The sequence below is a fragment of the Piliocolobus tephrosceles genome, chromosome 2 (assembly GCF_002776525.5).
Source record: "Piliocolobus tephrosceles isolate RC106 chromosome 2, ASM277652v3, whole genome shotgun sequence".
Lineage (NCBI taxonomy): Eukaryota > Metazoa > Chordata > Mammalia > Primates > Cercopithecidae > Piliocolobus > Piliocolobus tephrosceles.
The window spans coordinates 2,622,862-2,688,824 of record NC_045435.1 but is presented as its reverse complement, the minus strand read 5'-3'; the positions used below and the strand labels follow the sequence as shown (position 1 = coordinate 2,688,824).

At 35.0% G+C, this 65,963-nt stretch overlaps 1 long non-coding RNA gene across 1 annotated transcript; it reads right to left on the bottom strand.

Annotated features, from left to right (window-relative positions):
- Window positions 1-6,328: 6,328 nt before the first annotated feature.
- LOC111541795 lies at window positions 6,329-60,237 on the bottom strand. The gene is made up of 3 exons (XR_002731367.1): window positions 60,109-60,237; window positions 22,813-22,899; window positions 6,329-6,422 (listed from the first exon to the last, which is right to left on the bottom strand). It is a non-coding gene; the product is annotated as an uncharacterized LOC111541795 (long non-coding RNA).
- Between the last annotated feature and the right edge of the window lie 5,726 nt (window positions 60,238-65,963).

The following is a 65,963-nucleotide window of genomic DNA, read 5'->3' as shown; positions in this document are numbered from 1 at the left end:
CCTAGGACTTAGTCTCTGGAAAGTTTGAACAATAGAGGAACTCATCTAAAACTATAAGGCACAGAGGAGAGAAGAGGTAAGTAAGGTACTAAAAATGGAGTTTAAATAAGAGCATTCACTGAACACTGAGCCCACTGGCATTCCCATCTTGGTGCTTAGACTACTAGCATCCGGGTCTATATTGCCCAGGCAAAGATATAATGAAAAATCAGATTTTAAAAAATCCTGGTCAGGCGTGGCGGTTCACACCTGTAATACAAGCACTTTGGGAGGCTGAGGCGGGTAGATGGCTTGAATCCAGGAGTTCTACACCAGCCTGGGCAACATAGTGAAACCCTATCTCTACTCAAAATACAATAAATTAGCAGAGTGTGGAGGTGCACGCCTGTGGCCCCAGCTACTGGATATGCCGAGGTTGGAGGTCGACTTGAGCCTGGGAAGCCGAGGCTGCAGTGAGCCCTGATTGTGTCACAGTACTCCAGCCTAAGTGACAGTGACCCTGACTCAAAAATCAGAAACAAACAACAAACAAAAATCCTACTGACACTGACAATAGGAGATCCTCTCAAATGCAACAAAAAACTGGAGTTCTCGCATGGGTAAAACTCGGCAGGAGACCCGCCCCACTCCCAGAAATAACAGCTTCAGTAAGCTCTCTCAGTGCCTCTCTCTTAATAGAAATGGAGGCCAATAATCACCAGAACGTTGGGGAAAAGCTCTAATATAAAACGTGGAAATGAAAACAGAAAAAAAAACTAAGACAATTTAAAGAGCAAAAAATGTTTTAAAAATATTTTGTTGTCTTAAAGAAATGAGAGAAACATTGTAACTGAGGTTTCAAATCCAATGCTATTTATTTATTTATTTTATTTTATTTTATTTTATTTTATTTTATTTTTTGAGACGGAGTCTCGCTCTGTCACCCAGGCTGGAGTGCAGTGGTGCGATCTCAGCTCACTGCAAGTTCCGCCTCCCGGGTTCACGCCTCCCGAGTAGTTGGGACTACAGGCGCCCGCGACCACGCCCAGCTAATTTTTTTTTTTTTTTTTTTTGTATTTTTAGCAGAGACGGGGTTTCACCGTGTTAGCCAGGATGGTCTCCATCTCCTGACCTTGTCATCCACCTGCCTCGGCCTCCCAAAGTACTGGGATTTCAGGCGTGAGCCACCGCGCCTGGCCCGGAATACTATTTTTTTATAAACGTATTATTCCAAATAACAACAACAAGAGCAAACACACACAATCTTAGAAAATTAAAATATAATAGCAAACACTAAAGATAATAGAGGCATTGAAAAATAAAATTCTGGGGTATCTTTCAGAAAATGAAAATAAAACAAAACAAAGAAAAATAGGACAGAAAATATATGAAAGAAAAAAATATTGATTCAGGGAGTTCAACATTTACATAATATCAGCTCCAGATATAAAGAAGGCAGAGAAAATGGGAAGGGAAACATTATTATAATATAAGAAAAATTCCCCAGATTTAACTGAAGGACATGAATTTCCACATTGAAAAGAGTGTAAGTCATCCAAAAGAAGCAAGTGGAGAAACAAAATAAAACAAAACAAAAACTCAGACCAAAGTCCATCACCGCAAAATTTTATCAACTGAACGATAAAAAATGACCCTTAACATTTTCAGATGAAGAGAGAAAAAAAATACAAAGGACTTAAGTAACACTGGCCTTTGCAACAGCAATACAGAATGCAATGAAACAAGTGTAAAAATGTTTTGAGATTCTGAGCCATGATTTGTTAGCAACTTTATGTCTGAACTAATTACCAACATTGAGGGAAGAAATAAAAATTTCTGACATTCATGCTGTCAAATTTTCTCTCTCCATTACTTATAAAAAACTGCTAGAGGATGTTCTCCAGAAAATCAATGGAGTAAATAAGTAAAGAAGGTGAAATATTATCTTCTAGCTCTATATCAATCAGTTCCTAGTTTCGAGCAGCAAAAGATAACTCATATTAATAATATGATTATCTAAATGGAGTTGATCTGGAAGATAATTTATAGCATAGTTGGAAGGGTCAGAAAAGCCACACCATAGCGCTGTCACCAAAGAGATGTGATATTTTACACCCCAGCTGTTTCTATACCAGGAACCACACGTTACAAATACCGCTATTTCTGCTACTACCAATGACCATTCCCCATCTCTTCCTTAGAGCATCTTAAACTGAGTCAGAGTCCACTATGACTGAACCATACTGGCTGACACATTTGTATCTTGGATAAAAAGGAGTCTGGGAAAATGAACTGTACTATGACATTCTTTACCTTCCTGAAGAATCCTTAAGCGTAGAGATTTCCCTAACTATAAAAAAGGCTTCAGATGTCGGGCATACAAAACAAATAACAAATGACAAACGTCCTTTTAAAAATGATATCCAGCCTGGGAGACAGATGAAGGAAAAGTCCTGGAGAACAGCAAGAGAAATGTGAAAATGATGGATGTTCAACAAGCTTGGAGAACAACTGGGCAAGACTGAAGCAGGAGATTTAAAAATTAAATTTCTGGGAAGAATTTTCTAAGAATAAAATAGAACCCATAGATTCTTTGGCAACTCTGATTTAGTGGAAAATAGGACTGAGAAGTCTTAGAAAGTGTGGGAATATTGAGCCACAACTTATAAGAAACAACAGCAGAAACAACAATGCTAATGGGCATATACCTCCACAAAATATACACAAGAAAGGAAATTTAATTATAGTGCTCAACTTGGTTCTGAATTAAACAACATATACACTGCCACAATAATTTAAAACTCTGAATAATGACTCAAGTAAAATGTTAATAAATGAGGGTGATTTGATGGGAAGAGGAGAAATATATATCTGTGAGGAGGACATGAAAGTGTAATGGAGATTAAGAGAGCTAAATCCTCAGTTTTTATAGTAGGAAGTTAATATATAGTATATAAAAGTTATGAAGATATTAAGAATAAGTTAGTTTGGAACTTAGGCCTAAATACTAGAGATGATTGCTAAAAGATTTGAAAGTGGATCCATTAGGGGAGTAGGGAACTATTGTAAAGGCAATGGACACAAGATTGTAGTTTTATACCTTATATTGTTAACTTTTAGTTTTTAAACCATTTTCAAAATTGCTTTAAAAAGTGACACACCTCAATCTATACAAAATAAAAATCTGTAACTAGGAAGAGCACAGTACTTACTGCTGGTAGAATTACAAATTATGTTACTTGTAAAAGCCATAGTCAAAATATAGCAAGAACGGTAAAGATTTTTACATGTTTAGACTCAGTGATTCCATTGATGACAAATTATCATAAGTAAACAATTCAATAAAGCAAATGCTATTCATTATAAAATTATCTATAGTAGCAAAAAAACACAAAACAAGGAAAGGAAAGATTAATAAATTATGGTAAACAAGGATATAATAAAATTTGCAATTAATATTTGTAATTATAGGTATAATATAGAAATATAGGAAAATATTTATGATCTATAGTTAAATTTAAAAGGAAGAATATAAAGATTATGGGTTTAGCTTATATGCTGTTGGTGGGGATGTACACCACTAGATCAACCACTGTGGAAAGTAGTTTGGCGAGCTCTCAAAGAACTAGAAATAGGACGATTATTTGACCTAGCAACCCCATTACTGGGTATATATTGCAAGGGAGAATAAATTATTCTACCAAAAAGACATATGCATAGATATGTTCATTGAAGCACTATTCACAATAGCAAAAACTTGGAATCAACCCAGGTTGGTGCCATTCAGTGGCAAATTGGATTTTAAAAATGTGGTGTATATACACCATTATACGTATAATGGAGGCCATTATACAAAGTGAATTAATGCAGAAACAGAAAACCAATTATCACATGTTCTCATTTTTTTTTTTTTTTTTTTTTTAGACGGAGTCTCTCTCTGTTGCCCAGGCTGGAGTGCAGTGGTGCGATCTCGGCTCACTGCAACCTCTGCCTCCCGGGTTCATGCCATTCTCCTGCCTCAGCCTCCCAAGTAGCTGGGACTACAGGCACTCACCACCACGCCCAGCTGATTTTTTGTATTTTTTAGTAAAGACGGGGTTTCACCGTATTAGCCAGGATGGTCTCGATCTCCTGACCTAGTGATCCAACTGCCTCGGCCTCCCAAAGTGCTGGGATTACAGGTGTGAGCCACCACACCCAGCCCCACATGTTCTCATTTCTTTTTTTCTTTCTTTTTAGACGGAGTCTTACTCAGTCACCCAGGCTGGAGTGCAGTGGCGCCATCTCGGCTCACTGCAAGCTCCGCCTCCCGGGTTCCAGCCATTCTCCTGCCTCAGCCTCCCGAGTAGCTGGGACTACAGGCACCCGCCACCACGCCCGGCTAATTTTTTGCATTTTTAGTAGAGATGGGGTTTCACTGTGTTAGCCAGGATGGTCTCAATCTCCTGACCTCATGACCCACCCGCCTCGGCCTCCCAAAGTGCTGGGATTACAGGCGTGAGCCACCACGCCCGGCCATGTTCTCATTTCTAAGTAGGAGCAAAATCTTGGGTATACTTAGACATAAAGATGGGAACAATAAACACCAGGACTCCAAAAGGTGGGAGAGTAGGAGAAGGGAAAGGGCTGAAAAACTTCCTGTTGGGTACTATGTTCACCATCTGGGTGATGGAATAAATAGAAGCCCAAACCTCAGCACCCCACAATATACCTTTGTAGCAATCCTGCACACCTATCCCTGAATCTTAAATAAAAATTGAAATTAAATAAATACATAATTAATTGCTACCATTTAAATCATGTTTGCATATGGAAGAAAAAACAGCAAGAGGAAGTAAAAGTAAAAATAAAAAGCAATTTAAAATGAAAACAGGTACACAAAGGAAAAAAGAAAATCAGCCCCTATAGCCATTAAATAAAGACAATGTACAAACTGAAGAAAATGATTGCAACCATTAATAGCAAAAGAACTGATATTGTGTTAACTTTTGCTGTACAACAAAGCACCCTAAAATTTAAAGGTTTAAAACAAAAATAATGTATTTAACTTAGAGTTCTGAGGTTAGAATTTTGGATTGGATATGTAGTTCTTCTGGTTTCTGCCAGGCTCACTCATGTTGCCAGGTCTAGACTGACCTTAGTAATGATGGCTCTTCTCTGCTACATGTAAAATCTCATCCTCTTACAGGCTAGTCAGGTCTAGCTCACAAGGCAGCTAGGCAGGGCTCCAAGAAACTGAGAGAAGCATGCAAGTTCTCCAGAGATGTAAGCAGGAAACTGGAACAAGGTCACCTCTGCTATATTCTATTGGCCAAAATAAATCCAAAGTTGAACCCTGGTCCAAACTGAGGGAAAATTGAATGCCAACTTTTCATAGGAAGAGCTGCACATTAACATTGTAAAGGGAATGAGTACAGGAAGGAACAAAGGAGCATGGTCATTTTTGGAACCTGCCATAAGTTCTAACACATAAAAATTTATTTTATGAGAAAAACTAAAATGCCAACAATCATATACAAAACAGTCTAAAGATGTGATCTTATACCTTACCAAGAACAAACACAAAAACTTATTAAACATGTTTTTAAATCACCTCTTAATAAGATAAATGGAAATTCAACTATACAGGGTTACCGTATTTTACTTATCAATATAGTACAAATACAAAAGATGGATAATACACTCTGTTGAGAGAAGCTGTGGGAAAACAAGTCTTTTCATACATTGAAGTGAGAATGCAAAATGGTGGCAAAAAGTTTGACGGTATATAGCAAAGTTATGTATACATTTATTCTTTGATCCAGAAATTTCACTTCTAAGAATCTGTTCTACAAAGTACTGTGGCAAAAAAATGGTAAAATTATGCAAAATAATTTATTATGTGTAATGTTCATTAAAGTTATAAATTGCACAACTATTATAATTCTAAGGAAACCCATGGTCATCAATAGAAAACTAGCTGAATAAACTCTAGTAAACTCAAATAAGGGAATATATGCAACCATTAAAAGGAAGAAGAGATAGCTTCAGAAACAGCTGTAATCTTCAAAATTTAATGTTAAGTGAATAAAGAAAGCCATGCTACCATTTATCTAACAAGTCCTATGACTACATATGTATTTTTTTAGTCTCAAATGAGAATGAGAGATTAAACCATAATATTAGCAAAATACTTGTTTATGATAATGAGAGGAATAGGATTGAGGGACCAATGACAGAGGTTAGGCTTCTCTGAATACTTACTTTATAGAAATGTTTTCAACCGTGTAAATATTTTATAATGATAAGATAAAATTATATCAAAATAAAAAACAGCAAATCTCCAAATTCAGAAACAAAATCACACTTACCATATACTTAGTTACAACTCAACCAACAAAGAAAAATAATTTCAAGTGACTGGAAATAGTGATTTTTACTTCTCTATCCTGCATGGCATTTACCTTAAAGACAGAAAGAGATAAAGAAAAAAAAAAGATATATAATTGGTTAAAACAACATTATAAAGTATTAAATATACAAAAGAGCAATTAATTAAATATGAAATTATGGAGTTAATTAAAACCCAAAATAATAAATTAGAATTAGAAATGTTATTATCAACTTGTGGCTTATTTTATATTAAAAATGATACCGATAAACCTGTCCAAGATAAAATGGCCTCGAAACAATAAGGAAGTGTTGCTTAAAGCCAAGCAGAGAAGAAGCCCTAGCTTTCACGTTTAATCTCAAAATACCATTTCTCACAAAAAGGAACCAGAAATCATTGAGGCAATGGCTAATGCCAGATTTGGAAAAAGAAATGTTGAAGATGAGCCTGATAGCAAAGAGTCCATCAAAAACCACTGTGGTCGCATCTAGAGGATGAAAAAGACAACTTGAAAAGTCTCTTCATGCTGAAGATGGACTAAATGACTATGAATAAAAACAAAAACTACAATAAATTGATGGCAATCAAATATGCTAAAATCCATACGTGCAAAAATGAGATTTAGAAAATTTATTAATCACTTTGGATGATGGTAGAAAACAAATTCATTACTTAGGGTAAATAGAAAGAAATAAGTAAGCATTTAATATGTTTTTCCCACATTAAAAGAAAAAAAAAATAAAACCTTAAGGTAAGAAAATACTTGACTGTATTTTCAAGAGAGACAGAACCTGATACTATGTTTCTCTTTACAGAAAATACAGCACTACATATAAAGTGTTTTTGCCAAAGGTAGTGAGCCTGAATCGGATCAAAACACACAAATAATCTGGTTTTCAACAAATAAATCACAAAAAAAGTAATAGGAGGGATAACTTAAATATCTTAAAATATGCAAAAATAAATATGTGGTTTTAACTTGATACATTTTAAAATATGCAAAAATAAATACGTGGTTTTAACTTTATTTGGAAACTGCTTCAAACAAACCAACTGTAAATAAACAGTGTGACTATGGATTTGATATTTTACAAAAATAATAAATAATTTCTAATGGTTTTTTTAAGAAATTATAATAAAAATAATCCTATTCTGAGTTGACAGAGTAGGAGGAAATAGAGATATGAAGCAAGATCACAATCAAGATGAGTATCAAGTGACCATACTGTCTTTAACATATGTGGTTACTTTCCCATTCTCAAAAGGGATAAATACTAGTAATATTTTGCACATTTTCTTCTTGAAATATTTTCTATGTTAAAATGACTGAAATAAAATGTAAAACTTGCCTGCTCTTTTTTTCCCTTTTTCAACTTTTATTTTAGAATCAGGGGGTATATGTGCAGGATTTCTACAGAGTATATTGTGTGATGCTGAGGTTTCGGGTATAACTGAAACTTGTCACTCTGGTATTGAGCAAAATAACCAATAGTTAGTTTTTCTGCCCTGCCCCCCTCCCTCTTTCCCACCTCTAGTATCCCCAGCATTTATTGTTCCCGTCTTTATATTTAAGTGTACCTAATATATAACTTCCACATAAATGAGAACATGTGGTATTTGTTTTTCTATTTTTGCATTAGTTCACTCAGCATAATGGCCTCCTGCTGCATCCATGTTGCTGTAAAGCACATTATTTTGTTCTTTACTATGGCTGTGTAGTATTCCGTGGTGTATATGTACCATATTTTCTTTATTCAATTAACCATAGATAGGCACCTGGGTTGATTCCATATCTTTGCTATTGTAAATAGCACTTTGATGAACTTATGAGTGCATGTGTCCTTTTCGTAGAATGATAATTTATTTAGAGAACATACTCAGTAATGAGCTTGCTGGGTCAAACGGTAGTTCAACATTCAGTTCTTTGAGAAATCTCCAAACTGCTTTCCCAAGAGGCTGAACTAATTTATATTCCCACCAAACATGTATAAGTGTCCTTTTTCTCTGCAGCTTCACCAGAATCTGTTATTTTCTGACTTTTTAAGAAAGCCATTCTGTCTGATTTTTATACACCATTCCATCTGTGAGATGGTATTTCATTGTGGTTTTGATTTGCATTCCTCTGTGATTAGTGATGATGAGCATTATTTTATGTTTGTTGGTCATGTGTAAATCTTCTTTTGAGAAGTTCCTGTTCATGTCCTTTGCCCAATTTTTAATGGAGCCATTTGTTTTTTGTTGTTGATTTGTTTAACTTCCTTATAGATTCTGGATATTAGACCTTTTTTAGATGAATAGTTTGCAAATGTTTTCTCCTATTCTGTAGGTTGTCTGTATACTTCCTTGATAGTTTCTCTTGCTAAGCAGAAGCTTTTTAGTTTAATTAGGTCCCACTTTTCAATTTTTGTTTTTATTGCAATTGCTTTTGGGGACTCAGCCATAAATTCTTTGCCATAAAGGCTGATATTGAAAAGGGTATTACCTAGGTTTTCTATGACTATTACAGATTGAGATCTTACATCTAAGCCTTTAGGCCATCTTGAGTGTATTTTTGTATGTGGTGATAAGTAGGAGCCTAGTTTCATTCTTCCGCATAAGGAGAGCCAATTATCCTAGCAACATTTATTGAATAAAGAGTCTTTTCTCCCCATTGCTTATCTTTGTCAAGTTTTTCAAAGATCAGGTGGTTTAAATGTGGGCTTTATTTGTGGCTTCTCTATTCTGTTTCATTGGTCTATTTGTCTGTTTTTGTACCAGTACCATGCTGTTATGGTTACTTTAGCCTTGTAGTATACTCTGAAATCAGATAACGTGATGCCTTCTGCTTTGTTCTTTTTGCTTAAGATTGTTTTGTCTGCCATTTCTAACATTAAAAGTCAGTTGTGTAAACCAAAGAGAATTTCAGATATTTTATCAAATATCATAAAGTTAACAATTCAAACTAAGTGAAATTATATCTATCTCATTCCTCCTTCTTCTTTTCTTCTCATTCTTGTTTGTTTTTCACTTATTCCCTATTGATTAAATTTTACCTTCTTTTTCATATTATTTACTTATTCCCCCCCATTTTTTTAAATCAAATAAATTCATCTTTAAGGGAATTTTATTTGGAAGTGCATTCTGAATATCCACAGTGAGTATCCAATTTCAGAAAGTGGGATCTGTTAATACCAAATTTATCTGCAATGGTTACTCCTCAGTATAGTTTTGTAATAGTTATCTACTGGTATACGTATAAAGATTTAATCACAACAGTAACACTAGAGTTCTCACATGGCCCAACTGTTAAATAACTCAGCATCATAAATTTAGCTGTTTACACATGAACCACTGATACGCAAAAATAATTTCCTGCTAATCAGTAATAATGACTATATACTCAGTGAGTCACCGTTACACTTTAAGAAGAAGATTGTGCTAATGCTTGAATAATTATTGACCCGATTAAGTGTCCAATCTTGCTCTTGGGAAAAAAAAATGCACATGATTTAACAATTTAGCTGTGAATTGTCTGTGTGTTAAAAGAAAGAGGTAATTTGGATAACTAATGCAGCAGCTAAATTCTGTTAGGCAGTTCCCAAAAGTAGATGATTTCCATCTCCCTTAAACATTTCAGGAACCTACATTTTTCTCTGCCTTGTGTCCTTAATGTGATGCCAACTATTTTCACTTCTTTTTTTTTCCAGAGGCAAAGGGGAAGAAAAGAATTAGAGAAAATGAAGTAGATGATATGGTTTTATCTGTCTCTCATTTAAGACGGCTTGCGGTTCAGAGAAAAGCTATCACAAGTTAACACCACAGAACATTCCTCTACAAGGCCATGTTTCAATGCTATTAGAAAGGTAAGCCTTTTTGGGAAACAAAAAATTCATGGAATTCTATTCCAGATATTTAACAAAGAGCAAGTTGGAGTGTGATGAAAAGCAAGGAGCTATTGTCAGGTTACAGTTCTCTCCGATCAAATTGTTACTTCTCTTTATTTCCCTGAAATTCTCTCCCATTAAGTACCAAGAGAGCAGTTTTCCTCTCAAGAAATGTCATGACATTGTAAATCAGATCAGATATATGAAAAAGTCTGCAATCTGGAAAGGATAGCAATATTCCATTTATGAATGAGTGTGGTGAGATTATGGATGCTATGTTGATAGCTGGATAAATACACTCTGTCTCAAAAATTTTCTTAAATTTAGAATGCACCCTGAAAAAATAATTTAAAGGCTGCAGCAAGTCAGTTGGGATAGCATCATAACAAGTCTCACTGAATACTACTATTCAAAATGTTCAGTTCTATCGGGAGAAGGATAATGAACCCACAATCCGCCAAGGGACGTGAGAGCAAAGCAAAGTTTTTCTCCTTTCAAAGGGAGTGTTTGTTACCCACTATGATACTATGTGTTCATCAATTAAACTATACCAGAGCTAAATCACAATAGAAAGTGTCCCTGTAACAGACATTTCATCCAAACAACTTTAATGACTCTGATGGGTGATGTAAAGGGCTTCCACAATAACTGAAAACCTTTACTGCAACTCTGGAAAGGACATAACATTTTCACTTAATGTTGCATTTGGACATAGTCAAAAATGGAAAGCAGTGGACCAGCTACAGCCATCTTCCTTTTGGGCATGTTGTTCTTATATCTGTTCTGCCCGTTTCAACTATTTGCTTTAATTTTAAGGAGAAATGGGAAGCGAGCTAAGAGGCATTTTGAAACAGAGCAATATTGAATTTGAGTCTCATGAGACAAATATATCTATAAGTTGTTTGCACCTCAATATTAACGCTAGGCTGTAAACACTTAACCTTTCAACTTCTCACTTATTGAATGGCATTCTCTCACATCATGCCATAAGAACACTGAGTTCCCCAATGTATCGCACTAGTGATTCACTAAGAATGTTCTGCTCACTTCAGACTGTTGACAATATTTCTGTATCATAGCACCAAATAATAGTTGTTATTCATTTTGGTGACTCTTGGTTATTAATAAAATGAGTATATAATGATCATTATGCTCTGTTGAGAAAGGTAAATCAGTATATAATACCTTTTAGATGACTTCCATCTCAAGTGATCAAAATTTAAAGCTATGATGAATAAAGGACAATTTGGTTTATCAAGAAAACTTACTAGCTTGAAACCATTTATTCTCAACTATGTTGTATGAATTAGGCACTATATCAGCATAATAATGCTTATCAAAATGTTTATTCCAATTTAGATTTTTCTCACCCTAAAGAGACTGAATATGGCATTTCTTCCCCTGGAATATGCTCCTGACTAGATTTAGATCAAGCAGAATGGATCCTGAATGGTGCAAACAAAATATTAGATGAAGATGCCCTAATGTTTCTGCACACAGAAACGAAGTTTATGTTTTTCTTGGACTGATTCGGTATAGTAGGATTTGTATTGCTCATGGTTGTGAGGATTCCATTAGTCTGCCCCATCTTAATTCTGAACATCTGTCTTCGGGGCTTGCTTATCAGGAGAAGTGAAGTAAATATTCCACCCAACTGCCCAGTTAAGCTTCTGAACTCAGGTAGTTCACATAAATGCACATTCTTTATCTTATTGCTGAAATAAAAGTATCTCTTCCTTACTGCTGAAATAAAAATATCTCCCTTACTGGCATTACACAAACATTCTCAATTCTCCCTTTTAGTTGAAATTACTGACTTGGTGAGTATTGCCTTTATGGTGCTTCAAGGAAATTTGAGGTCACTTCTGGCTTCAGCCCCGTTTCCAGGGGAGTGAACGGTTCTGTATCACTGGGGTTCCAGGTGTCATTGGGGTAAAAAAAAAAAAAAAGAAAGAAAGAAAAAAGAAAAAGAAAAAGAAAAAACCTTCTGGTATATGGGTTGCAAAAATCATGGGGAAAGTGTAGTATCTGGGCCAGATAGCAGAGTTCCTCACTGCACAGTCCCTCATGGCTTCCCTTGGCTATGGGAGGGAGCTCCCCAACCCATTGGGCTTTCCGGATGAGGTGAAGCCCCACCCTGCTTCTGCTCACCCGATGCCCCTCCCTGCTTCTGCTTGCCCTCTGTGGGCTGCACCCACTGTCTAAACAGTCCTAATGAGATGAACCACACACCTCAGTTGGAAATGCAGAAATCACCTGCCTTCTGTGTTGGTCTTGCTGGCAGCTGCAAACTGGAGCTGTTCCTGTTCAGTTTGTTTGGCCATCTTGCCAGACACCCATCAGGCTACCACTGACTTTCTTCACAGAACTAGAAAAAACTGCTTTAAATTTCATATGGAACCAAAAAAGAGCCTGTATAGCCAAGACAATTCTAAGCAACAAGAACAAAGCTGGAGGGATCATGCTACCTGACTTCAAACTATACTACAGGGCTACAGTAACCAAAACAGCATGGTATGGGTACCAAAACAAATATATAGATCAATGGAACAGAACAGAGGTCTCAGAAATAACACCACACATTTACAACCATCTAACCTTTGACAAACCTGACAAAAACAAGCAATGGAGAAAGGATTCCCTATTTAATAAATGGTTCTGGGAATATACAGAAAACTCTATAGCCACATATAGAAAACTGAAACTGGACCCCTTCCTTACACCTTATATAAAAATTAACTCAAGATTAAATGTAAAACCTAAAACCATAAAAACCCTAGAAGAAAACCTAGGCGATACCATTCAGGATATAGGCATGGGTAAAGACTTCATGACTAAAACACCAAAAGCAATGGCAACAAAAGCCAAAATTGAAAAACAGGATCTATTTAAACTAACGAACTTCTGCACAGCAAAAGAAACTATCATCAAAGTGAACAGGCAACCTACAGAATGGCAGAAAATTTTTCCAACCTATCCATCTGACAAAGGTCTAATATCCAGAATCTACAAGGAACTTAAACAAATTCACAAGAGAGAAACAACCCCATCAAAAAGTGGGTGAAGGATATGAACAGGCACTTGTCAAAAGAAGACATTTATGTGGCCAACAAACATATGAAAAAAAGCTCATCATCACTGGTCATTAAAGAAATGCAAATCAAAACCACAGTGAGATACCATCTCACACCAGTTAGAATGGCAATCATTAGAAAGTCAAGAAACAACAAATGCTAGAGAAGATGTGAAGAAATAGGAACCCTTTTACACTGTTGGTGGGAGTGCCAATTAGTTCAACCATTGTGGAAGACAGTGTGACAATTCCTCAAGGATCTGGAACCAGAAATACCATTTGACCTAGTAATCCCATTACTGCATATATACCCAAAGGATTATAAATCATTCCACTATAAAGACACATGTGCACATATGTTTGTTGCAGCACTATTCACAATGGCAAAGACTTGGAATCAACCCAAATGACCATCAATGATAGACTAGATAAAGAAAATGTGGCACATATACACCATGGAATGCTATGCAGCCATAAAAAAGAATGAATTCATGTCCTTTGCAGGGACATGGATGAAACTGGCAACCATCGTTCTCAGCAAACATAGGAACAGAAAACCAGACACTGCATGTTTTCACTCATTAGGGGGAGTTGAACAATGAGAACACATGGACACAGGGAGGGGAACATCACACACTGGGGCCTGGGGTGGGGCAAGGGGAGGGATAACATTAGGAGAAATACCTAATGCATGTGGGGCTTAAAATCTAGATGACAGGTTGATGGATGTAGCAAACCACCATAGCACATGTATACCTATGTAACAAACTTGTACATTCTGCACATGTATTCCAGAACTTAAAGTATAATAAAAAATTTTTATATAATATATGATGTCACATCTTCTCAAGGCCAGAGTAATCAAGAGACTCCCCCGCCCCTGCAAATACACATTCTCAAAGTATAGCAACATTTTGTGCATGGTCTAGAGCAGAGAAGGAGGGAAAGCATGTTGATGTAATAAATTATTTTATTTTGAATATCAAGTGGAATATTTGCTTGTGATCACAGGCCAAATTTTTTAAAAATAATATTCTTTGCCCAATTTTCTTCTAAAAAGCTTTTTGAAGGTAAAATTTAGAGAAATAGTGAATTCAACAATATGCTTTTTATAAATAACTCACCAGAAAAATTGGGTAAAGGAGAAGTAGAGAAATAAAAATATTATGGCAAAACATCTCAACTCAGAAAAAGTCCTATAGTATTATGAAAACTTTCTGCCTACCAAGAGAAAGAAAGAAAAAACCAGTATTTCCATTGTTCTCATTATCAACATATAGAAAAATGATTGTTATGAGAGACAAAGTTTTCTTACACACAAGATCTAAAAGGAACCAATAGTGGACAAATTCAATCTCGAAATCAACACATGTTTGTTTGAGAGCCCAGGGCAGTGACAGAGGCTAAGACAAATGGGCAGATTTCTCAAATATGCACTACAGACTGGGACCGAGAGATCTTTATGTCTTTCTTATCCCTTTGACCATATTTCTGTAACTGAGATATCGCCAAATATCTCTTTAGCTTCTGCTGTGTTTTGTGGATGATGTGCTAATTTCTCCAAGAAGAGCAGAATTAGCACAATTAGAGATTTGTCATGGTTAATTTTATCTGTCAACTTCAATGGGCCATAGAGTGCCCAGAGAAAACAATATTTCTGGGTGTGTCTGTAAGGGTGTGTTCTAATGCGATTAGCATTTGAATAGGTGGTTTTAGTAAAGTAGATTGCCGCCCCCCCTCCACTGTGGGTGGGCATCATCTAATCTGTTGAGGGCCCCAGGAAAACCAAAGGCAAAGAAGAGAGGAATTCTTCCATTTTCCTTTCCCATTGTATGAGTTGGGATATCTCACCTCATCGTCTTCAGCCCTCAAACTGGGATGTACTTCACTGGTTTCCCTGGTTCTCAGTCTTTCAGAATCAAAATGAATAATTATGCCCCCCACCGGCTTTCTTGGTGAAAAGCTGGGAATACAGCTTGCAGATAGCAGATCATGACTTCTCAGCCTCCATAACTGAGGGAGCCAATTCCTCATAACAAATCTCATATATTTATCTATTATATCTATCTATTGATCATTTGATCTAACTCCTATTGGCTTTATTTCTTTGCAGAACCCTAACCCAAGATTCAGACTAATAGGAATAATTTCAATTAGCTAATATCTGAAATTTCACTCTCTTCCCATCTTAGGCTGTTGCCCTATAGTCATTCTTATTGACATCTCCAGTTCTACAAGAAGAGAAAAAGGAAACAAAAGGTTAGTTTTATAACTTCTTTGAAGCTCTCTTCAAAGATTTGGTGAGCAAAAAAAGTAGAAGCACAGACCCAATGTAGCTTTAGTAGACACTGTAGATTTCTACCTTCCAGTCTCTCCATGCCGTCTTATAATTCACTTTAATTTAGTAAAGATTTGTTGAGCACCCACACGTGAAAGTGCTAGGACCATGTTCAGGCAGGGTTCAGATGGTGCTAGGAGCTATAATGATTAAAAAAGAAATATATGGAGTGATTTATTTCCTAGAGAACCTTTAATCTTATTAGAGAGAAAATACACACAGATTTTGAAAAAGTAGAAAACTCTAATACAGCAAATGATTAAGGACACAAGTGAAAAATATAACAAAATAATATTAGAAAAGGACAACTCACAGAAGATATGGGACTGGGACCAAACCTCGAAATAAAATTGATAATCTGGCCTGGGAACATAGCATCAATCAACACATGGAGAAAAGGATAAGTATTAGACTACTGGAGATCAAGAACTGTACACTGAGAGGACTGAAGAGTTGACAGCAGGAGATAAACGTGGATAGTAATAATTAATGGTAAATAAAAAAAATGATGTACAGTGGTCAGAGAAGAAAGTATAGAGGTTGCCCTAATCAATGTATGTAATTTATATATTAAATGTCATCACATAAGTTCTTATACCATAAACTAAGACATTGTTTTGTTTCTACATCAACATGAGTCTATAGGAATTGCAGAGTTAAATTTTATTTCCTTTCTGTACTGACTGGCAGAGTGAGTCAGAAATTCTGGCAAGCTCTGAGGGCAAGACATGCTTTACTTTTGCTTAAAAACATTAGCAGCTATTAAAATAATTCTCTTCATTTCATCTGTTATACAATAGGGAGGAAACACATGGAAAAAAACACATATACCTAGGATCCATTAGTCCTTTCGCAGCTGGGTAGAAATGAAACCCTGCTTTATCAAAGTAATTGGGTTATTATATGAGACCAACTTCATTCTAGACTCCTTTTCTCTCTGTGGAGAATTCATAAGTGACCAGCTTTTCATATTCTCACCTCACTACACCCCCTTTTGATAATGTTTACTTTATACTTGAATAGGTAATGCATATACTTTGTTGCTTAAACTATAGCTTATTATGCATTCAATAATTATGTGAGTGCCCACTCTATGTCAGTTACTCTTATAAGTACTAGAAATAGAGTGATAAACACAGAGACTCAAGCCCCAGTCATTGTGGAATTACACACCAGTGAAGAAAAACAGCAACAAACAAGGAAGCCGAAGGTAGATATAATTATTTCAGCCTGTGTTTGCTGCTATAAAGGAAATAAGCAGGATGATATGACAGAAAGTAATGGAAAGCGGTCAAGATCCTCCTTTGAACAGAGTGGTGAGGGAAGTGATCCCTGAGGATATACCCTAAAGTTCAGCCCAAACCAGGTAAAGAAGCAGTAGATACAGCTGGAATCAGAGGAAGAACATTCCAGGCAAACAGAATAGCAAATGCAGTAGTCTTGAAGTAGCTGCAAAGATGTTCAAGGAAAAGAAAAGGGGTCAGTGTAGCTTGGCTACAGGAGTTAAGAGGGAGAGTGAATCACATGAACTCAAAAGTTGGAAATGGACTTCATTACGGAGAATTCTGCAGGATTTGCTTAGAGGAGAGAATTGGGGAGAAAAGAGTAGATTAGGCAAGAAGTTGAGAACTATAGGAGAAAAAAGAAAAATAATCTTCATATAATGTTAAAAGAAATCTTCTAAAACCTCTCTACCTTGACAAAATTGTACTCTTCAGTTTGCCAGTTTCTTAAGCAGGGAATTTTATTTTTAATTAGCTGTTTTAACCTGTGAAAGGCTATAAGACAAAATGAATTGAAATTTCATTTTCTTTTTGTACTGGACTGTTTCCAAGAATGTATATACAAAGGAATCTAGATGGAAAACTTTCAAACCATTACTTATCTAAATTATACAAATCTTTATTAATTACTTACTGCATACTTCACTATTACAGGCACTAAACATTTGCAAAAGAAGACAGAGGCATTATTCCTACCCTCACAGAACTTATAATCCATTTGAGAAAACCTCTATAAATGCAAAAATCAGAGAGCAATGCTGTGACAAACATCGAAATCAGAAGAAGGGATCAGCACAAATCTTATACTTAATTTTTTTTTAAAGATTGTGGAATGATATAAAAATTACTGTGGGGTGAACTTATCTGAAAATATTGTGTGGAATAGTAGAGGCAAGGCCAAGTTGTAAAAAACAAAAAACAAACAAACAAACAAACAAAAAAGTGTAAGGGGGATTGAATTTTAAATGGGATAACATTCACAAAGTTGGAATTTGGTATTCAGTTTCTAGAGAAGGATAGGGACTATGACTGAAGATTTACCCTAAAGAATGAAAAGCATTGAAAATAATTAATCAAAGAAAGATGAATTAACTTAATAGAAAACCTGTACAACTAGACTAAGGAATTTGTATCCAGAAATTGAAACAAAGCTACTAGACTTTTAAACAGTAAACATAAAAGTGGATTTTATTTTCTGATAACAGATTTAAAAAATAGCAAACACATGTACTGCTCCCCATATGATAGATACTTTAAATAGTGTCCTTGAAATCCTTATAGTAACTCTCTGAGGTAGACCATTAACCTAGGTAATAGTAAACGACAAAAAGGGCACCAAAGTTTATCTAACTTGCTCAGTGTCACCATATAATCTTTTCTAAAACCAGACCAAGAAACCCACAGAGTATCTCTTGCTGATCAGGATTTTGACTTTATCAAATAATAAGCATTGCATCTATTTTATAAGCAAATATGGTAAGTAAAAGGAGACCAGAGACAAAGACCAGGTTGAAGGGTATGGTACCTGTGAGTTGGGGGTCTACACTTCAATGCTAGTTCCCAAGAGTTTAAGAAAATATAAGAATTTCCCTAGGAAGCTGTCCATAGCTATCCACAAAGCAGGTAAAGAACCAATTTAGAGCTTCGTATCAAGTAGACTTTAAGTCAAAGTAACTTTTCTATCTTTTTTTAGCTTTAAATCTGCAAAGATTAAGATCAAGAACTGATCTTGATTTAACTTCAGATAAACTAGAGGAACCATGTCTAAGACTAGTCATTCTGGCAGGTGAAGGGGTCAAGCTCCATAGCAAATGTGACATTTTGTTCAAACTGAGCAGCCCATCTGCTCTCCTAGGCTAATAGTGCTGCAGTTCACAAAAAGAGCATAGCTTGCTCACCTATGACTAAATTTGGGAAGCAGACAAAAAATGATGGATAGTTTTACCTCTGCAGAATGCAGAGTAGAAATAGGGGAGGACAAAAATGAGTGAGCAAGTTTACAAAAGATTGAGAAAAAGGTCAGCTTTCCATTACTAAACACTTTGGTTCTTTACTCTTTCATCCCTCTTATCTTGGGGTTTAAGGAGGTTCATCTCTCTTATCCTGAAACCTCCCTTTCACTTTGATTTTAATGCTATTACACCATAGTAATGATGCATAAGGTAACTGCATGCAAAAATCTCCTCTTCTTCTATCTCAGAAGACCCATAATAATAGATGCTAACTGATTCTGAGACAGCCTCCCTAAAATCAACGAGATGGTCATTTATTTTTCAAAATCATTCGCCTATGATCCTCTTCTTACCATATGTCCTTTCCTTTTCATAGGAAAACAAACAGCAAAAGTAGGTTATTACAAAGACTTCATTTAACACTTGTCTTGAAGAAAAATCAGTTTAAACTTCTTTGACCCTGCAAAGATCCCAAAGAAAAGATACTATAGCAGGGAGTGAGAGAAAAGGATCCTTCCCACTCAAGTCACAGCAATGCCATATGTTCCATAGTTCATGAAGAAAACTCAGTAGATAAATCTTGACCAGCCATCCTAGTTTCATTTCAGCGAGTCATCAATCTACAAATAATAATCTGAATAAAGATTCATGGCACAAACCTAAGATTTCATTTTATTGATATAGGCTGTGGTAATGCAGATACTTTGGGGCCAACATTTAATGTCTTACCAGATTTTGTTCAAGATGTATATTTATGTAATAGAAAAAGAAGAATTTTGCCCCATATGTGATATATGTGGCAATTTACTTGCTTGCCTAATAATACTATATCACTTTTGTATATTGCAAATGAAAGCTATAAAGATATGGATTCACAGGTTGTCTTTTAAACCCTTTAGCCTGAAGGAAAATAGCTAACTTCTATCTGCAATTCTTACATCACCTCTATGTTTCCTTCTTTTTTTTTTTTTTTTTGGTCTCTCTCTTTTATCTTTTTTCTCTTTTTTATACAGTAGGAGAATGCTGGAAACCTTTGATTTCTCAAAACTTTATTTGATTTTCTATTAGCTCCATAGATAGCCAGTATCAAAATAAAATTGTACAAAAATATCAGGCTATTATTTTAAACCTGAAGAGCCTACTAACTATATAGCTTTGTGAAAGATATTCAAAAGACAAGTGTTTCTTTTGTACTGACTTGCTATAAATTTGCCATTTCCTTTATGAAACAGCTTTCAGGTTTTTCAAAATGGTTGCAATTTGAAGTCACAAATGGCTTATTTATGTCTTTATAAAATGTTTACCAAGACCCAGTCATCAAACTCTGTGCTATTCACAAAGGCAGAACACATTATTTCTAAAATATAATATTCTTTAATCTCTCGTGTCAGCAGTCATTTGTCTGACAAATTCATGCACTTAGTACCTGGCTTAAACAAAATAATACTATAACACCACCACCAGAATCCTTTCCACCTTAAGGACACTGAAGGCAACTTGGTTTTCAGGATGCCTGGCAGTTTCCAGCCATGCATGCAGCATTTGGGATACAGAGCCATTTTATTATTTGGTCCTGTTGTCTTACCTTCAAAGTCCATGTAAAAGTAACTCATATTCAGGTTATTCAAGTCTTCTTACAACGAAAAATTACTTTTCTACAATAGAGTATGTGGATGTGGAAGAGGTGCTAATGATGGAATCTGTTGCATAATTTACAACCACTTGTTGTTGTTTTTGCTGTCAAATGATGCCAACAGACTCCCTCAAATACATTCACTTTCCTAACTGGATTGCCACACTTGGTGGGAACAATATTAGAAAAGCTTATTGTCATGAGCTTTCCATCAGAAGGTTAGCATTTTGTTTACATGTTAATAAACTTGAAAAGTGGTCGAGATTTATTTATTCCTTTAAAGGAAATAGCCATTGTCTTGCATTGTAGCATACACCAAGTACATAAGAAGATAGAAAGTCATGTGGTTCTATCCCAGGTCATATATTAAGGTAAATGCCTGCTGGTGATGTGTAGTGGTGTTTTAAATATAATATTTAAGAAGATTTAAATAAATTTAGAAGAGTTGATGAAATGCTTTGTTTCTTTTTTGCTCTTTTCTTCAAATTTTAAACTCAGGGGAAAGTGGCTTGTCTCCAACTCCAGGGTTAAATCTTAATTGGACTAAGCCAATTATAAAACCCCCAAGTCACGTTTCAAATGACTGGCTTAAATAAGGGTATTTGACACAATTTTGGCCAATAAAACCTGGGAGGGGTTCTACTAGGAACTTCTGAGGGAAGTTCCTTACTGATATAAAGGCAGATGTACATGCTGACATTGGCATATCTGCATCTAAGGCCTGGAACCACACCTATATTGTGATCACAAAGGGGACCAGGTGAGGAAAAACCCAATACACTGAGGAAATAGAAGATAAGGATGGAAGGTCTCTTTGCCTTGATGACATTTTTAATTAACTAGCTCTGGGGCTCCTCACGTTACAACATTTCATTATGTAAGCCTGTAAATATTAATTACTGTTTAGGCTATTCGAGTTGGACTTTTTTTTCATATTTAGGTGAAAAACCACAACCACCTAACTGGAAAGAAAACAAAAAAAATCATAAATTTGATCTTCAATAGGAGAAACAGAATCATAAATTCAGAAGGGATTGAAAAGATTTTTAAAACTATCAAAATCTGTTTAGTAGCACTTTACTTTTGTCATAAGAGCACCGAATATGTTTTAAAAATATTTTACACTGAAATTTCTCATACTCAGAAGCCATCAATGTAAAAAGAGGCTGGATCCCTTTTGTATTAGTCCATTCTCACATTGCTATAAAGAAATACCTGAGACTGGGTAATTGATAAAGAAATGAAGTTTAGTTGGCTCACAGCTCAGCAGGCTGTAAAGGAGGCATAATGCTGTCATCTGCTTGGCTTCTGGGGAGGCGTCGGGAAACTTACAATTAGGCGGAATTGGGAACTAGCACTACACATATCTAGAGCAGTAGAAAGAGAGTGGCAGGGTGGGGAAGGTGTCACACACTTTTAAACAACAACCAGATCTCAGGATAACTCATCATCACAATGACAGCATCGAGGCAGGGTTGGTGTTCAACCATGAGAAACCACCCTCATGATCCAATCACCTCCCAACAGGCCCCACCTCCAGCACTGGGGATTGCAATTCAACATGAGATTTGGGCAAGGACAGAGATCTAAATCATGGCACATTTGATGATATAAAAAAGCAAGTATATAGAGTAAAGATTTCCCCAGTCTTCAAAAAGAGGCCTTTTATCTTCTAATAAGTAAACATAAACTGTATAAAGAGCAATTTATTTGAAAGGATGTTAGATACTCAAAGATCCAAAGCTCTATTATGATCTACCCATTAGTGTTAAGTGTTACAGGGTTATATAATAATGGGAGATCTGATCCATTCTGTTTTATATAGAGTGATTTGTAATTGCCTTTCAGTTTCTGAATGTGAAATCAGAATGGGCATGCTTTATAGTTGGTGATATTCTCACATTAATGTCCGTGATAAACTCAGTGCTCCCAATTGCACAGTCACAAATTGGGAAAATCCCAATAGAAATCTAGCCTAAGACAGAAGTAATACTATCTTCAAACAGAATTACTATATTTGGGATTGAATTTGAGCAGATTCAGACTGTACAAATTAGCTACACAAATAAGTGGTTCAGACTCCTATGTCATCTATTTCTTTTGTATCTATTTCTCTCCCTTAGCTCATACCTCTGGCCTTGTATACGGTGCTGTATGATCACCTATCAAAGAAAGAATAATGGCCAAGTGCAGTGGCCCATGCCTATAACCTAGCACTTTGAGAGGCCAAGACAGGCCAAGACAGGAGTTCAAGACCAGCCTGGGCAACATGGCAAAACCCTGTCTCTACAAAAAAAAAAAAAAAAAAAGAATAAACTTACGCTTGATTCATAGAATTGGTCTGCTGGATATGTCAGTCTCAGTTGCAAACTGATGCTATTGTACTGTAACTGGAATGAAGAGTAACCCTGAAAAACAGATTGATTTCAATTTGCATAATATTCCAAAATTTCTTCTGACGTATACTACAATATAAATAACTTTTAAAGCTCATCAATAATCTATTGTATTTATATGACTTTGCTTATCCATTCATCTTTCAGTGGCTTTATAAAACAAGTTACTGTCGGCCAGGCGTGGTGGCTCATGCCTGTAATCCCAGCACTTTGGGAGGCTGAAGTGGGCAGATCACAAGGTCAGGAGATCAAGACCATCCTGGCCAACACGGTGAAACCCCATCTCTACTAAAAAGACAAAAAAATTAGCCGGGTGTGATGGCAGGCGCCTGTAGTACCAGCTACTCGGGAGGCTGAGGCAGGAGAATAGCGTGAACCCGGGAGGCAGAGCTTGCAGCTTGCAGTGAGCCGAGATCGTGCCACTGCACTCCAGCCTGGGGGACAGAGCAAGACTCCGTCTCAAAAAGAAAAAAAACAAAAAACAAAAAAACACAATAAGTTACTGTCTAGTATCCTTTAATTTCAACCTGCAGGACACCTTTGAGCATTTTGTATAGCACAGGTATAGAGGTAACAAATTCTCTCAGCTTTTGTTTATCTGGGAATGCCATAATTTCCCCCTCACTTTTGAAGGATAGTTTTGCTAAATATAGGATTCTTGGTTGGCTGTTTTTTGTTTGTTTTTCTGTTCTAGCACTTTGAATATTCTAGACCATTTCCTTCTGACCTCCAAAGTGTCCAATGAGAAATATCTGATAATTCTACTGAGGATCACTTAAATGTGAGTCATTGAATCTTTCTTGCTGCTTTCAAGAAGGTTTTATTATAATGTGTTTCAATGTGGGTCCCTTTAAGTTCACCTTATTCAGAGTTTGTCACGATTCTTGGATGTATATATTCATGTATTTCTTCAGATTTGGAAAGTTTTAGCCATTGAGTCTTCAAATATTCTCTCCTTCTCTTCTCTTTCGAGAACTGCCACAATGCATATATTTGTCCACTTGAGTGTCCCAAAGATTCTTTATGCTCTGTTCACCTTTCTTCAATTATTTTTCTTTCTGTTTCTCAGATTCTATTATTTATATTGTTCTAGCTTCAAACTCAGTGGTTCTCTCTTCTGCCTACTTAAATATGCCTTGGAATATCTGTAGTGAATTTGTCGTTTCAGTTATTACACTTTTCAATTCCAGTATTTTTCTTGTTGTTTCTTTTTAGATTTCCTATCTCCTTATTGATATTTTCTTTGGGCTCATCCATCTTTTTATTAATATTCTCTACATCTTCTTTTACTTCTTTGAATATCTTTAAGACAGTTGTGTTAATGTCTTTGTGCAGTAGATCTGCCATAGATCTTTATCAAGGTCAGTATCTGTTGATTTATTTGTTTTTCTTTCTTTGAATACACTATATACTTCCCTGGTATTTTTTTTTCCCGCTGCCTTATTATTTTTTGTTGAAAACTGAACATTTGAAAAAAATAATAATTATGTATTAGTATATTATATAATATTATTTCATAATCTGGAAATCAGGTTCTTCCCTTCCCCAGGGTTTGTTGGGTTTTGTTAATATTTGTGTTTTTTTTTTACTATTTTTATTTATTTATTTATTTATTTATTTAGAGACGGAGTCTCGCTCTGTCGCCCAGGCCGTAGTGCAGTGGCCGGATCTCGGCTCACTGCAAGTTACGCCTCCCGGGTGCATGCCATTCTCCTGCCTCAGCCTCCCAAATAGCTGGGACTACAGGCACCCGCCACCACACCAGGCTAATTTTTTTGTATTTTTTTAGTAGAGACGGGGTTTCACCGTGCTAGCCAGGATAATCTCGATCTCCTGACCTCGTGATTCGCCCGTCTCGGCCTCCCAAAGTGCTGGGATTACAGTCTTGAGTCACCGTGCCCGGCCGTGTTTATTATTTTTAAATTGTTGTAGGCTGTATTTGAGTCAACAATCAGTCTGCAGTATAAACTTAAGGTCTTCTTCTGTACTTTTTGAGCCTGTCACTTTTGCTGGGTATGTGCAGCCACTTTCTAATTTTCCCCCATGTGCAGTGGCTTCTGAATCCTATTCTTTAATGTCTGGCTCCCAAAAAGTTAAAAAGATAAAAATGAAAGTAGGTAGGACACTAGACCTTTAAGTCCTCTGAAAATCACTTAAGATAAAGCATGAGTGGCATGCACAATGGGGGGTGTGCAAAAACAATGTCCCCTTGCTTTTTTGTCTGCACTTTTGTGATTAAAAGCATCAGCTAGTGATCAGTGCAGATCTCCAGTATTTGGAGGACAGCGTCCTTTTTGTACCCAATGGATCCTTCCAGCAGTGTGCAAGCTGCCCCAGAAATGTGCACAGCTGCCTGATATGGAGTTTGGGGTGGAGGATGGGTAGCTGCTACTGTGCCAAGAGCTGAAATTAACTTCAATTTACTGTCCAAGGTTTCCCCTAAAAATTGCAAGCCTTCCATAGACTCCCGAGTTCTAAAACAATTACATTAGACAGATTCTGCCTATGCAATTGTTATCTAATTGGGGAACTAGATTCCTAGTGCTATCTACTCCAACACTTTCTCAGAATCCTCTCAATTACATTTTGTGAAGAGAAAATTGATCCATGATAAGAACTCATATGGATTTATGGGCGGTGTCTCATTACTTGACTGGTTGGCCAGTAACCTGAAGAAGAAAGATTGGAGAATTGGAAATAAGTAGGTGGGGGAAAACAGCATTTGGAGGGGCTGCATACAAAATATCACACAGTTCATTCGTGGTTGACCAGAAAGAGTGATGAAATGAACTCAGAGTTGTGAGATATCAGCTTGGAATTACAACCTGCAATGATAGAGCAGTATCTTTCAGGATGCATAATCCAGTGGCTACTGTATGGTACTGTATCCCCATTAGACAAAATGCATGGGTCCACGAACCAAGACAAGTGTCTTATCTGCCTCCTCTTCAATTCCAACAACTCACTAGGAATTTCTGCTTTCTTTCCTGTCTCATCTGGATTCTTTAAAGCTGGAAGTCTTCAATCAGAGAGGAACGATACTTCCACCAGAGGACACAACAGAGGCAGCCATGACTACTATCAGATTGTCTCTTATTCCAGTACATCAGCAGTCAAAGAAAGGAATTATCATACTAGCAGGAGCATTTGACCCTTGCCATAATTAAGAGGTAGGGTTGCTGCTACCTAGTGTGGGCTAGAAGGAATGTTTGACATCCAGGTCATACACTGAGGTAGTTATCTACACTAAGTAGAACAGCTTTGTGAATTGAGAATGGAAAATAACTGTGTCTAAGATTGGTCCAGTGAGAGCAGAGCTTCTTCCTTAGAATGTACCACACTGGTATGTGCAGTGAAAATCACAGTGACAGTTAAGATGTATAGAAAATTAGAAGTATTTTCCAATTTCTTTTTTCTGGACATGGTAAATCTCCCAGAACTCTTGAATGATTCTGGAAAAGAAGCAGTAACTACCAATAAGCATGACTGATATTCTGTTTCCTAGATACTGCTGAAAACATAGGGGTTCAAGCCAGATTATTTAAATTTAGGAAAGAGCAAGATATAAGTTATTTTTATTCATTCTATATATTGTCATTTTATGGAATAAGTTCCTATTCAGTATCTGTCCAAATACTATGTTTAGTTTTATTTCATCTGGTAATAATGACACTAGACCACGAGATCTGCTAGACAAGGATCTGCCTCTAAATTACTAAAATACATGTAAAATACTAAAATTATTTTTGGAAATTTCTTTAAGTATGTAATGCATTTACAGAAGAGGTCGTCAAAAAGTTCATTAAAATGCACATTAGGAAAAAACTACATGTGGATTTCAAAACATTTTTTTTCACCACTATAAATGTATACTAACTTGTTACAACACATCTGAATAGGATCTAATTTGAAGCACAGAGAAAGATCAGTTTGTAAAGAACCCCTATCAAAGCAACAGGAATTCTGCTAAAATTGAAGCGAGAACAAATATAAAATTTACAGTGAATGTTGTATAGAAGAATGGTGAAATTATTATTGCTTTACAAAAGTATATGAAGACAATGCTTCCAAGAAATAACCAGTTTACAAATGGATAACTCATTTTAGAAGGAATTAGATGATGTTGAAGATGAAGCTGACTGTGGCAAAGCATCCATATCAATTTGCAAGAAAAAAAATCATCTTGTTCATGCTTACTTGAAGAGGATCAACAATTAACAGGGAAACGATAGCCAACACCACAGTCATCTCAAGGGGTTTAGCTTACACAGTTCTGACTAAATAATTAAAGTTGAGTAAATGTTTCACTTGATGGGTGCCAAAACCATTGCACCCAGATCAACTGTAGACAAAAGTAGAGCTTTCAATGGAAATTTTAAACAAGCAATGTCAAGATCCTGAAGGAGTTCTTTGAAAAACAGTAATAAGAGATGAACTACGGCTTCACCAGTATGATCCTCAAGATAAAGCACAATTATAGCAATGGCTATCAAGAGGTGAAAGTGGTCCAGGCAAAGCAAAAGAGAACAAGTCAAGATCAGAGATCATGGCAATAGGTTTTTGGGATGCTCAAGGCATTTTGCTTGCTGGAGGGTCATTTTGGGATGCTCAAGGCGTTTTGCTTGCTGGAGGGTCATAAAAAAATAACATCTGCTTATTAAGAGAGTGTTTTGAGGAAGTCAGTAATAACTTTAGCAGAAAAATGCTTAGAAAAGTTTCACCAGAGAGTCGTCTTCCATCATGACAATGTTCCTGCTTACTCCTTTCTTCACACAAGAGCAATTTGATGAGAGTTTCAATGGAAAATAAATAGGCATCTGCCTTACAGTTCTGATTTGTCTCCTTCTGACTTATTTTTGTTTCCTAATCTAAAAAATCTTTAAGGGGCACCTATTATTCTTCAGTTAATAATGTAAAAAGATTGCATTGGCATGGTTAAATTCCCAGAAACCTCAGTGATTTAGGGATGGACTAAATGGCTAATGCTATCACTTACCAAAGTGTCTTGAACTTGATGGAGCTTATGTTGAGAAATTAAGTTTATATTTTTTATTTTTATATGTTAATTCCTTTTCTCCATGAAGTGCTTGAAGTGCCATTGTGTGTGTATATGAGATATATATGTATGTATATGAATAAATAAAACATATGTTTATATGTTTATATTTACATACAATATCTTTATTACCAGATACTGAAGATCTAATTATTTGGAATTTGTTAGTATGTTTTTAAAATATTTTCTAAATTGTTTAAAGTTATTTTTCCTTTTTAGTGATGTTTTTATATTTTTTCAATTATAGAAGATGCTTAGAAAGAGATGGCCTTGTGTTTAAAGGCCAGCTTAGCAGTGATTTTTCTAGCTATGTAAACTTGAACAAGTTAAATTCTTTAGTACTTAGTTTCTTTACAGTATTATCAATAATGTTGAAATTATTCTTTATCAATAATGATTCTTACCTTTAGGGTTCTTGTGAGTATTACATGAAATAATTTATGCAAAAGATATAGCATATAACTGGCACTAGGTGGATTTTACTATTTTAATAAGGAATAATTACATATCCTACGATGGGTGTTTTTTTAAAAAAAAATCATTAATGGCTCCCAGAGTTATGACATATATAGGGCACACAGAGTTTATAGTGTTTCTTTGTTACTCACTGGTTATAAACATCTATTGTGAAGCTGCCCAGATCCATCCTCATAGATATACCGTGTACTCCTTTTTTGCAGGCTTAGAAAGAGTGCAGGTTCTTTCTGCTAATCTCAACTTCCCAGTGTAGACAATACCTCTATGGTTTGTGTGAAAAGTACCTAATCTCCCTACTTGTTTCCAACTGCTTTTCCTCACCCACCCCCGTCACACCTCTATACCCATGTATTAATTAGGAATTGGCTAAACTGTGAATAACAGGAACCCAAAACGACAGTGGCTGAATAAAAGCACAATTCTCTCTTATGCAAATGTCAGCAGTGGTTTGTCCTGAAGTGATAGGATGTATCTGCTACAATAAATCTTCTTACTGTGTTGTTCTGCTATTCCTTACCACCATTACCAAGACAAACTCATGGACCAAAATGGCCACACTGATTTCAGCTATCATGCCTACATTCAGGAAGACAGAAGAGGCAAAGAAGTAAATGGAGGCAAAGTGTACATCAGATTGACTTTGAAGAAAGGTTCCCAGATCTGAAGTATAGTACATTACCCTAGACGAAATTTATTAACATGTCCAAACCTAATTTGCATAGAAGGGTAGGAAATAACGTTATTTATTTCTGGGCAGAAATGTCTAGAACTAAAAGTGTAACTATTCCTACGGAAGAAGGGGAAAAGAGATATTGGGAAAGATTAACAGTATCTGGCATAAGCCACCACAAACTGCCTGACTTAGCCTGAAAATTATCTAAACCTTCCTCAAGGCTTTGACTTATGGAACATAAAAATCAGTAAGGTGTGCAGACTATTTCCACCTTCTGCCCTTCTTCATATCTCCTCTGAGGCACTAAACAGGAACAGGCCTCCTTCATAAAGAGATAAAGAAAATTCAAGGGGAAATGAAGCTTAAATTACATCTGAAAAATTATGAAATTATATATGTCAAGTGGCTGACTCAACAAGTACTCAAAAAGAGGTAGCCATTATAAATTATTATCCTGATTAATCCAGGGTATTATACAAAGCACAGGAAATTTTTAAAAATCCATGTAGTGGTTCCACTATTAGCCTCAGATTCTTCCTGGTCTACTGTTACATTTACTTTACATTAATTTTAAAGGGGAAACACAAATGAATACATATATAACCCTACTTACAACTCACAAAATTCTCCTTTATAAGCACATCTACCATCAGAACATAGCATTTTTTGTTCATTTTGTTTAGATATTGATATAATCTACATATGTATCAGTGATAGTGATAATATGTTGTACTGGAAATAAACCCTGGGCTAGAAATCACAAATAAATTATTGAAAGAAAGTGGTAATACAATTTTTAGTTATTAGTTCTTTGACTGTGGGCAAGTAAATAATGTTTCAAGTTTTTAACATGAAATTTTCAGCAACTAATCAACTTACATTCTTGTTTTAATGTTTGTTTCCATTCCAAGGTACCTTATTTACTCTACAGGTAATTTGTTAACATTGAATACAACTAACAGAACCGCAACTCATGTTTGAAGAAAGCTTCTCTAACACATATATTTTCTCCAAATAGTACATCATACCCTTCTGGTGCTTAGGAACACTGGATAGCACCTCTCACAGCATTGCAGGAACATATTAAACAGCAAATCACCAAAAAAAAAATCACAAAAAGTGTGAAAAACGTGACATTAAATAGACTACAAAAGGACACTAATTTACAGCATGAGACTTAATACGAAAAGGCAGAACTACTACTACTGCCTTATTCAGTCTAAGCTAGGAACACGTACATTGGCAACTGAAATTTTTTACCACTTCGCACATGTGCATGTCCACAAATGGCTGTGAACATGCTTAAAGTATTAATTTGGGATTACAAATAAATTTTATTGAGTAGGCAAATCTACAAATATGGAATCTGAAAATAATGAGAATTAACTATCCACACACAAACATCCTCCCCCAAACACAAACATACATACTTATATAAAATTAATTCATATTTTAATAACAGTGTAATATTCCACAATATGAATGCACTACATTTATTTAAGCATCGTTGAATGCATGTTTGCTCTGTCAGTATTCCCTTTTGAATATTTGAATGGTGAGGTCAATATCTTATCTTTATAAGCAGTGCTGCAATAAATATCCAGGCACATTTATCCTCAGAACATTTATATTTATAGAAATTTATGAAAAATGGCATTGCTGGAAAAGACTATTGTTTTTGTTTGGAATAAAAGATTATTGTTTTTATTTATGTATTGTTTTTATTTGAATATATAATTCTTTAAAAGTTATTTTTTAAAAATATAGCAATTGACACTGTAACTGGAAAGATATAGAAGCACCAATATAAGGAAGAGCTACTTAACCTAGTAATCCATACTTCATTTGCAAAAAGTAAGAACACATCAATTTCACATAATTGTAATACATCTATGAAATAATATATGTGGAAATATCATATATGCTTAAATGTTATGTATCTACTTACTTGAAGTTGCCCTGTTGTGAGTATTCCATTAAAACAATGAATCAATATTTAACCATTTTCCTAATGGGCCTTCTTCGGGATATTTACATTTATTATTATTATGTATTATATCCTTCTGGACTTTTTTCCTGAGAGGAAGTAAATAACATTTTCTTTATATATTTTGTGGAATAATTCTATTTTTTATTTAAGATTATACAATAATAAACTTTTTCTGGAAACAATTCTAATAGCCAAATCATGTTCAAACATGTATATAAAGATATCACTATATTTATATTGCCCTATATTAAGACATTTAGATTTTTTCTCAAACATTATATTCAAGTAATCTTATTGCTGTACAATATTGTACAATAAACTGAACTCAAATTGTACAATTCAATGAATTTTGACAGTTATATACATTTTTAAAGCCATTACTGCAATCAAGATACACATTTTCTCTCCCTGAAAGAATTTTCTTATGCACTTACATAGTTGGTTCCTTCTTCCACCCCAGAACCCTCAAAATGGAATGATGTGCTTTCTATCACTGTAGATTTGTCTGCATTTTATAAAAGTTCATATAAATGGAATTATAGTGTGTGCACTTTTTTCTGTCTGGCTTCTTTCAATGACGATACTATTTTTGATACTCATACGTGTTGTGTGTATGCCTGGTGCATTTTTTATTGCCAAGTGGTATGCCATTTCTTGAATATACTATCATTTTGATTATCCATTTACACAGTGATTGAAATTTGAGTGTTTTCCACTTTGGACCAATTTAGAACAAAGCTGCTAAGAACATTGATGTATAAATCTTTGTGTGTTCATATGTTTTCACCGTGAAAGTACAAAATACTGTAGTAAGTACATGTTTAACTTTACAAGGAAACTAAGAAATAGTTTTCCAAAAGTGCTTGTGTAATTTCCCATTTTCACCAGAAATGTATGAGGAAGTTTCCAGTTTCTCCATATTCTCATCAATGTTACTCTTGCTAGGATTTTTTAATTACAGCTATGTTAATGTGTATATAATGACATTTCATTGTGGTTTTAATTCGCATTGTCCCAATGACTAATGATGCTGACTATTTTTCATCTACTTTTTAGACATTTATGTATCCTTTTTTGTGAAATTCTCATTTAAGTATTTTGTCTACTTTTTATCAGGTTGTCCTATTTAAAACTTTAAAAATGTAAGAATTTTAAGAAATCTTTACATATTCTTGAAACATGTTCTTTGCCAGATAAATGTAACATAAATATTTTCTCTCCTTTCGTGGATTGCCTTTTTATTTTTATAATGCTGTCTTTTGCAAACCAATTTTTTTGTTTTTATAAAAGTTTAATGTATTATCATGTATGTTCCTTTTCAAGCTAATTTTTCTAAATAATATGAGGTGAGGACTGAGTTCATTTTTTTAACGTTACTCTCTGGATGTTTCAGCAGTTTTTTTTTAAAGAATACCCTTTCCTCATTATATTACCTTAGTACGTTTCTCAAAAATCAATTTACCATGTTGATCTATTTCTAGATTCTTTATTTTTAAATTAATCTATATTTATCTTTTCACAGATACCACATATATCTTGACTATGGTAGCATTAGTAAAAATCTTGAAATCCAGTATTATGAATCCTCCAACTTTGTTCTTTCTAAATTGGTTTTTTATTTCATTTGCATTCCCATTTAAATTTTAAAATCAACCTGTCAAAACCGGCTGAGATATTTTAGTCTTTTATTTCTGGTCTTTTTCAGTTATATGTCTTTCACTTATTTTTGACTTACTGAAATTGCCAATAGATACCTTGACATTTTTGCCTTGGGTCCACTCTTAGAGGAAAAAAGAGTTTTTCTCCATTAAGTATATTACCTATATAATTTACATTAGGGTCTTTAATCAGGATAGGGAAATTCCTTCTAATTCCCAGCTAGCCAAAAATTTGTAACTTCAGTGAATAGCGATTTGGTCAAGTGCTTTTTTGATGCATCATAATTTTAATATTGCTGGATTTGATATGTAAATATTTTGTTAAAGTTGTTTCATTTATGTTCATGAAAGATATTAACATGTAATGTTTTCTTGAAATATATTTGTCTGGTTTTGGTATCAGAGGATTACAGATATGATAACATGACTTGGAATGTATTCACTCCTTATCTATTTTCTGAAATAATTTATGTAGGATTGGCATTCTTTCTTTGTACAAATCTTTTTTTTTTTTTTTTTTTTTTTTTTTTGAGAATTTACCAGTGAAAGTCTCTGGGTCTGAGATTTATTAGCAGGAAAGTTTAAATTTTGAATACAATACATTTTGTTAATTAGAAGTAATCAGGATTTCTATTTATCTTATTGCCAGTTTTGTAATTTTTATTTTCAAGGAATGTTTCCAGTTCAAATAAGTTGTCAAACATACTGGTATACAGTTTTAAATAATACTATTGTTTTAAAGATTTTGAATTCTGTATTAGCATCTTCCCTGTCGTTCCTGATATTTATAATACTGCTTTCTTTTTAAATATTGTAATCAATCTTTCTAACAGGGGATGGTAAGCTACAACTCGTGGGCAAATCTATCTTGCTAACTGTTTTTGTATCATCCACAGACTAAGAATGGCTTTTATAATTTTAAATATCTGAAAAAATACCAAAAGTAGAAAAACACTTTATAATACACCAAGATTATATACAATTCAAATTTCAGTGTCAATAAACAAAATTTTATTGGAAGACATCTATGTACATTTATTTACAAATAATAAATGCTTCCTTTTATGCTACATCAACAGAGTTGAGTTTTTGTAACAAAGATCTCATGGCAGTAAGCCCTAAGAAGTATATCATTTAGCCCTTTTCTGAAAATGCTTGCTAATATGAGTTTAGGCTTTTATCGAGGTTATTGATATTTCAAAAAACTGTCATTTACTTTTATTGATTTTTCTCTATTGGACATCTATTTTCTGTTTTACCAATTTCTGCTATTATCTTTATTATTTCTTCCACATGATATTGAATTAATTTTTCTCTCCTCCATTTTTATCTTTACAAGATGAAATCATTCATTATTGACTTTCTTGTTTTATTATATAAGCATTTAAAACTATAAAATTTTCTCTGAGCAAAGATAAGCTGTAGTCCACAAATTTGAATATGCTGTATTTTCATTTTTATGCAATCTATTTTTAAAAAAATTGGTGACTTCTCTTTGTTGTGTCAAATGGGAATGTTTAATTCCAAATATTGGGGTATTTTCTACGTATGTTATTGATTATTTATAATATAATCTTGTGGTTAGAGAATATAGTTTATAATATTTCAATATTTTGAAGTCTATTAAGACATTCTTATGGCCCACTATGAAGTTTACCTTGATGACTGTTCTGTGTGCACTTAAAATTATATTCTTCAGTTGTTGGTTGGAGTATTCTACAAACATCATTTAACTAAATATGATTGACCAATGCATTCTGATTTTTATATATTGATTTGGTGTCTAGTTGAACCATTAATTATGGAGAGACTTGTTTTAAGTCTCTCACTATGATTGTGGATTTGTGTATTTATCACTTTAGTTCTATCAATATTTACTTCATGTATGTTGAAGCTTTATGCTACGGTTTGAATGTGTGCCCTCCAAAATTCAGGTATTGGAACCTAATACCCAATAAGATGGTATTAAGAACTGGCTTTTAAGGGGTCGTGGGGACTTATCCCATCATGAATGGGATTAGGGTTCTTATAGAAGAGGCTTCACACAGCATTCAGTTTTTACTTGCTCTTCCACATTCCACTACTTGACCACACACAGTTCCTCCTCTTAAGAGGATTTAGGACAAGAGTACCACCTTGGAAGCAGAGGTCAGCCCTCCCTAGACGACCAAAGTACTAGCACTTTGGTCTTCTACTTGCCAATTTCTAGAACTGTGAGAAATACATTTCTATTATTTTTATAAATTACCTAGTCTGAGGTATTTTGTTATAGCAGCACAAACAGACTGAGACAATTAAATTATTAGGTGTTTATACATTGGTAATTGTTTTATTCCTGATATTATGATCCTTTTCTTATTAGAAGTGTCTTATTTCTATCAACAAGGCATCAACAAGTTGCCTTGTCTTGAAGCAAGTGCTGCCTGATACGAATATTGTCACTCCAATGTTTTCATGCTTAGTATTGGCATTGTAAGTAATTTTTCATCCTTTATCTATGTCTTTTTATTTACGTGCATCTCTTAAAGATAAAACACCGTTGGTTCTTGCTTTTAAACTAGGTCAATATATGAATTTTAATTGAAGCTTTTAGTCCATGTGTACATAAATTATGGATATGAGTTTATGTCTATCATTTACTATTCATTTTTCTATATATCACGTTTTTCTTTGTACTTTATTTCCTGCCTTCCTTAGTTTTAATATCTACTTAAGTTTCTCTATTTTTGCCTATCTGCAACTTTTTGGATTATTTTTAATGATTTAAGTATTAAAATAATACCATTTAGATTATGCTAATCTATATAGAGTTCATAGTGAAACACATTACATAAAATACCTATCTATCTCTCTATCTATCTATCTCTCTATCTATCTAGATAAGGATATAAATTCACAAATGGTGTTATAGTTTTTGCTTTAAATTGTTATGTCTTTTAAAAAATTATCACATATATATATATACACATGTACTGTGTTTATGTATACTGTTAATATATGTTATCATTTCTATTCACTACATGTTTAGCATTCCCAGTGCTCTTCACTTATTTGCATAGGTTCAAGTTGCTATATAATATAATTTCCTTTTCAGCTGAAAAACTCGTATTAAACATTTTGCAAAGAAGACCCACTGGCAACAAATACTCCTAAATGTTATTTTTTTGCACGATAGTTTCACTTAATATAGACTTCTTATTTGGTATATTTTCTTTTAGCACTTTGGATATGTCAATCCAATATCTTCTAGCCACCACAGTCTCAAATTAGAAGTGTGTCATTAATTATATGACTAATTCCCTTTATGTGAATTTTCATTCCTCTGGATGCTTTCAAGATTTACTCTTAATGTTTGGTTTTCTGAAGTACGATTATGATATGCCTTGGAGTATTTGTGAATATTTATCTCGGTTGGGGTATATCAAGTTTCTTCATTATGCAAGTAAATGTTTTACATGAGACTTTGGAGGATTTTGGTCATTAATTGTTTTGACTTTTCTTTTTCTTCATTGTTTCTCTTAAGAATGTTTTCTTGTTGGTCATTTGTATGTCTTCTTGGGAGAAATGTCTATTCAGCTCTTTTGCTTATTTTTTAATCAAGGTTATTTGAGGTTTTTTATTTTTTATTTTTATTTTTTTTTCCCCATTGAGCTATGAGTTCCAAGAGTTCCTTATATATTTTGGATATTAACTCTATCAGATATATGGTATAAAAATATTTTCTCCCATTCTGTTGATTGCCCTTCAGTTTGTTGATTGTTTCCTTTGTTCTAAAGAAACTTTTAGTCTGATATAACCTTACTTATCTGTTTTTTTCCTTTTGTTGCCCATGCTTTTAAAGTCATAGCCAAGAAAGCATGACTGAAGCCAATGTCCAGAAGCTTTTTCCTGTTTTTGTTTTTCTTTTCTAGGAGTTTAATGGTTTCTAGTTTATTTAAGTCTTTAATCCATTTTGAGTTGATTGTTGTATTTGGTATGAGATCAGGGTCCAGCTTCATTGTTTCGCATGTATAAAAGTTTTCGTAACATCATTTATTTAAAGACTATTCTTTCTTCATTGTCTATTCTTGACACCCTTGTCAAAAATCAGTTGAACACATATGTATAGTTTGATTTCTAGTCTCTCTGTTCCATTGATCTATACATTTGATTTTATGCCAGTATCATGCTCCATTTTCCTTGCTCAAAATTGCTCTGGATATTTGGTGTCCTTTGCAGTTCCATATAAATTGTAAGATTGTTTTTTCTACTGTAAAAAGTGCCACTAAGATTTGGTAGGAATTACATTAAATCTATAGATTGCTTTGGGTACTGTGAATATTTTAACGATATTAAATTCTTATACTCCATAAGTATGGATGTCTTTTCCACTCATTTGTATCTGCTTTGTTTTTTTTTTTTTTTTTTTAATCAGTGTTTTATAGTTTTCAGTGTACAAGTCTTTCACCTCCTAGGTTAAGTTTATTCTTAGTTACAAAAGGTAAAAATAGATTACCATATGACCCAGTAGCCCCATTTCTGGATACATAGCCTAAGGAATTTAAGTCAAGATTTTGAAGAGATATTTACATTTCCATGTTAATTATAACATTATTCATAATAATCAAGATGGAAACAACTGAAATATCCATAAATGGATTAAAAAATGTGACATATATATAAACTAAGTATTTTTATTCAGCACTAAAAAAGAGAAGGAAATTGTGCCATTTTCAACAACTTGGATGAACTCGGAGGACATTAGGTTGAGTGAAATAAGCCAGACACAGAAAGACAAATACTACATGATATCACTTATATGATGAATCTAAAATAATCAAACTCATAGAAGCAGAGAGTGATAGTTGCCAAAGGAGGAAACAAGGAGATATTAGTCAAAGAGTACAAAAAGTTTCTGTTATATGAGATTTATAAGTCCCAGAGATCTACCGTACAGCATAGTGCTTACAACTAACAATATTGTATTATACACTTAAAAATTTGCTGAGAGAGTACATCTTGTGTTAAGTGTTCTTATCACAAGAAAACAACAATAATAATAAGCAAGAGGGCAAGAGCAAATTTTGGGAGGCAATAGATAGTCTTATGGCATAAATTGTGGTGATGTTTTCCATAGTGCATACTTACATCCAAATTTTTTTAAGTTGCACAGATTGATTACATATACTTATTTGCCAAAACGATAATGATTTAGAAAGATTTTTAAAGAGTGTTAGTTAACTCAATGCAAAATATTTGAAAATCTCACAATATGAATAGGTGAAAAGTTTTCCAAGAATAAAAGTTGCTCCAATGTAAAAAAAAAAAAAAAAAAAAAAAAAATCTACCAATACAATTCTCTAAATTAACAGAACCAAGTAGAAAAAAATAAACTATTGGTACAGTTAATTTCATATCAACTTGACTAGCAAAAGTATGCCTAAATAGCTGTTAAAACTTTATATCTGACTGTATCTGTAAGGGTGCTTCTGTAAGAGGTTAGCATTTAAATAAATAAGTTGAGTAAAGAAAATCCACTGTCACCAATGTGAGTGGGCACATGTCATGCCTTGGAAGGACTGAATGACAGAGGAAGGGAGAATTCACTCTCTCTCTTCTTGAGCTGGGACATCCCTCTTCTCCTGACCTCAAACATAAGAGCTCCTGGCTCTTGGACTTTTGGACTAGGGAATTTACCCAAGAACTCACCCTCCACCCCCACGAACACACCCATTCCATTCCACCTTTACCCCACCCCCCATTTTCTAGACCTTCTGACCCAGATTGAATTACACCATTGGCTTTCCTAGTTCTCCAGCTTACATATGGCATGTTGCAGAACTTTTGGCCTGCATAATAGCATAAGCCAATGCCCACAATAAATATTCTGTGTTTATATCTGTATCTATGTATGCTACTGGTTCTGTTCCTCTAGAGAATTCTGAGAATACAACCATTTCAAGAAATAATTATTAAGAATTTTAAAACTGTATACAAATTAAATAGATGTAAACTTCATGACTTGGTAAAAGTTATATATTAAAAATCAACAGTAAATGTATAACAATTAATAGAGGCACTTTATTTTTATTAAAGTCAGAGAGAATGCTGACACTATCAATTCTGCTCTTTTTAATTGTATTGGAGGTTCTGTCCAATGTTACAATAAAATGCACAATTTGTCTTTTCATAGATATTCACAAGAATAATTTCTACTCACAGGCTTCTACAATGTGATCTTGTTACTTCCCTCCCGAAAGACAGAGTTTGTCTTTCCACCTCCTTGAATCATCAAAGTCTCTGTGAGTTAATTGACAAATAGAATATGGCATACTCTTCCAACTTGACCTACTATAAAATTTACCTTTGAGATACTTACTCGTAGAATGTACCTGCTATGTTGCTAGATGTTGAAGCTACCTGAAGAAGCTACATATAGAAGCTATAGCAGACAGATAACAGCTGAAATCCCAGTTGGCAGCCAGTATCAACTGTCAGTTATATGAATGAACCACCTTGAATAGCTATCCTAGTGAAGCTTCAGATGCCTGCAACACTGGCCAACATTCTAACCATACAAAAGACCAAAATTATAACCACACAAAGACCAAAGACAAAACTCAATCAAATAAGCCAAGTCAACCCAGAGAAATGTAAGACATATTTTATTTTTCTTTAAAGGCCTTAAGTTTTGGAGTGTTCGGTACACAGCAATAAAAACAGGAAGAAAACAAGCAACATGGTATAAATATTAGAAGAGAAAACAGAATCAACAGGTAGACAAACTATTAATTATTATCTTATTCTGACAGCTAACAGACAATCACTTTAAGGGAGGTCAGCAAGCTTGCAGGATAAAAGAATTAACGACCACAAGCAATAGCATTTCTGGGTTTTTGTTGTTGTTTTAGTTAGAAAGTTTTATTTTCTACTTTTTTGTCAATAGCTTTTGAGGGAACAGGTAGTGTTTGGTTACATGAATAAATTCTTTAGTGGTGATCTCTGAGATTTCAGTGCACCCATCACCTGAGCAGTGTACCCTGTATCCAATGTGTAGTCATTTATCCCTCACCCACTCCTACCCTTTTACTTGAGTCCTCAAAGTCCATTGTATCATTCCTATGCCTTTGCTTCCTCATAGCTTAGCTCCCACTTATGAGTGAGAATGTACGATGTTTGGTTTTCTATTTCTGAGTTACTTCACCTAGAATAATGTTCTCTAATTCTATCTAGGTTGCTGTGAATGCCACTGTTTCTTTTTATGACTAAGTAATACTCTATGATATGTTTGTGTGTGTGTGTGTGTGTGTGTGTGTGTGTGTGTGTGTACTACATTTTCTTTTTCTACTTATTGACTCATGGGCATTTGGGCTGGCTCTATTTTTTGCAATTATGAATTGTGCTGCTATAAACGTGGGTGTAGGTATCTTTTTCGGGTTATGACTTCTTTTCCTCTGGGTAGATACCCAGGAGTGGGATTGCTGGATCAAATGGTAGATTTACTTTTAGATCTCTATGGAATCTCCATACGGTTTTTCATAGTGGTTGTATTAGCATTTCTTTACAACCAACTATAAAATATAACAAAATGTATGAATTTTCCAGGAATTAACTTACTAAAGAATATACAAGATTTCTATGGATAAAACTTTCAGATTCCAATAAAGGAAACTGATCATGATTTGAATAAGTGAAAAGACATTCCATATTCATGGATGAGATCATAGTGAAATAAAGTTAAAAATTTTGCATATTTATCAATAAATTTGATGCAAATTAAATTAAATTCTAACTATATTTCAAAAACTCAGTGAACTTACTCTAAAAAGTATGAAGAAGAAAGATTAACAAATACCAAAGTTGACTTTAAAATAAAAAGAAGGTGAAGCAGGGGGAAATACTATATTATATATGGGCACACAGCAAATCTATAGCAATAAATGAGTAGAATTAATGATTCAATGACGTGGTTACATACAATTCAATAAAAAAAGACAATAAATTAATTAAATGGTGTATTAGAGATTTCTGCTACATAACAAACTCCCCCAACATTAGCAACTTAAAACAATAACCATTTATTATCTCACAGTTTCTAAGTGTCTGGAGTTCAACTGCAGCTTAGGTGAATCCTTTCATTAGGGTCTCTCATAGTGCTGCAAATAAGGTGGAAGTCAGGCCTACAGTCATTTTAATCTACTTCCAAGCTGTCTTATATGGCTGCTGACAAGCCTCAGGTCCTCAGTGGCTATTGGTTGCATCAGTTTCTTGTCATGTGGCCCTCTTCTTAGCACAACTTACAACATGGCAGAGGAAAGAGTTTCCCCAGAGGAAAAAGAAAAAACAAGAAGAGAGCAAACGAGACAGAAATCTCAGACTTTTTAGAACCTAACCTCAGAAGTGACGTCACACAACTTTTGCCATGGTTTGCTAGTTGGAAGCAAATTACTAGGTTACAGCCCACTCTTACCGGGAAGGGATTAAACAAAGGAGTAAATACCATAAAGTGTGGATCACTGGAGCCTGTTGTAGAGGCTGACTACCACAGTGGTTTTGATAGACTAGTTCACCCTACAGAGAAGAGTGAAACTAGACCTCCACCTGATACCACATAAAAAGATAAAATTCCAGTGAATTAACAATCTACATGTGAAAGATGTGATAATAAATTTAGTATGAAATATAAAGTTAGAAATTAAAAAGAATTTTTAAACAAAACTCCCAAAACGAAAGCCATAAAGCAAAAACATGAATCCTTTGATTCTATCAAAAATAAAGATTTCTGTAAGACAAAAGACTTGAAGAAAAGCATTAATTACTACATGATGAAATGGGATAAACTTTTTTTAAATCCTAAATTTACAAGGGATTCATATCAAAATTACACTACAAACTTCTCTATTTCAACAACAACAAAAAATCACAGAATCTCTCCAAAAGAAAAAAAAAAAAACAAGCAAAAGTTGTGAAGATATAACTCAAAAGAAGAAACTCAGAGGCTGACAATATAGAAAAAGATGTTCAAATTCATTATTAATCCATGGAATACAAAAGCAAAATGAAATAACATTTTAAATCTCTTAGACTTGTAAAAATTAAAAAAAAAAACAAAACCTGTGCCTGTAATCCCAGCACTTTGGGAGGCCGAGGCAGGACGATCACAAGGTCAGGAGATTGAGACCATCCTGACTAACATGGTGAAACCCCGTCTCTACTAAAAATACAAAAAAAAAAATTAGCCGGGCATGGTGGCGGGCGCCTGTAGTCCCAGCTACTCGGGAGGCTGAGGCAGGAGAATGGCTTGAACCCAGGAGGCGGACCTTGCAGTGAGCTGAGATCGTGCCACTGCACTCCAGCCTGGGCGACAGAGTGAGACTCCATCTCAAACAAACAAACAAACAAACAACCAAAAAAAAAAAAAACCCTGAATAATACAAAAAATGGAAAAGAAGTATGAGTTATAGGAACCTTCTTATAGTAGAGCTAGTGATAGGGCAATCTGGCAATATTTAGCCATGTTAGGTATATTTACACCCTATTATTCAGCCATTCAGTTTCTAGTTCTTTGCATCCCAAAGAAAGTCTCACAAAATTCCTTAAGGGGCATTTGTAAAAAGACATTTATTGCAGAATTATGTGACTTGGCAGGTAGTTGGAGGGAATCTGGACACTCCTTACTGGTAGAGAAAATAGGCATAATATGAAATATAAACTTTATTGAGTAATATGCAAGGGTAAGATAAAAGAGAGTAGATACTCTACATAGCCACACTGAGGAATCTTAAGAATGTAGTACTAACTGGAAAAAAGAACAGAATGAAATATCTAACATAATACTTTTTAATATGTTAAAAACTGATATACACCAGAAAGCATGTTTTTTTTACAATAACACTTACAAACACAAATTAAACAAATTAGAATTATTGCCTAAGGGAGGGAAGTCAAAAGAAAATGTAAAATGATATACGGTAATGACCCTGCAAACACTAATTGTACATCCATCCTTAAGATAATTAAGTATTGGAGAAAATAGGCAGCCTATATGAGGCTGGTGGTGGTTGCCTCAAAACAATGAAATAAAAATTTCATGTGAAAAGTGTCTATGGATATAGGTAAACTTATTTATAACACAGTGATAAATTAATAGGGCACTGTGAGGAGGTTTGGGAGGATGGAGAGAGGCAGGAAGTTGAGGTAGGAGAAAGGCACCACTGAGAATTTGAAAAATACAGTACGTGTGGGAATCAATTTGATGCCTGCAAGAAATCACATTTTTGGTGATGACCAAGGAAAAAAAGAAGTTAGCCATGATGAATTGGATCTTAACAGTTTCCTGAAGACAGGAAACAACTCAAATTCATCAAATTCAGCCCTAGGCTAGAATAAAAGAAGACTCTAATGTGACGTCAGACATTTCTCTTAGCCTTTAGTGAGAGGTTCAGTAAAATCAGAGAAGCGGGAGAGCCTAAGCTTTGTGGTCCACAGGTAGAGGTGGGAGATGGTGGCAGCGTTCCCTCTGGAAGGTAGCATACTGCTGCAAAATGGGATGTGGTTCCCACGTGGGCATGCCTCATCAAGTTGCAACCAATGAGCACAGATGAACAACACAACAATCTAAAATATAAATCTTACGGCGAAAGGCACAACAACTGCTGTGTTCATTACTCTGTTCACAAAACCTAGGAGAATTAATAGAATAAGTACTTACTAGATGAATGAATTAGATAAAAAAGAAAAAACTGGAAACAACCAACAAAAGGAGATTAGTCAAACACATTATGGTATATATTTACTAGGGAATTTGATTAAAGGAAAATTATAACTTGCAAGTATGAGTAATATGAATAATACTTATATAATAAAATATTAAGACAGATTACAAACATAACTTTATGATCCTATTTTGATAAGTAAATACATATGCATTAAAAATTTGGAAAGAATGTACACTAAAATATTAACTATACTTATTACTGGATGTTATTAGCAATATTTTCTTTTTGCTAATATACATTCCTGAATTTTTCAACAGCTAATGTGGACTATGGTGAAATTTTAAAACTACAAAAATTTAAATAGATTTTGAGAATTGATACCTGAAATGGGAATAAATCAGTTAAAAAAAAATCATCTATATTAAGGATTTATATTTAATTCTTATTATTCCAGTTAAATAGGTATAAAATATATTAATAGTCCTCTCCTAATTTGCAAGTCTTGATCATGTTTGCTTGGTTAACAGCTCCAAAGCACCTTGAGGGCAGTGATAATATTTTTTCTATTATCCTGAGAAGTTAGTTGTTCAATAAATGTCTGTTGAGCTAAGTAACTCTTTTATAACATCCTCTAATTAATTGCTATATTGTCCAGAATTTTCTCAAAATGCTAATCAAACATTTTATATAATACTGATTTAAAGGTTTTTTTTTTTCACTTTTTCTGAAAGTTTTTAATTTAGTTGCAATTTATCTGCAGTTTTTAATTTAGCTTGCAACTTTTTTTTTTTCTTTCTATTTTTGTTTTTTTTTTTTTGAGATGTAGTCTCACTCTGCTGCCCAGGCTGGAGTGCAGTGTGGCGATCTCAGCTCATTGCAACCTCTCCCACATGGGTTCAAGTGATTCTCCTGCCTCAGCCTCTTGAGTAGCTGCCACCTGCCACCAGACCCGGCTAATTTTTGTATTTTTAGTAGAAATGGGGTTTCACCATCTTGGCCAGGCTGGTCGTGAACTCCTGACCTCATGATCCACCCGCCTCGGCCTCCCAAAGTGCTGGGATTACAGGCGTGAGCTACTGCGCCCGGCCAGTTGCAATTTTTTTTAACAGAAGCTAAGAGCTGTAGTATAATCTGTGGTTCTTTTCCCATTTGGGTATTTTCTATCACTTTTCTGCTTACAAAGTGACCACAATAACGTTCTAGTCAACAGTCATTTTTTTCTTTGTTTCTATAAAATAAAATTTTGTATTTAAAATTTCAATATACCTGACGTTTATTTATTTTGTTTTATTTTCATGAAAAGGAAGCTTTGGTTTTATTATTTTCATTTTACTCTAGACACAGACATTTACTAAGTCTCAATTCTTGTTCAGAAAACTCTGATTATTCTGACCTATTTATGCTCCCAGATGCATTCTTAGAATTGTCATTTATACAGTCATGTTTATGCTTTCACTGAGGCTGTACCAAAGCTATAATGAAAGTTGGGAACATCTGACATCTTTAGAATATGATAGTCTTTATATTCAGAAAATATAGTCTGCCTCTCTGTTTATTTCAATATTCTCGCAATAAACCTCAGCAGTTTTTTGCATCATTTGTAGCTTTGTAATTTATTCCTAAATATTTACTAAATGTTTACTTTATTGTAAATTGGATTCCTTTTGTATTGTTTTCCCCATATACTTTCAATTTTATTTTTTATTATTTCCTTTTGGCATGTTGTTTTAATGTTTTCCTGAATATGTTAGGTAGAGGCTTAGTTCATTTTTTTTGTTATTATTATTCTTTACTTCTGTATAAATTGTGGAATTTTGAGTGATAAATTGTTTACTAAGTGCTATTTTGGCAGCATTCCATACTTTTAAAACATATTGAATGTATATTTTCATTACATTTTCTTGCTTTGGGTTCCTTCCCTGACCTAGGCACTTTGTAAAAATACTTTTAAAAAGTTTTTATGCATTTGACTCATTTTAATTCCATTTTTATTATTTGTTTCTATTTTTAATGTATTGTAGCCTAAAGTGTAACCCGTAGGATATCAGCTTTTAAAAATCGCTTGAATACATTTTCATTCCAGCGTGTGATCCTTTTGAAAAGGGTTCGAGTACACTTGAAAAGCAAGTGCATTTCCATATCCTGCTTCTATGCTGTCTACAAATAATAGTTAATTCTATTTTACTAATCATGTTATTCAATTAGAATTCTGATAATTAATTCTTTGTCTCTTTGTTATCAGTCTAATTAGGATAATCTTAATATGGCAGTTTCACTTATTTTTTCTCTCTTGGATCTATTATTGAAGAACTGATAGCCAGTCCTTTACTGTCTAACCAGTAGCATATGAGCCAGATAATAATATGACTTATCATACAAACTGGGAACATTTTGACAGTGAAAAGAGATGCTATTAATTATGCTGGACCAACAGTTGTAAACCAGGACTCTGAGCCAATCCAAGATAACTCTACTCTATCTGAGTGTAATCTGGTATGAGACCTCCAATCACTAGGGATGTTCTACACTAGCCTAAATGGTGTTTGGCCAGTCAATCAGGTCATATCTTGGAGGGTTTAAATGTAAACTACTCAGAGAAAAACATAACGGAAAGATAAAGGGAAAAAGAGATACATATTGAGAAAAGACACTAGTCAGACATCTTGAGGCAAAAGAAGTTACATTCAAGAAAACGCAATACCTGTAATGCCAGCACTTTAGGAGGCCAAGGCAAGAGGATCATCTGAGGTCAGGAGTTTGAGACCAGCCTGACCAATGTGGTGAAACCCCGTCTCTACTAAAAATAAAAAACTAAGCCAGGTGTGGTGCCATGTGCCTGTAGTCCCAGCTACTCAGGAGGTTGAGGCAGGAGAATTGCTAGAACCCAGGAGGTGGAGGCTGCAGTGAGCCGAGATCGTGCCACTGCACTCCAGCCTGGGCGACAAAGCAAGATCCTGTCTAAAAAAAAAAAAAGAAAAAGAAAAAGAAAAAGAAACAGCAATGAAGAGGGGTGGGGAGAGAAGACATTTCTTTGGTGACAAAAGAAAATGTACAATAGGAGAAGAGAAGGCTGTGAAAATGCTCACAAGAAATTGTGGACTTATAGCATAGGGAACAGCAACGTTGGGGAGATGTTACCTAGAATTAATATTAAATAACTAGTTGTCTTTGCTTCCTAAACTATGTTCCAGTTTCACAAAACAAGCTATATAGCTACTGAGACATTTTCTGTTTCTCTATATTTCTCTAGATCATTGGTTGAATTAGCATGAATGTGTATCTGTGACTTGAAAGTTGAAAAAGTTTCACAAAGTTCTATATCTGTACAGACTTAACATATAAGAGATGTCCAGTGAATGCCAGTTGCACGTGTTAATATGTATTTCACACCTACCAAAGGTGATAACACTGTTTGCTCTTGGGTGAAGGAGTTGTGGGTGGTTTTTGTTTTCTTCTTTTGCTTATCTCTATTTTCTAAATTCCTTATAATTACTAATGAAGAGAGAAAAAAATAAAGTTATCAAGATCAACAGGTGATTTGATTAAGTTTGGGTATTTGGAGAAATTCTCAAACTTAATAGCCAAAAGAATTTTAGGAAAAGGAAGGAGTAATATTCAGAAAGTAAAGTTATCAAGAGGCAAGCCATGAAAATCACACTACCACATCATTTACTAGAGATGCAACAGTTAGACCTACCTTCACTTACTTCTTGCTTTGGTACAATGAAGACGACAGAAATATTTTCCCTATGGAATTTCTATGTGTATTAAATAAGATAATGTTAAGTGAAGTACTTAGACCAGTGCCAGGCATGACATAAGTGCTCAAGGTACTGGCTATGAACTAGGGGCTTAGAGAGCTATAGAGGAAATAGCAGCATCAACGACGACAACAACAATAACAACAACAAAATAAAGAAGTGGCATAAATATAGAAGAGCAATTATCAAACAGGAGCTGCCTTCCTTCGCTCCATTAAATCTTGGTCCTCAGCATGACCGTGACTGTTCTGAAAACCCACAGGACATGTTTCGGTTCACAGAGAGGCCTTCCTTCTTAAATGCTTCACCTCCCTCTTCCAGATTGTCCAGGCTACAGAGATCCTGCACTGCCCTGCTCTGCCCCATGATGCCAGCCAGATGTCGGGCTCCTTGAGATTTATCATTTGCCACATACAAAGAAGCAAAAGTTTGCTGGTTATAGAATTACAACATGTCATTAGAACAACACAGGAAGTTTCTCCATGTGCTTGGTATGTGTCATTTTCTTTCTTTTTTAGCAACAAACCAAATGGAAAAATGTATAAGAAAATACACTAGAAAAGAATTTTAAAAAGGAAAAAGTATCTTGTGAATGTGAATATACAGAGTTTGGGAGCAAGAGATGTAGTAATAATTGGGAAAATTAGATGAATATTAACATCAATGTTTGTTATTTTTATTTATATTTCTTTTATAAGTATTATGCTGTTAATGCTAGCACTTTAGATGCTACCCCTTAAAGCATGCCTATAAACAGATAACATCTGTTTTCCTTAAATTCCTTAGACTTAACTCCTCAAAGATACAGCCCATACATCTCAATATTCCCTTGCACATAGTAGGTGCTCAATACATGACAGTTAAACAAACATGGGAGAGAATAAACACACACTATAGATCCAGTGTACAAAATATTATATGACCTATAAAGGAATCAAAAGTCTTTAAGATGCTTCAGGGAACTGCAGAGTTGTAATATATCTGGGCCCACAATAAAAGCTGACTGCAGAAGGTAAGTATTTAGTAAACTAAATTTATTGGTGCTGTCAGTGCCTCTTAAATTTCTTGCTCTTAAATCTAATATGTCACTCTAAAGCTCTTAACGGGGGCCTTTCATTTTCTTACGTGTTTAATTAGTTCCAAATTCCCAAACCAGAGGCAACACATTAACAACTGCAAAACAAAACAAAACCAAAATATTATTATCTCAAATTTTATTTAGGGTATTGCTCTAGGCTCAAATTAATTCTGCTATCTCATAAACCTTACATGTATCAGCTCCCTTTAATAACTGACTAACTTGAGTCAGTATCTATCATTTAACCAAAATTATAAAGAACTTACTTTATGCCAAGAACCATCTTAGACATTTTGGATTAAAAGCTAATTCAGCCAGCTTCTTAAATTTCTGGTTTTCTTTTGCATTGTAGGAGCTTAACTGCTTGGTTCAGGATTGCTGCTTCAGATAATCTGGCTCTTGTAGTTTGAGTAATGCTAACTCCTATAATCAGTGAACTGCATATCATCGGTGGCTTAATCCAGAAGAAATATATTTCTTTCTCACATGATGTTTTTGATCAGTAGTTGACTCTCTCCTGTCATGTGCCAAGGCTGCCTTCCTCTCAGGCTCTACCATATTGAACTTGGATCTTAAAAAGTCACACTTCAGATCATCTCTATTCTTTTCATGCTGAAGTGGAAAAAACATGGAAGATTGTGCATGGGAGACTTTAGTGCTTGCCTGAATGTGTTGCACATAACTTCTATTTACATTGCTGTAGCTAGAAATCAGTCACATGTCCACACCTACCTTCAAAGAAAGATCTAAGTTGTGTGCCCAGAAATAAGAGGAATAAGAGTCAATGAGTTTGCTTAAATAGCTATCCATGCTTTGACATATCTCTCAACTCTGTATACTGCAACTAGACAAGAGACACCACATTGCTATGACCCACCCAGACATCTGGGATACAACCTGTCAGCTGGGCTCATAGAGCCTCCCCCTCCCCCTACCTTCATGTATTCCTAGGCCAAGATAACTTTCCTTCAGTGTTTTCCAATATTTCATTATACAAACTACGCATGTGTGATAGGCAACCCTTAAGATGACTCACAGTGATTCTCACCTTTTGCTATGCATGCCCTGTGCAATCCTTTCCCCTTGAATATGTGCTGGACCTAATAATGAACTTCAACCAAAAAAAGAAAAAGAAAAAAAGAGGTAGAGGTGATGTTATGTCACTTCCAGAAATAAGTTATAAAATGACTGATTTTCTTGATCACCTACTTGCTGTCATGTTCTGAAGGAAGTCAGCTCCCACACCATGTGCTGCCCAAGGGTAAACACACTTGTCAAGGAACTAAGGAAGGTCCCTTGCCAACTGTCAGTGAGAAACTGAGGATCTCAACAGTCAGTGAGGAACTGAATCTTTCCAACAACCACATGTACAAACTTGGAAGCAGATCCTTCCCTAACTGTGCCATCAGATCAGACCACAGCCCCAACTCTGACACCTTTACTGAAACCTCACTCATAAGAAACCTTCAACTGGAGCCTGCACCCAGATTCATTATCCACAGAAACTGGGAAATTATTTTTTGTTGCTTTCAGCCACTAAGTTTGGGGGCAATTCATTACACAATAATTAACAAATATGTGACTTATTGCCAATAGGGTTTCCCTCTTCCCTTAGCTGTTCTCGCAAAACACCCCTATTCAGATTCCTCCAAGATTCTGTTTCTGCACAGTATACTCATACATGGTCTGAGAATGCCACATATACTTATTTTATAAACAAATATATTGATAGTAAATTATATACAAATGCATGTATATAATTTCAAAAGTCCTATTTTTATACAACTTTGTTTTTTTATGTTCTTTTTAACACAGCAAAATTTTTACTGTACAAATTTGATCTGTCTTTTTGAAACTTAAAATCTTCACAGTTACCTTTTGTCTAATATTTGGTTGTTAAAAATACAATCACGTTATGATACATTAAACTAATCATAGAATATATATGAGAAATATATTGCCTAATTTAGGTTTAGATGAAAAGAAGAATCAAACAATACATAGACAAATAATTGAGGACAATAATTTTAATGTATTCATTATTGTATCACCTATAACTTCTAGCATAGAGCATAGCACATATTCTTTTTGGAGCAAATAATAAAACTTGTTCTACTTTCAGGTAGATTTTCTCACAGATTCTAACGAATTCTTGATGTGAAAAGAACAAAAGTTTTAGAGCCATGCTTTTTCATCTGGAAAATATAGAAGTCAGTGTTTATTCTTTTATCACTGTAAGGGTGCTGTGAAAAATAATGTGATAAAATGTTGAAAACAAAACTTTGGAGCAATATCTTCAGGACTTCTTTTAATTTAAAACTTCAGGAGAGTTGATATTTCCTAAAAGGCAGCCTTACACACTTTAAAGAACCTGGGCTTTGAAATCAGAATATGTCATCCCCACTCTGGCATTTACCTATGATCTCCAAAAAGCAGCTTAACTTCTTTGAACTGGTTTCTCCATCTGTAAAATGGAGATTGTATTGTACCAAAATAGCTTATAGTGATGTTGTGAAGCTCCATATACACACACACACACATATATTTTTATGTCATTATTTTACAAACTATAAAACACTATGTAAATGTTAATTATAATCATTATGATTCAACACAAGTGTTCCTGTATAGGCAGATATATAAGCTCATATTTTCACATTATTTCATTTTTCCAGTTAATAAGAATAATAATGAACATTTGTGCATGATGGCACATGCCTGTAGTCCCAGCTACTTGGGCGTCTGAGGCAGAAGTTCTAGTTCAGACTGGGCAATGTTGCAAGACCCTGTCTCTAAAAAATAAATAAATAAATAATAAAAAGTAGTAATAATGAACAAAGAAATCTTCTAAGGGCTAGATACTATCCTAAAATATTTATATGTATTAACTTCACAATTTAAAAGTTTGAGGAAGAGAGATGTCAAATAACTACCCAAAGCTACACAGCTAAAAATTATTGACAGAGCCCGGAATTGAACCCTGGAAATCAGCCTCTAGAGTCTGCCCTTAATGATGGCACAATATCACATTCCAAATAAACTTTATTACATTTGCAGAGATGTGTTCATACATACATACAAACACACACAATATTTTTTTCAACTACAGTCCATATGATATGCAGATGATCTTAGGTTTTCTTTGTTCTTTTTTCTCTTCTGGGATACTATATTACACTGAGTAGTCATGTTTCCTTAGGCCCTTCTGGCTGTGACAGTTTCTCAGACACTCTGTATTTTTATGACCTTGACAGTTTTGAGGATTACTGGTCAGGTGTCTTGCAGATATACGTTAATTGGGATTTGTCTTATTTTTTTCTCATTATTGGGCAGGGGTAATGTGTTTTTTGGAGGAAGAGCACAGAAGTAAATGACTATTCTCATCACATAATATCAAGGGCATATACTATCAATATGACATACCACTGTTGATGTCAACCTTGATTATTTGGCTTCAGATACAATTTTTCAAGTTTCTCCGCTGTAAAGTTAATTTTTTATCCAGTTCCCATACTGAATTCTTTGGGAGAAAGTCCCTATGCTTAGCCTCCACTTAAGAACTGGGAAAATAGCCTCTATCTTCTAAAGCGTTGAGTACCTACATTAATTATTTGAAAATCACAGGAGATTTGCCTATTGTTCCAAATGTATTTACTTGTCCAATCTTTTACTTAGGCAGCATAAGACTTATGGATTTTTATTTTGTACTTTGGATTATAATCCAATACTATATCAATGTTGTTGCCCAGACTGTTTTAACATTGGCCATGGGGAGCTCTTTTGGTGGCGTCTGTGTACTTTTGACATATAGCCATCATTGGGGAGGTTGTTTGATTTGCTTGGTTTGAATACATTTTTGCTTTCTGGCATTATATGTTTTAGAATTTCATTAAGATAATAATATCTCCTGCAAGCTTTTATTTTGAATTCTGGCTTATACCAGAAAAGAAGTAGGAAAGTATCAGCCTAACCACTTCAACTCCTGTCCGGTCTTGTCTAGAAGGATCTCATAGGCTCTCTAATACTTTCCCTTTTAGGGCAATTGTTTGGGGTCATAAGTTCCCTTTAGAATCTGATTTTAAAAAATATAAACAAAAAAACCAAAAACCTGTGATCCCCAGAAACTGCTTATAAGCACTCATCCATTAGATGTGTGTGAGTACTTCTGGTTTCACAAACCAACTGAGGGCTTACCCATGCACACTGCATTAGGGCTGGTGCCTCTGATCTCAGAGGAAACATGTAAGCAAGCATCTATTCTGGAGAAGCCCTTATCAACCTCAGAAGTAGGAGAAATAATCAGTTTCTATTTATAATCTTAGACTTTTAGGGCTAAGAACCATGAAGGATCATGGCAGTACATTTCTATAGATGAAAAAGCGAGCCTTGTAGAAATAAACTGACCTGCCTAGTACACTGTCCAGCTTTGGCCAGCTTTGGTTTCTCTTCTGATCCCAAGAACATGGAGATCAGAAGCTTAGCCAGCTTTGGCTTCTCTTCTGATCCCAAGACCATGGCTAGTTCCATCCACTGTGTTATTGAAGGAGGGTTTGACATTTCTGAATTTAGGGTAACATAACATTTAATCTTTATGCTTTTTGACAAACTGCTGAATGAAAGATTCCTTCAAATTCATACTATTGTTTACCAACATCTTTCTTCCAAATCACTTCAAATGGGAAAATACAGGACAAAATAAACCACCATCCTTAGAAAGGCAGAAAACCCTATTCTGAGGATCTGCAGTTCTCCCTGGCATTTGCATTCCCTTACTTCCCTAGTTTCACTCTCCCCTGTCATTATATAGTTTCCTCTCAGAAGTTCAAAGAGTTGAAACAGCTCAGAAGGAAATGAGGGTCTGAACATAGGTTCTCTGGGGAAGCACTTAAGAAAATAAGCCTCATATTCCTTTTTAAGTCATATCCCTCTCATTTTCCATGGTGAAGATAAACTCCAGTCTGGGATTTGGAAATCCATATTGTTGTCCCTGGAGCTGGAACTAGAGGAGCCAGGCTGGCTGCCCTAGGGCTGGGGGAGAAGGAGTACCTAATGGATTTATCTTCAACCACTTCCTTGAGATGTCCTGCCATTTCAAATCTAAAACCTCCTTAGAATAACATAATTAATTAACAAGACTATTTGGAAAGAAAAGTTCTTCGAAGAGCAGTCCCAACACAATCACCCCCCACCAAAAAAAAAAGCATTGCAGAGATGTTCTTATATGTACCCTTCAACTAACAGATAAGAATGGAAATGTCCATGTACTTGAATGCTTAGAGCTATTTGGGCCTATTCTAATATGCTCTTCAATGAGATTTACCTGCATATAGCAGTAGAGAAATGGGATGAAAAGCATGAATATGTTGCACATTCAGTGTCAAGAATTTTATCCAAAATAAGAATGTGGGATTCCCCAGCTCCCTGTTATGAAATGCAATTCAGCATGTCTGTGGGCATGAGTCAAGGCCAGCTCTCAACTACCACTCTCATCTCCTCCTTCCAGTTAATTAACTTGGGCGTCCAAGGTCCAAAGTTGTCCCCAGTCATTGAAGGAAATAAATGGTACCCTTCCAGCTTACAGTGAAACTAGCAAGCAGGGAACCACAGCACAAATGCAGATTTAACACAACTAATCTGCAACTGTCACTTTATTTCAAATTAAAACATTGAAGAAAAACAGCCTGCCTTCATGAAGGAGACACATAAAGCTATAGTTAACATTAAGGAAGTCGCATGGAAATTATTTGCTTTTTTCATGAGAGTAAATAATAGAAAAGACAGGATGTGTACCCAAAAGCATAGCACTTTTTATCCGATAAGGACCACTGCAAGCACCTAAACCCAGACAACAAATCACCTAAACCCAGAAAATAAATCACTTATCCCTTCAAAAGCAGGTTCATTTGAGTAAAAATTAGAGAAGATGGTCATTTTACGAAGTTTTTCAAAAAAGAAAACAGGCTGAAGTGTCTTTCTAGGTTATTAACAAATCGAAATTGAGCTACAAAGAAAAAGGGAGATGCTATTCAATAGTTTTTGGTAATGTAATCCAAAAAAATCAACTAATAAATTAAGATTCCAACATCTTCCAATAAGTAGGTGAAGTTCAAGGTCTTCAACCGAAGCTGGAATATTGACATGTTAAAATCATGTTCTTCTCAGTGTACTCCGAGGGTCTTCATAGACAGCTGCATCAGAATGACATGGGGAGTGAGGAAATGATGGGGGACTGCATATAATACAGATTTCTGGATCCAACTGCAGATCAATTGAATCTGAATCTCCGAGTGATTCTGCTACACCCTGAAGGGGGAAAATCTCTGCCTTCAAAACAATGCAATGTAGGGGAAAATGCCTTTTCAACTGATAGTGTACATTCTTAGACAAAATTGGTTTTGAATTTATGATATGATATAGTTCAATTTGATCAGCCACTACACATCATAAATTTTTAAAACAAAATGATTTTCGTTAAGGCAAGCAACCACTGTGATAGTTGAGCAGTTTTATATCTGGAGACTTCAGAATATTCTTACAAAATAGGAAGTTGGACTCTTGGCAAAATGCTCAGTTAAGGGTTTTTGTTTTGTGTTTAATTTTATAAGTATACATCTACCTAAAATATAGGAAAGTTTTAGAGTAGGTTACACAACTTATTCCTTAATTAGCTTTCTATATCCCTTTCCAGAAAATATCCTTAAATGCACATTGGCTTAGAGTTGAGTTTTATTGTTTCCCTAAACTTGAATGTGATTGAAAATTGTTTCACAAGTTGCTCTTTTTAGTTTTCCAATTTCCAAGAAGGTGTGATGTCTAACAACACATATTCCATGCATTCTAGCCATACTGATCTTTTAAAATTGCTCTTTGGCATTTTTGATCCAGGCAATAAGTAAAATCTTTATCAGGCAGTGAGTGAAAATTAAAGTACCTGTGAAAGTATAAACAAATCTTGTTATAAGTATCACTAGGTTCTGAATCATTAAAATATATTTGTAGAAGCAAAATATTATGTGTTCCAAAACCCAACGCTCACAGATCAACAGCATGTCTTAGAAAGAGTGCCAAGAGCCATGGACCGAATCTGAACTGAGCATGAGCTGAGTTCAAGATGCAGAAACAAAGATGCAGAAACCAAGGTAAGAAACTATGCCTGTTCCTTGTATCTTAAGCAGGCAAAAGAAATGGATTTTATGGGCTTTCACGCTTTATTTGAAGATTATCATAAACTGAGAATTTCATATTGTAAAACCTCGAAACAGTAAACCTCTAATACAGCCTGTCATGCATTTCACAGCCTTCCATGAAGTGGGGTTGTCTGAATTTCTCCCGCAGGGTTGAAAGTATTAAACTTAAAGTTAAAATTCCACATTTTGGAATTAAGAATCATTTTGCAATGAGCAAAGCCCTCCTAGACAAAACTTATTTACATTGATCCTGTCAACACATTTTCCTTGTTTTTTTTTTTTAAGTATTGATTTTAATAACTATTATATTTAAATACACTATTAATAAATTTCAGGGTAGATTAGATTTACTGAAGCTTTGGGGCAAACTTTGCTTATCAAGTGTAATAGTGCGTAATCAGTATAACCAGACACATGTGCTGTTACATATATTTGTGTTAGCATTTAACTGATCTATGGAAATAACAAAATGGGTTTGGTAATCAAGTAGCGTGAGAGCTCATTAGAGAGACCTCACAGAGAAGCACCCTACCTAAAAGGGGGTGTCACATGCCTTCCATTTATTAACTAGAGTCATTTTTTAGCTTCTGCTTAGGAGACTATGCTTCTAATTTGCTTAATTGCTGCTGAACAAGACAACTGAAAAGTGCACAAGGAGAATTAAAATAAAAAAGTCCCTGATAACACATGAAGTAAATTAATCCCCTCCTGAACAAATAAATCAAAAATTTAAAGATACTGAATGTAGACAAAGACAATCCAAGGAGAAATTTCATTGTGAGAAATGTGAGGAAGTAAAAAAGAACTGTATGTTCTCCACACAAAGCAACTCCACATTGGATAGATAAAATGATGGGATAAGAGGGTTTTGTGGGAGCTCTGCCCTCGTGAAGTTATCTAATGGGATAAAAACCTTAACAAAGAATTAAAACAAAGATGGCAGGCTTTAATTGAAAACTTGATCAATTAGCACAGAGGCCATAAGATAGAGGCAGCAGAGCATAAAATTTGATTAAATAGAACCATACATCCTGCTTTATTTCCAGCGATGTGGTGAAACAGATGACCTTGGGGGGGGGGGGGGGGTGAAAAAGATGTTTGTTGAGGATGAAATAAAGTTCTTATGAGAAGTTTTGTGTATAAGAAGACTTTAAATTAAAATTCACATTTATATTCAAAGGAGAAATCACAGAGAAGTAAGTTTAGATAATTGACATATAATCCAAATTTATGACACTGTATCAGGACAGATGGGATACAGAAAATAATTTTATTTCATAAATGTGAAGAACTGAGCATATAATGGTTTGCTGACTACTCAAATTTTCTTGCTAATTTTGGCCCTATTTTCACTCATTCTGTAATGACAGAATGAAACAGATCCAAATTACAGACTTGAGCCCAGTTAGAACAAAGGTATGTGATAAATCTTTCCGGAGAAGCCACTCTGTTGTGGTGCTCAGCTTATTCTTTCAGAAGAAGGTGATGAGGAAGAAGAACTAGAAGAAAGCTGGAATATTCTTCCATACTTGCTACAATTCAGAATAAATTGTGTTCTGTGTTCTGTTCATTGATTGTCAGGAATAATAGCAAAAGTAGGCATGAAAACTTTTATATCCAAACATGAAATAGTTAATATTGAGACCATGTAACAATTTTTCCATCATTTTTTCTCAGCTAGTTATGGCTAAGTGTTCCTTACCCTTTTCATGATTTATTTATTCACCTTATTTCATTTCTAACTTCCTCTTGCTTTTTTTACTTTCGTGTAATGTCCTCCCACCACCTCCCCCAGTGCTTGTATACTTGAAGACCAGAGTTAGGTTTTGCTGCTGCCTCCAGGTAAAATGCACACTTATTACTAGGAAATAAGTGACACGAGAAGGGACTCCAGGAAAAAATAAGAAAACCATTAAGTCGATAGAAACAGAATATATTTGAGGAGAAAGCAGCAACTTTTTACTTCAAAAACTACCAATAAAAGCACTGCTGCAAAAAAAATCTGTTTATTACAAAGCTAAAGATGTTCAATGTAAATGGAGAGTAAGAAGGCTTGCCCTTCTGGTCTGCAGAGAAGACAGAGACTAAATGAAAAATCAGTGGCATTCTTTTCTCCATTCTTTTCTCCATTCTTTTCTCCACCCCTCTTCACCCATGCACTCACACTCACAAGAGGCTATGGAAGTGGCAGAGACTCATGGAAGTTGTCATTAAGGGAGACAATGATTCTGCCAGTCAATATTAAAATGTATCTGCAGGCTCAGATCAGCATACTCTGCTCTTAAGCACATTACTGTTTTCAAAACAAAAAAATGCATCTTCTTTCTCCTCTCATTTCAACTGCCTTCAGTCTTTACTTCTGTGATTCCATCCACAGCCCATTCTTTCCTCATGACTTTTCCTGTATACAAATGTTAAAGCAAGAGGACAGAACAGCCTACACCACCCAGACTATACCCCATCTCTAAATATTACACTAAGTACTAGATTAGAATATTGAGTGAGGAACCTCACATTTTAGCAGCTCATGCTCCTGTGTAATGAGGATACACACCAAAATCTACAAGTCTCACAAGTGAATTTATTTATACATTGGGATCTCCAAGAAACGCCTACTTAGTCTTTATACTAGAGATAAATGTGGCCTCTTAAATTAAATAATAAATCTTGAGGTGAATTTTGTAGTTTCTTCCGAAGTGATTCTCAAACTTTAATGTGCAGGTGCATCACCTGAGGATCTTGTTAAAAGGCTGAATTTGAAGCAAGTCAGGAGGGGCCTGAGATTCTGCATTTCTATCAAGCTGCCTGCTGTGGACTGAATATGCTCTCCTCATATTTATAAGTTGAAATTCTAACACCTAATATGATGGTTTTAGAAGGTAGAACTTTTAGGAGGTGATAAATACATGAATGTAGAGCTCTTATAAATGGAACTAGTGCCCTTATAAAAAAGACCTTACAGAGTTCTTCATCCCTCTTTCTGCCATGTAGGGACATAATGAGAAGTTGACAATCTGTAGCCCAGAAGAGAGTCTTCACCAGAACCCCATCATGCTGGCACCTGATCTGGAACTGCCAGCCTCCAGAACTGTGAGAATGTGGTTTATAAGCCACCTAGTCTATGGTACTTTGTCATAGTAGCCTGAACTGATTAAGCACTTCTAGATGAGGCTAGACTGATAGTACTGGTCATGGCAGCAAGGAGCTAGTATACCTATGTTCTGATACATAGTAAGCATTGGATAAAAGCTGGTTACTGATAATGTTTCTATTGTCAACCTAAATAATAAACAGAGAGTGGCTATCTAAAATAAAACACTATTTATATGGGAATAGAGTATTGCAATGGGACTACACATACCATAGTAAACTATGTACATATTCAGGATATAAAGGAAGACTAAGGTTTTTAAAGGAAACATGAGAAGAATTGCATGATTGCTTTAAGATCATTAACCTTGGCTACAAATCAATAACAAGGATGACACCAGTATGAGGTTGAACAGGCAATTGCGGGGCAGATGTCCTTGCAGCAGTATTTTTTTGTGTAATATTACAATGGTGTTTGTGCAAGGTTGCAGGCTTTGTGGTCTTTTGTGATGGTTTTCTTATCAGAAATATAAACACGAGAACCTTCTCTTCACAGACTTCCCTGACTGTATTTGTCAGGAGCTTTGCTTGTTTGTTTGTTTTGTTTCTGAACACAAATGACTCCATTTGCATTCTGATTATCTTTCATACTATTGATATTTTTAGAGCTTCTACTCTAAAGTTTTCTCTGAAATGCTCATGTGAGCTCCTAGGATGAATTTCTACTACCTATAACTTGATTCCTAGCATTAATCACATCACTTCTCACTAGAGATTGGCCCAAAGAATGTTAAAGATTGCCAACCCAATGAACAGGGTTAATTAGAATAAAAGCTGCAAGCCTCACTGGGTACATGCAGCTCTTTCTTGCATAATAAAAGCTGCCTTCCTTCTGATGCTGCAAACAGATAGCACACATTTTCATTCCCAAGTGGTATCACTGACAATTTCCATTAAACAACATCTAGCTGAAAAATATTTTTCACTTCCTGGAAGTCCTGCACTATTCTGTATCTTCTCCTTGCATTTAAAGAGAAAAATTAAAGTAAGGTATAGCCACACAATTTCTTTAAAAAAAAAATTATAATTTAAGTTCTAGGATACATGTGCATAGCGTTCAGGTTTGTTACCTAGGTATATACATGCCATGGTGGTTTGCTGCACCCATCAACCCATCATCTACATTAGGTGTTCCTCCTAATGTTATCCCTCCCCTAGCCCTCCACCCTCTGACAGGCCCAGGTGTGTGATGTTCCCTGCCCCGTGTCCATGTGTTCTCATTGTTCAACTCCCACCTATGAGTGAGAACATGAAGTGTTTGGTTTTCTGTTCTTGTGTTAGTTTGCTGAGAATGATATATTTTTCCTTCGAAATTTTGCTCACCCATTGATTCTGTATGGTAAACATCGAGCCTACCTGAGAGCTTCTTTGTTTTCTCTCAGGCATCTGTTGTTGCCGACACCTCACTTGGTGTATTAAAAAGTTGTCTATCTGCTATGCGCTAACATTGCTTGAAATATGTCTCACCAAATGAAGCATGCACATGAGCACTACCTTCCAGGATGAAGCAGAGGCCCATTGTTGCAGAAACCTGTTTGGACGAACGGAGGCAGGATGGCGCACTTCCGGGTTCTTCTTCACCACCAACTCTTCCCACGCGCGCGAAAATGCAGCCGGCGCCCGGGACGGTGCAGACCAACCGGGCATGCGCCAGGTGACGTCAATCCGCCGCCCCCCCCCACCCCCACCACACATGCCCGTGCCCCGCCTATTGCCCTCCCACTCCTAGAAAAGCCGCTCTGGGCCAGTGAGCCACGGGGACTTCCCAGCCCCACTCCTGTGGGGATGTCGGGACTGCCAGAACTCCCTTGGAGAGCCCCACTGGGGGACTCTGCCGGCCTTCTTTGCCGGAGGCGGACAGACCTCTTCCCCACACCTTAGGTTACCAAAATAAACTTGCAGTTTTGCTGTTACCTTGCCTACTCGCTGGTTCTTTTGTACACGCTCTGGTGGTCTTAGAAAAACAAATCAAAACCCAATAAGAAAAGTAATCCACGTGGTGGGATCAGTTGTACAGTATTTCGTGAGCACTATTAGTTTAAATTATCAGTTTAAAATCAGTGTCTTGGAAAAAAAATAAAATAAGCAAAAGATGGTGATAATTTTTATGCATATTAAATTGCAGAGTTCATGAGATGGGAAACTTTTTAATGTGTGTGGGGTTTTTTTAGAACCACTTATAAGCTAACCAAATTAAAAGATTCAGCACGCGAGCAAGCGAGAAAGCGACTTTGTGAAGGGTGCCAATCTAATTACAGTACAGCATGTCCCCAGGGGCTCATTGGGAGCTGCATCATCACTTATGTATGTCACCTTAAACCAGTTAACTGACTCTCCACCATTTTTAAGGGAAAATAACATTGCTTTAAAATTATTCCTCATTTGGCGATACTTAAATTTTATCGTTTATAGGATACTTTTTATTTGTGTTCAGATAATTCGTAACAAAATAAAATGGAAAGACCTTAAGTTTCTGTAATGTAGAATGTAATTTTTCTTTTTCTCATGGTCCTTACTTCTCCAGTATTCATTTTTATCTTTAACTGAGATGGTTTAAAGGTCATTTCCCTCATCACAATTTTGTTTACTCCTCACAATTTCTCCCACAATCACTTTCACTTCAATGTACCTATCTCTCACTTGAAAATTCAAAAAAATTCCCAGTAAAAATCGTCTTTTGTCTTCAGGCTGATCACATGCAATGCCTTTTGTATCTGTTTACTGATATACTGGGTTTCCTGCCTTCAATTTACTACCAGAATCTGAATTTCATGCCTGTTGCTTTGGCTTTAAGACTCTATCTTGGTACTGTGGCATTTTTGATTAATTCTCAGAGCAAACTACAAAACAAACATATGCTAGCCCAACAAGAAATCTATGTAATCACAAGCATTAATATTTTCCAGGGTATAGAGTACAATGGAAATCCCCAATTAAAAATTCCATTTGTTCTAAAATTTGGTTTTTAAATCTGTTTTTTCAAAAACCTTTTATTTTATGGGGAATTGGATTTTCAACTAGTAACTGTAAGAACAAATACACTCTTTTAAGTCATGGTTCTAAAGGGAGTTGTATTGATATACAGTTTTTCTCAATTTATTACAGTTTTTCTCAATTTATTACAACACTACAATAATGAAAACAAAAATTTCATGCTAAACAGCTCTTCACAAAACCACTACAAAAGTTCCCAAGCTGGTTCAATACCCTTCAAAATACTTCCCTTTTTTTTGAGTGTATAGATGTGGCAAGACATAATCAGATAAAATAAAATAATGAGAGGCAGAAAGGAAAGAAAATCTGGAAAAAGAAAAACAATATGTGACCACAGGATGGAAAGTTGGAGCAAAATGAGAGACAAATAGGAGAAAGAAAGGGGAAAAATGAAGCAGAACTAAACGCTATGTAATATCCTGGGTTGGGTTTGGAAGAGAAAAAGGATATTAGTGGAGAAAACTGGCAGAATCCAAATAAAGTCTCCAGTTTAGTTACAATAATGTAGCAATGCTAATTTCTCATTAGCATTGATTTGACAAAAAGAATAGGATTTGACAAGAGTAGCATGCTTTTTTAAGACATTAGCTAAGAGGAAAGTGGGTGAAAAGTGTAAGAACTCACTATCTTTGCAACTTTTCTGTATATCTAAAAGTATCACAAAATTAAAGCTTATGTTTAAAAGTAAAAAGAATTAGACAAAGAAAGAAAATAAAATATAGTCAACTCACTTTTTTGTTTGATTTTTAGGGAAGGCAGAAGAATAGAGTGATAAGAAGACAGATTTGGTTTGGTTCTGGTACCAACAGATCATAGTGACTTGACATAAGAGATCTGCAGACCTCAGTCCTTCCACCTGTAAATTACGAATAATACGTTGTCCCTTGAATAACATGGATTTGAACTATGTGGTTCCACTTATATGTGGATTATTTTCAATAAATATTTTAGAAAATGTTTTGGAGATTTGTCACAATTTGAAAAAGCTTGCAGACTAATCGCATAGTCTAGGAATATCCTAATAATTAAGAAAAAGTGATGTCTTGAATGTATAAAATATATGTAGATACTAGTCTATTTATGTATTAATTGACTTTATGTTACATGTTATCAGTAAGGCTTCCAGTCAGCAGTAGGCTATTAGTAGTCAAATTTGAGGGGAGTTAAAAGTTATACAAAGATTTTCAATTGTGCAGGGGTTGACAGCCCTAACTCTCATATTGTTAGAGACCAACTATACCTATCTCAGAGATTATTGTGAGTTTTACGTGAAATAAAGTATAAAAGGGCTTAAAGCAATCACTGCCAACTCTCAGTCTTGTATTCACGTATAGAGTTGTAATTTGTCTTTGAAATAAAATTGACCTGCTAGTATATTTTCTCTTCAAGTTCAATCTAGTAAGGTTGCTTGTTTTTATTTTCAACTTTAAGCGCTATCTTAATAGCAATTTTTTTTCCTTTCTTATCTTAAGATATAAATGGCATGACTTATTTCTGTGACTGGCCTCTTATAAACAGAAATGATATTTAAAATATTCGAAAAACAGTTTTACCAATTACAACAGATTCCGTAACCAATCAGAATAGACACTAGCCACAACCAATCAAGCCAATAAGGAATATTCTCATGACAATCGGCTTTAATTATAAGAGTCGCAGATCACAGTGGCTGCCAATTCATAACCACTACCTCAAGGGAGAAATTTGTATCATCCACCACCTCTCCATTTTCTTTGTTCTAAGAAGGGTTTTGAATTGGAACTCTGCCATTATCTCAGACACAGTGCTAGATCTAAAGGACAACATCTGGTCTGAGTGGAGCCAATAGTTATACCTCAATGCCCGAGCAACAGTGATTACTCTGAGGGGTGGACAGATGACTTAAGATGGCACTGAGGAGATTCCGCATCCTCACTCATGGTGGGATAAGGCCTAGGTTGTTTGCTCCAAGGAATAGCATGTGAATCAAATTGAGCCAAACAGAGAAGTTCTTAAAATAATTTTCCCAAACATAGCCTTTCTTCTCATGATAAGACTTTGCAAGGATATGAGTGTAAGAGCAGCTGAAAAATCATGGTTTGTTGTATTTTTTTTACAGAGTTAGTTTCAAAAACTAAAATTGACACATAGAAGCAAAGACATGGAGAGAGAGAGAGAAAGAGAAAGCAGGGGAAGAGCAGTTTGGATCAATAAAGTTTTCCTCTCTTTGGTCATGACTAGTTTAAACTAGGTTTCAGTCACTTGGAACCAGAGTTCTGTCTGATACACCCCTCCATATGTGTTCCTAAATCCTATCCACTGCCAATTCCTTTGGGATCTTCCATATACACTCAATTATCCTTTCCTCTTCCCAAAATATTTCATCATTCTTACTTTAGTGAATTCTTCTGTCTGCCTTGAAATATTCACTTGCCTGGATCCCTCATCTTGAAATAAATCTTCACATGACTCGTAAGCTCCTCAAGTTACACTCATATTTATTTCTTGCTGTTTACAACCAAACTTCCTGAATATGGTTTTATATTCTCAACTCTCATTCCTTGACTTCCTATAACGTGAGCTATTTTCAGTACTCAGAAGTACACTTCCAAGATTTCAAAAGCCTTCAGATCATACTTCGACTTTTCTGTTTGTTCTTATTCATCATTACAAATCTCCATCAGAGTATATATTCCTGTTATAATACATTAACTATAGCACTTCTACTGGATGGTGATTAAAACAATAGGTTTAGCCTTGAACATATTTGTAAGTTCTAGAGTCTCATCAACTACCTACCATATGTTTACATTTAGATATCCTACAATTAATTTAAAGTCATGATGTCTATAAATGAATCTATCTTTATAAACCAAGCCTACTTCCCCTGCCTTTTTCATGTTAACCCATTAGGAAAAGGTCCAGCAACTTTTTCTGAACAAAGCCTGATAGTAAATACTATAGGATTTGCAGACTATACTAACATGTTCTGTGATCCAACTATTCAACTCTTCTTTTGTAATATGAAAGCAGTCATATATAATGTTCACTGAATTCTGATTTGATGCATATATAGTGTTATCCATATGAAAATTGTTCATATAAGAAGGACTTGAGTGCAAAATTACAGGCTATGATCTCCTCAAAAGAAAGAATTGCCATTTGTTCCCTTTGTATGTCACAGTTCATTATACCATGACTTGCACAGAATGGAAGGATAATTAGCAAGGATTTCCTAGACTAATCTGTCCATGCTTTTTTTGTTGTTGTTGATTCCAGGGGTCACAGAGAGTGAACATCATGCAACAACAAAAAATCAGCATACTATCTGGAAGTTATATGAAAATAGTAACTTCCTGACTGCTACATTTTGCTTGAAGAGTGGAGAAAACAATCTCTTAACTGCTAAAGTTGGCTTGGAGGGAGGAGTGATGTGGAAAGTTCTTGGTAAATAAAAATTTAGTTTGTAAAGAAGATATGGGAAACATCATGAATATGAAATATTTTCTACAGGTTCCAGAATCATCCACAATCCTAATTGCACTGATTCTTCCTGATAATGTCATCTAATTTTTCATATCTAGTAGGTACACCCATTAGGAATATAACCAATCACCATATGGTGAAGAGTTTAAATGCTATTTGTCCTTTAATGGGAGGTCATCATGACTTTTTATATCTATCAAAGACTAAAATAATCCCTCTAATCCTCAAAGCGTTGACTTCTATAATTGCTTACAAATTCATTTTCACTCTGGGAAAGCCATAGCTACATAAAACCACAAGAAAGATAAATTGTAGTCAATCTAAACAAGAATTTAATGTAGTGGAAATGAAAATAAAGCATCATACTTTAATGACTTCCTAGATCAAACAATCTGAATGAACATACTACAAACTAGACAGTTTTGTTTCCTAATGGGTATTAGTTTTAGACTCTTTGTAGTTTCTGGCAGATATATGTAAAGCCCAGCCATTATTTTTAAGTATGTTACCTATAGCATTTTCCAAGTATCGTAGTATAATAAGACATGCAAATGATGATCTAAGAGCAGGAAAGAAAGAGGTTAAACCTCTGTATTAGTGGGAATTTTCTGCTTTTAGACTAATCAGTTACCATTGAATAAGTTTTAAAAAGTAATTTACTGTTACTAAATGGCCTACAATTTAATATTTCTCTGAAAATTGGTCAGAGGTTACAACTCTTTAAAATATTAAATCAGTTACAGGGCATCTGCTGACCTTGTCACATTGACAATAAGATTCTTTAGATCTCTAAGTTGTTCAAAAGCATTTATGTTTCAATAGACGAGTAATGGGATATCTGTTATTTTCCAGTCATTTAATTAATCTCTTACTCAAAACACGTACCCAAA